We start from the raw sequence: 71,294 nt of genomic DNA on the forward strand, positions 1-71,294 counted from the left end.
AACTCAATTGTGATGTCAATAAGGTCGTCTTTGAAAGAGAAGTTCAATGATGGTGATGTTTCACCTTGAACATGTTGTAAAAAGTAAATCATGACTTGTGGATTTTTTTTTATTATTCAGTTAGATTTTAGTTTCTTAGAGTTGTTGTAGCATTTTTAATTCTTTTAGGGGTTTCAAATGGATTTGTTGAGGTTACTAGGATGTATTTTTAGGTGTTTTTATATAACAACAAGTTGGAAATTGAGGTTTTTAAATCTAAAAACTCAAATCCCAAACCTTTACTCTCCGATTATTGAAGGCGATTAGAAAGTCAATTAGAGAATGATGAGTCATTTGCTCAGGCCGATGATGTGTCATCTTCTATCAAATCAAAAAACATATCATTCATCTATCTAAAAAAAACAATCACGCGCCTAGTTTTTTTCTTAAGTAGTTACACACAAGCAAAAGCACAAACAAAAAAACAGTAGCCAATTTCAATATTTGATTTTCTAAACTAAATAGGAAAACGTAAAATCATTGTAAAAAAAATATTTATTTATTTTATATTTTAGTCCTTATTTAGGGTAGAGAGATAATTACAAGAAGAGAGAGAGAGAGAGAGAGAGAGAGAGAGAGAGAGAGAGAGAGAGAGTGTTTAAGTTAATCATATTTTAGCCATAAAAAAACTCGATCACAATATCAATGTCATCTTGGAAAGAGGAGTTCAATGGCGGTGATGTTTCACCTTGAACATGTTGTAAAAAGTAAATTAGTAAATCATGACCTTCAGAGTTTTTATTTTTTTGTTAGATTTTAGTTTTTTAGAGTTGTCGTTGGATTTTTAATGTTTTAGGGGTTTCAAATGAGTTTGTTAAGATTACTAAGATTTTTTTAGGTGATCTTGTACGAAAACAAATTGAAAATTAAGGTTTTCAAATTCAAAAACTCTAACCCCTACTTTTTTATTCATTGAAGGTGGTTAGAAAGTCAACTAGAGGATGATGAGTCATCTGCTCAAGCTGGTGATTTGTCATCCTTTATTAAATAAAAAACACATCATTCACCTATCAAAAAAAAAAAAAACAATCAAGTGTGCCTAGCCTTTTCTTTACGTACAAGAAAAAATCAAATATAATTTTATTGTTGAAAAGAAAACTCTATTATAGGGGTCTTTTTATAAGTTTTACAACTCCTTAGAAAACTCTAAAATCCAACCTATAAAAGTTCTAAACAAACTAGAAAAAATAAAATTACTATAAAAGAAAATATTTTTCTAAACTAAATAGAAAATAATAAAAACTACGAAAAATATTTTTCCCTAAGTATCATCTTGCATTAGTCTTTCTAGGTTGTAGAGAATTCATCCTCAAGTTTAAGTTATCACGTTGTCGTTTTTATCAACCACTTAAAACAATGTTGGTGTTGTTGCACTCCTTTGACCTATTCAACATTACTATCATATTATCATGGTATGTTTAATAGTAGATGACATGCATTTATAGACACCACATCACAACAAAGATTTTCAAAATATCTTTTGCCTATAAAAAACAAAACAAGACATTAATTATCCACAATTATCTTAATGTTTTTATTTAGCCAAGTTAGCTTATAAAAGGTAGCTCGTAGTTTTCAGTTAAAGCTTCTTTACTATCTTTGCGAACATTACATTCTCGCAGCTACCATTATCTATTATTAAGTTATAGACCTTTTATTTTTGGCACATCAAATGGAAGATGATAGTGCATCGTCAATCTTCATCTGAATTGCTCTTTGGAGTTAACAAACTCATTCAAATGACTAAGTTAGCATCACCAACTCCTTACTATCCAAGTCATCATAAACAAGATTAGCCACATCATTTGCAAGCTCTTTTATTAACATATTATTACCTGAATGACTTTCTAGTTCGACACACTCATTTCTTTGATGCCTTCATTCAATAACATCTATAATAATGAATTTGAAAAGTTAAATTAAAGCCCTGACCTATTATTTATTGAGTTTATTGAGTTGGTTTGGCTTGAGAGGTGGTTGATTTTTTATTATTGTTTGGCCTTTTTTTTGTTGTACTGGTCTATCTAAGAACTCCTACAAATTGCCTTAGCAACCTATTATTTCTCGACTATCAAAGCCCTCTAATATGTCTTTGAAATTATTCACAAAGACTGCAAGCACAACACATCCTAGATGGACTACCATAAACTACTCAAATACCTTGCCACCAACTACTCTTTTGTTTTTGCTAAGTCATTCATGGCCACTAATTTACAGAACTCATCAATATAATCATTGAAAATTTTATTTTATTGTCTCGATGTGTGATGTGTAGAGTCATTGGTACAAAGTTTGCATATAGCTAAAATGAAGAAAGTGCTCATTTATCATCTTTTTTTTTTTTTATCTTGTCCTAGACACTGATTCTTAGCTTCCCTTATCTCTCACATGATCTCTTTAATTTTTTTCAACTGGGTAGAGGTTTGGCCCTTCAATATGAACAAAATTAGTCTTATGTTATCTGTTATGGAACCTCCTTATATTAAAAAATCCATTCAACTTTGTTCAACTAATCGATGAACCTATATATCTGTAAAGCTTCTAAAAAAATCAAGAAATTTAATTTGAATACTAAAATCTCAATGATGTTATTCCTTATTAAGAGGCTGCCTCCTCTACATTTGCCTTTGAAATGTGCTTTTTGTACTAGCTAGAGACCATTGGTTAGTCTTTTTTTCCCTTCAATCTGGGGTCTTTCTGTTAGCCACAAGATAAGCCATAATGCCTCTACATATCATTTATCATGAGCTCTTGATGTTTCTCTCTCGAGAGAGAGATCTCTTCATCCTCTCATATTTGAACACACACTCTAATTCATGACCACTTCATACCATGGTTGTTTTGTAGCACGCAATTAAAAAAAAAAAACTTTGGATTGCAACATACATCAAGTAATAACCTGAGATCATTTGGTTTGGATATCAACTAACACAAATAGAAGCACAAGCAATAGGACAATAGCAAAAAAAAAAAAAAAAGGATCAATGGGCAAAATATGGTAGAACACAAGAATCTTAATTTGCAGTCTTATTATTGAAGAAAAAACTCTATTATTATTTGCCTCATTAAAAGGCTTGAAACTCCCAAAAACTTATACAAAACAAACTACAAAATCTGAAAATAAAGAGAAAGTAATAAAATTTCTAAACAAAATAGAAAAAAAAATCATTAATCTCAACCTTTGATTCCGTAAACTAAATAAAAAAAACATAAAATTACTACAAAAAGAATATATTTTTTAAACTAAATAAAAAAAATAATAACTAAAAAAAATTGTTCCTAAAAATCATCTTGCACTAGTAGCCTCTTATGTTTCTTTCTTTTATTTTTTAAAAAATTATATTATATTTATTAAAATTATATTTAAGCAATTATCCTTGTTATCCATATTATTCTTCTATCTTTTCAATATAACCTCCGTATTATTCTTCTATCTTTTCAATATAACCTCATCAATGGTATCCATTCGTATTTATTTTTTAGTTTTTTAATTCAAACTTGGTTTTAAGATTCTAATAAACTATTTTTTGTAATTCCCTCTATACGAGATCAAGTACTTTTACAAAATCTATTTTTCATCTTCTTGTTTTAGTTTTTGAATATTGTTAATAATTTTTTATTATTATTTATTGGCTCATATATTAAAAAAATTTACAAGTATATTCTGTGCATATTTTTTTGAGTTTATATATATATATATTCGGATACAGGTATGTTAATAAATTGTTGGTCTAGTAATTAAGATATTATTATATTTTTATATAAATAAAAATAAAAGTTTAATTTTCAAAAATTATATTTATTAAAAAAAAATTATAAATCTTAAATGGACTAGTTTTATTTTTTTAAAAGGATAATATTTAGATAAGAAGGGAAAAAAAAAGATACATGCATGACGCTGAAACGCCAGTGGATGGATGTATTGGCTTACTGTAGCTTCTATATTTAGAATAAGGAAAGGGGAAGGTCCATTTTGGCCTTGACGAAGGGAGATCACATCAAATTTGAAAGTGGGGTCCATTTAGATGCTGTGGGGCCCAAAAAATGGAAAGGGCAAAAAAGGAAGAGACAAGAGAGCCAGCCAATACACGACTGTCGGTCTGCGTGTGAAGAGCGATACGTGGTGTCGGCCCCACGAGAAAAGGGCATCTTATCATCATCACCAAGGAAGTGCCTCAGCCACACATTTTTTCTTGAGGCTCTCTCTTCCTAGGGTTTCTATTCCACCTCCACGTGGAAACTTTTGTGCGTTTCTTACCGTACGAATCGCAAACACATCGGCCACAAACCCGAAGTTGTTTTTTAACTGAAAATAAATTAAAATATTTTTTATTTTTATATTATTATATTAAAATTATTAAAAAGTATTTGAAAAAACATTAATCTAATAATTTTTATTCAAGTGGACATTTGAACTTCATTTAAAAAAATTGTTAGGTTATTTTAATATTAAAAAATGAAAAATATTGTTTTAATATATTTTTAATTAAAATATAATTTTACGAAACAAGGGGGGCTACTTCTATTCATTAAAAATATAAATATAATTTTAAAAGTTAAGAATCTTCTTCTTCATAGATAAACCTCTGTGCCTTTTCTTGCGTGGTAAGAAAACAAAGATGCATTCCACCACGAACCCACAATCTAAAGAAAGAAAAATCAAGAAACAAAATCGATTCTCTCTCTCTCTCTCTCTTTTTTTAAACAATATATTTATTTAAACATAAAATAACCTTCTTAAAATTGCATTTGTGCTTTCAACCTCCGAATGCTGATCTTGCAAACCTCGAAGAGGGTAATTCAGTAATTAAACCATAAAAAGTAAATAGTGGCAATGAAATCTTCGAGGAAATTCAGGCGAGATTAGCAGCAAGTTTTTCGCAGTGGTGAGACCGTAATTATCTGCAAATCCCATGCTAATTTCAAGACCTCCCCTTTCATCCAGCCCCTCATCCTATATAAATATAAGGTCCGTTGCCCTCTCAAAACTCACAAAACAAGAACCCTTCACGTTCTTTAACAATCTTGCAGATTTAAGCTCTTAAAAATCTCTCTCTTCAAGAACAAATCTAGAGTTTGTTGATTTTGTTATTGGTTTTGCCCTTTTTTTTTCTATAAAAAACCAATCTTGATTTGTTTCTTGAACAGGTATATACATATCCTTTTGTTTTCTTTGTATTTATATTTTCTTATCTTGTTTTGTAATTTGTTGATTTTGTTTTGATTTGTGTAGTTTAGTTTGGAGTTTAAGAAAGAGGGAGTTTTTGAAGGAGATTAATTTTTCAAGATTTCATATAATTTATTGGTAAATGTTCTGATTTTGTTATCTTTATATATCAACTGCATAGATTCTTGTTAATAGATTGATTGAGATTGTGTAATTATCTTGTATCTTTTATTTGCAAGGATCGTGAATCTGGAGATAATTTTTTTTTTTTAATTGCTGATAAGATTTAGGAATAGAGTTGCAAGTTTTCTTAGAATACATCAATCAAATTTTTATTATGATGCCATTTATAGCTGTTTATCCATTGGTTAAATGGATGCTAATTTATTTTGTTTCGTGAATCTGTTTAAACCTCATAATGTCAAATGGTCTTCAGGGGTTTCCTTTCCCTCAAGCCATGATTGATCAATACCTTGTGCCCACATAAACATGGTCTGTTGAATGCATTTGGTTTCTAATCTATGTGTCTGTATTTTGAATATATGAACACAGTTGCTTGCTAATGTCCTCTACTTTGTTTTGCTCCCTTCTTTTGATGAATTGCTCTCTTGTCCTCCATGTCTTATTGCTCTGTTTTTTTTTTCGAAATTAAGATTTATGTATTGCATTTGGAATTCTGCTGATATGCTAATGCTTACTTATGGTTCTTCTCATTCTATATGACTGTAGACCTGTTTCCTTTGTTGCTATTTTGCAAGATTGTGTCTCGTGCTAATTATAATCCTGTGTGGTTCTTGCAGACAAGACTGAATGATCCATGGAGTCTAAAGGTGGCAAGAAGTCTAGTAGTAGTAGTAGTAAATCCTTATTGTACGAAGCACCTCTCGGCTACAGCATTGAAGACATCAGACCTGCCGGTGGAATCAAGAAGTTCCGATCTGCTGCTTACTCCAACGTGAGTTTGAAGTTAATCATCTGTTTTCCTTTCGGGATTTTATTATGTTACTGGCTTTCTAATTTTGTGTTATGTTTGTTTGTGCAGTGCGTTCGGAAGCCATCCTGAGATTTCCCAAGTGTTGAGATAACCCCTTTTTAGCTTTTTCATACTGTCTGTTGTCCTTGGTCTTTTTTTCTTTTCTGCTTTCCTCGTTCTCTCGCACTCTTTTCTGCACTTGTCATCTGTTTACTGTGAGGTGAGATGGCACTGCCGGTCTCTGCAATCGGATTTGAAGGTTACGAAAAAAGGCTTGAAATTTGCTTTTTAGAGCCTGGCTTCTTTTCTGACCCTGAAGGAAAGGGCCTCAGGTCTTTGTCCAAGGCTCAATTGGACGAGATTCTCAAACCAGCTGAATGCACTATAGTTGATTCGCTTTCAAATGACGAGGTTGATTCGTATGTTCTGTCGGAATCCAGTCTCTTTGTATACCCTTACAAAGTTATCATCAAAACTTGTGGGACTACCAAACTGCTTCTTTCGATCCCAGTGATCCTTGAGCTCGCTGATGCCCTTTCACTCACTGTATGTTCTGTGAGGTATACTCGTGGGAGCTTCATATGTCCCGGGGCTCAGCCATTTCCGCATCGCAGCTTCTGTGAGGAGGTAACTGTCCTCGATGGCCATTTCAGTAAATTTGGTTTAGAGAGTGTGGCATATGTGATGGGAAGTCCCAACTCAACTCAGAAATGGCATGTTTACTCTGCTGCTGCTGGTATGAAGAGCCATTCTGGCCCTGTTTACACTCTGGAAATGTGCATGACTGGTCTGGACAGGAAGCGAGCATCTGTTTTCTACAAAACACACGCCAGTTCAGCTACTGTGATGACTGAGGATTCTGGTATAAGGAAGATCCTTCCGCAATCTGAGATCTGCGATTTTGATTTTGACCCTTGTGGTTACTCTATGAATGCCATTGAAGGGAGTGCAATTTCCACAATCCATGTCACCCCAGAAGATGGTTTCAGCTATGCAAGTTTTGAGGCTGTGGGTTATGATTTTCAAGAATTAAATTTGAGGCAGCTCCTTTATAGGGTTTTGGTTTGCTTTGAACCGACCGAGTTCTCCATTGCATTGCATTCTAATGTTGAGTGTGACGAACTTGGAGCGATGTTTTCCCTGGATGTGAAAGGTTACTCTTGTGGAGGGGGGAACTATGAAATGCTCGGGAAGGGTGGATCGATTGTCTACCACAGCTTTGCAGCGACTGGAGGCTGCTCATCTCCCAGGTCAATCCTGAAATGTTGTTGGAGTGAGGACGAGGAAGCTGAAGAGAAGTAGTTCTTTTCAGCAATGTGTTTTTTCTTTTCTTTTCTTTTTTGTGTTTAGTTGTTGATGTCATGGGGTTATGATTCTCTGAGTTTTAGAGGCATTTGTCCATGCCTTGAGTCTTTCATTGCAATTTATTTCATGTCTTGTTCAATAACGGGTTCTGGTTTTCAGGCCATGAAGTGGAAAACAATTATTCTATAATTTCAAATGCATGCTATATTTCTGTTGGTGCATGTGTGCCATGACTGTGATGAACACTTTCGGAGGCTTTTCAGTTTGACCGTGTCGCCTCCTATGAAAATCCTGCCGCCGCGCTTTCTGAAGAAACGATCTTTTTCGATCCGCAAAGAAAGGGAGGCTTGTGCCGGTTTCCGTCTTCCATTCTGAAACGAGGCTCCTGCCTATTGCCCTTTCGTTATCTTGATTGCATGATGCATGATGCATGATGCATGATGCATGATGACTGACATGACCAACAGCATGATGCATGCTTGGGTGCTCGCAGTTGAGGTTCCCTTGACAATTTGTCATTGGTTCCTTTCTGATTCGAGTGTCCGCTGATTGCCCTGCTTCCATTTTAATGACAATTTATCATTGGTTGAGGATTGTGTTTCACATTCATCACAAAAACTAAAATGATAAGAAAAACTAGTTTTATGTTGAGTTTCATGTATCATTTTTAATTTTAATTTTAATCATAAAATCAAATATATTCTTAGATATTTGAGAGTGATAATAGTTATTTTTTAAAATGTTTTTTATTTAAAATATATAAAAAATAATATTTTTTTATTTTAAAAGTTATTTTTGAATCAGTATATGAAAACAATACAAAAATATAAATTTAAGTAAAGAAAAAAATAAAAAAATTAATTTAAAAAAAAGAACTTTTGAAACTAAGTAAGTATTTTTAATTGGAAATATATCAATTTTTATTTTTAAAAATTCATTTTAGACATAAGTAAATCATTAAAATTATCTTAAAATACCAAAAAATCAATTTAAAAAAAAATCAATTTTTACAAAAAAAAATACTTTGCCACCACAAAAATAAACAATGTCTTTTGTTGTTAAATATCCTTTGTTGTCGTGATAGCTTATGGTTGTTAAATTGCTTTACATATAAAAAAGATATTAAATTAATATTTCTTATATGTTTTTTTAATAAGCTAATGTTAAAAATAAAAGAAGATATAATATGTTACTATGTATTTAAATGAAAAACACGAGACACCACCGTGTCAAACACATTTTATGACACCTTTTGACATTGCTGTAACTGAAGTATGGCGGGGTAAAGCATCGTTAAAAGGTGGTTGCTGGGCAAAGTTGCATGTTGATTGGAAGAGACGAGAATCAAGCAGCCAAGATTGACTAAACTGGTATAATAATTGAAGAGATAGTCATATGATGCCAGAATAAAAGGAACGGCACCACGCGTTGGACCATTTGAGGCGGGCGATACACGGTGCCTTTCAAAGATTTGTGGATTAGTCGCTCATACCTCATGATATGACCGGAGAACAAATTCTGCATTTCTGCACAGGACCGGAAAATTCATGAATGGTCTTCGTTTATGCATCTGCGTGGAAGCCACCTCTGATTGCGTGAGATGAGACCATTTACTTTTTCACTTTCTCCGATGGCATTTTCCGGTGGAATAACATATTCAAGTAAGATCGCTTGCTAGGTAAGAAACGGGTGTCATTATCATATTCCGAGGGCAGTGTTTTCAGGGTAATCTTGGTCAAAACTTGAATTTGGTAGCAGATTTGCCCTATTGGCATGTAAGAATCTCATTTCAAGTCTAGCAAAAAATAAGTTCAATGACTTGGGCATCTGTGCACAGTGAAAATCACATGCTTCACTGCATCCTGTGGTTCAGATGTCATTTTACAGGATGGAGGCCTTGATGTCACCGTTCAAGAATCTCACATGCACACCGTCGGGGATAAATGGTGTAATTAGCGCAGGAAAAATAACGAGGTAGTTAAAGTTTGTGAATTTAATCTTGTGTTTTTCAATCTGAATTTAAATTTTAATTAATATCGTGTTTTAGAAAAGCAATAATATCAAAGTTTGCTTATCATTAATTTAAAATTTTATATTTACTATGCTAATTTTATAAAAAACAAATCCCACCGATGGACGAATTTTATCCATGGAAGACGTGTATGAGTTTCTAAATACACAACCTGGGGGTGCACATCAACCATATAAACTGCAGATAAAGACAGATACATTAACTTCTAATCTATTCAAACACCAGAGAAAGACACGAGAGCAGCATCTGTCATGAAAAGCCTGGCATATCAACTGACAATACATTGAGTAAACACCACTACACACAGACATGACTTGACCGCACAAAGCGTGCTGAAACATGCTGGAAGTTCTCCTTAATTAGGTTTCTCTTTCGTGGTTTTAGCTGATTACTTGTTGGTACTGGGTTGTGATCAGTGGTGGCCTTTTGTTTTTCATTTTTGTGACGGGAGAGCCTACAATTGATGTCAAAGTAGTTCTATATGATCCATATGTTATTTATAGATGGGACTTCAGGTTAAACAGTACTATGAACACTAAAGAGTGGAATTGGCCAGCAGAAATAAAATTTCAACCTTAAGATAACACAATGCCACAGTGGTACTCTACATCTCATTATTAAGCGCTACGTCATTTTATCATCATCCATGGATAAGGCCAAACTTCTAGTTCCCTGAGCTAACATCTTTTGTTTTTTGATGTGGCATTTCTGGTGGGAAAATTGCCAAAACCTGATGTGGTTAAATGGAGTCCTCCCTCATGTTCACAAAAAAAAAAAAAAAAAAGGCAGCCCTCCCTCCATTATTGCAGTTTGGGCCACTAGAACTCGTTACTGAAAGGTATTGCAAGCAGAAAGCATCATAGAATTCAGCAACATTATGCAATTTGACAATTCAGTTAATCACCTGGAAAATTGTACATTTTTGTAGATAGTTATGATAACTCAAGAATACAGTTGCTGATCTCTAATTAACTTACCAGGTGCAAAAATTTTAAGCACTTAGAATGCCGCCCCCCTAATTCATAGGTTGCAAAAAAATTCAAAGCATTACGAGATGCTTCAGATTCCGATCATCTTTGTATGGCCTCTGCAGTACTCAGTAAGGTCGAAACTTCCTAGCAGCTCTCAATTGCTGAATCCGCTTTCTATCCTCCTCAAATTTGCTTCGGAGAGCCATAATTTCTGCAAGGAAATTTAACTATCAACTTGCTTCACAAGAATTGATAAAGCGATAAAGATGCCTGAATGATCTGAAAGTCAACCTTAATACTTTATAACGGAAAGACTCAACTCATCCCAAATAGCAACAGGAAGCAACAGCATGTGCCGTGGCTTCTTAGATGAAGAGAACAATATTCAAACAAGTGCATGCAGATCATTACATGGTCCGTATATATCAGGAAAATCATCATAGTTACTTTAACCAGGGATAGCATATTGCACAAACAATAAGTACACTAATTTGCTATTTGTAAGATTCATCATACCACTCCTCTGAGCTTCTCTTTTCTGAAACCGGTAGAATTCAAGACCAACTTCCTTGGGCTTTTTCTTGGTCATCTGATTCTCCACAGCAGCCGGAGCAACAGAGCCCACAGTAATTCCACTTTCTGAATCTGTTGTCTTTTTCCTTCCTTTGTGATGTTTAACAACTGTCCATCCCCCTTCAGCAGCTTGGTCTTCTCTTTCTTTTCTTTCCTGTACATGACACGTCAAGACAAATGAGAAAAAGGAGGACCACGATGATATGGAAGAAAGCCTAAATCTACCACACAAAAAAAGAGCACACTGACCACATAATCTGCAAATGGAAAGCATACATTTTAATTTCCAAGTAAAGTGAACAAAAATACGAGTGTCTGTGAGAGAGAGAGAGAGAGAGAGAGAATGACATTTTTTTTTAAATGCTGAAATACGCAGCACTATTAACAAAACATCCACTTTACAGAAATTCTTCCAAATGTTTGAAAGGATGAACAGCTATACCACACATCTACATTTGTCAAAAGGAAACCATGACAAGCATGCTTTCCAGCAGGAATGTTTTTGTACAAACTCAAAGCGAGATATTCAAAATTGGGCCAGACAATGCATGCACAGGTCTGTGATCACTCTTAAAGAAACAATAGAAGTACTAAGAAACAGAAAGGAAAAGGATTCCACTACATCAAGAGTCAATCTCAGAGATGCAAGCGAGACAATACCTGTTCAAGTTTTTCCTCATGGGAAATTATGAACTCGTCTAACCTTTGTTGCAGCACCTTCAAACCCGGTCTACTTTGATGGTAATCTGTAAGCCACTCTGTAATGCAAGTTTAAAGTCAGGAAACTAAATAATGAAGAAATATTTACATTGATAAAAACCAATACCAGAAATTAAACTGATATGGCGCATGGTGAAACCTGTCAGAGAATTAAATTAAGCAAAATTTAGCTAATACCCTTACCCCATTCATGACATGCAAATCCATTATGTCATGCCATAAAATAGAAATGGATACTTCTATGCTACTCAGCCAACACAAAATAAAAAGGATGTGTTCAGGTTTACTACCACGCACTAATTACACTTATCTCTATGTGATGGTGAACAAAACAAAACAAAACTTCACAGAGAATATTCGAACATTTATTTTTATTTGATTGCCAAATATTTTTACTATTTAATAGGATTTTATGAGATTGAAGAGCTAAAACATATCACACGATATGATTCATACATACTTTTCATTCCTTTTGAGCAGTCCTCATCCATAGAAGAAATACAATATGCTTCACCATGTTCGGTCTCTCCCCTCTTTTCCAGTATATTCTCCTCCTCATTTGATGTGTCATGCTCCTTTTTCTTTTTCTTAGATTTCTTGGATTTACCTAAAAGGAATGAGAGGAACACATGAGACAACACTAAAAGAACACAATATAATGTTTTCAAGAGAAATTCTGCATAACCAAAGGAATTGCTTATTTACAGGTTCTGTCATCTGTCCTAACTTCCAAGAGCATCATATCTTTTCCCTTGGAAATTTAATATCTCCTTTTAGCTTAATAAAGTTTAAAGGTAGAAAACAATATTATGACTAACAAAGAGAATAGTATGAAAACTAAACAGATGTTCTTTATTTTATTGCTTGATGTAGATTACAACAATCTCAAGTTCAAGAACAAGAAACACGCCAGAAGGGGAAAAAAAAAATAGAAAACAAAAGGTGGCAGCACTTTGGTGTGCATACTCAAAGAGAGTTTTAGACAGAAAGGACATCGTGAACAAAATCACAGAGCTCCCATTTTGCCAAATATGGTATTTAATCAATTGAGAGACTGCACCAGCGAACCCAGGTGTGCACTGATGCAATATGTCTAAACAAAATGGATCAGCAAAATAACACAATATCTTAGTTACATTCTGCCAAGATATAGTATTTCGAAACATATTTCACCTAGCTAAAATTCTATTGCCTTACATTTTTGTTCATTAAAACCATCTTCGGATTCAGTACCAAGCTGATCATATTTGCCAACCAGAGCATTATTTTGCTCTTCACTTCTCTGTTTCTTTTTCCTCAGTTTGTTCCTCTTCTTTTCTCCTTCTGCTTTAGTTCGGTCATCTTCTGAAACAAGAAAAACTAATTATTGAGACAAGGTTATTAGAAATATAGATAGGCAAACAGTTTGCTATATCTAAAACTTTTAAACCTCGACTGATCCGAATAGCATCACCACCATCAAAGTTATTTCCCTTCTCCCTTTTCCTCTTCTTCTTCTCTGCTGGATTGTTTACATTATTCCTTTCATCCTCTTTCTTTATCATTGCATCTGAAAAAAAAAATGGTCAAGCAAAACTACCAGCAATAATTTCAGTATTTACAATTTCAAATATAGCAGCAATTTTAGGCATAAGTTGTACATGATTTGCAGGTTAATAACCATGGAAGAAACCAAGAAATCTTCATTAATTGCATCCCCCTTATTCGGGCCTAAATCAATGGGTAGAATTTCAACCAATTTATCCCTGTGAAGTGAAATGATTCAGTCCCTGTCTAAGAGTGCTATGGTGCCCAGTGCCCACTGGCACAACAACCCTAAACAGTCCCATACATATAGTGATTATGAAATTCATTTATATGTCAAGTGCTACTCATTGTGAAGTTTATTTCATTTTGTAAAACCAGCATCTTACAAAATGAAGCTGCGATGTTATTCTTGGCTCCAACGGAGCTCATTTTTGTCCCTTAATCGTATGGAAAACCATTTCATGTCTGCTACTTTTCCTTCAAGAAAAACCAGCTATTCTTTGTAAGTAATGTAACTGAAATATCAAAAAATTTAATGGTAACCAGATTATGATGAATAACAATACATCTTGGGCAGTTTTTCCCATTTAGCATAGTAGTTCTCCTGCACTCAAAGGATATATATCCCAGTTTATAGTAGTGAATGGAAGAAAGGTCAAGCAGAATATCTATTGTTTGATAAACCATGCTGACGAATGAGCCGAGCACATGTACTGCAAAACACTAAAAATTCCATTCATTTATGTCTACCACCACCACAATTTTTAACACTATAGGAGAATCACCTCATTCACCACTAAAAAAAAAAAAAAAAAAAAAAAAAAACATGCACATCATTCTTAACTATTAAATATTTGTTTGTGAAATTTTCAACCTGTTGTATACAAAAAAAAAAAAAAAAAAGACGCAAGCTTGCAGGAACTAGTTCAAGCTTGGGTAATCTTTATCAATTAAAGCTCCAGCTTCCATCTTTAACCAAAAGTTCAATAATGCCAAAGAATACAAATCTTACAGGTTTGTTTAGAAGCACTTGCTACCCATTTTTGTGTTAGCTACTACGCCAGAACTTCACAGTTCAACATTCAACAGAAAAATACCTTGTGAAAAAACAATTGCATAACCTAATTCTCAGCACCCTAAACTCATTCTCTTTAAAATTTTATACCTAAAACTTGAGAGAATAAACTAGCTTTCTCAAAACTGGTTGTTCACAATAAAAGTTCATGTTTTCCTATATGCATCAATAACAAGCACCAAGCAGATTGAACAGAAAAGGTTCTTCGAATAAAACCCACAAGTTAGAATCGCGCAAAAGGCAAAAACTTGAAAGATAGTAAGCTATTGAGAGCAAGAAACTTTGAATGAGGAGATACCCTTTTCACTGAATTTGCTATTATTAGCCTTCTTGCTCTTTTTCTGCTGTTTCTTGTCTACTTTTTCTTTCAAGTTCCCCATCTCGTTTGCAAAGTCTGGGTTTTTTTTTCCCTTCCTCTTTAGAGTCGCTGCTCGCCAGAAAATAGCAATAGGAGAGAGGCACAAGCCAAAACCAGGCGCGGCGCCACTTATGATACCCCTCTCCTTAGTTCTGTAAAACAGGCCCCCAGGTTTCCATCCATAGTTAATTTAGTCCCCCTCTCAAGTTACTTTTACCACTGCACATTAATTTCTAATTATATATACGTAGTAGTATAATTTTATTAATTTTATTTTCTTTATTTAATTCAATTGGTTTCCATCTCAAAGTCCTTTTTTCATATGTCATATTAGCATTATTTTCAATGCTAAAATCCAATTGTAATTAAAAAAAGTTATATACATCTATAATCGTTACACAAATACATTGTTTTATACATTATCACTTGCAATGAAAGCCAAATTATTATAATGCTTAAAGCTGAACTAGCGTAACTAATATAAAAAAAAAACATAAATTCAAAATATAATAATAATAATAATAATAATAGATGGTACCATTGAGAAATATATTTGATATTTTTCGATAATAAAATGTTACCAAAGTCCCTAATAATCAAGAATTTTCCCCAAAATAAGCTTAAGCTTTGAATATTTAGGGTCTAATCGAAACAAGTTACAAAATTGATGAGCTGAGATGTAGTTTTTCTATTGATGATGTGGAAATAATAAAGACTGGTTGTCTTTATAATAATTATTATATTATTATAGTTATAGCCTAAATCAATTACTTTCTTTTCCTTTGGAATTTTTTTAGATATATATATTTTTTCACTCTTTTTTTTTCTTTTAACATTTAGTTATTAGAGATTAGACTTTATAATTTATTATGATTTATTTTATACATGGTTAGCTCGATCTCATAACCCGTATTATGAGTTTCACAAGTTATCTTGAGTTTTTTTTTTTATCTTTTTTAATTGATATTTTAAAAAAAAAAAATTATCCTTCAATATTGAATTGATTGGGAATCAGGATTCATAATTTATTTTAGTTTGCTTTATATTAGATTATCTTAGCCTCATGACTCAAGTCATGAGTTTTGGTTAGTTAACTCGATTGACTTGAGTTTTTTTGTCTTTTTTTAATTGGAATTTTTTTTTCAATTTTATCATTCAACATTGGGTTGATTATGAATTAGACTTCATGATTTATTTTGGTTTACTTTCTATAAGGTTATCTTGGTCATATAACTAAAGTCACGAGTTTATAGGTTATCCTAAGTAGACTCAGGTCATTTTATTATTTTTTGTTTTTAGATTGAGTTTTTTTCAATTTCAACCTTCAAAATGATTTAATTAAAAATTAGGCTTCATAAAATGTTTTGATTTGCTTTTTATAGGGTTATCATAGTCTCATGACTTTAGTCACGGATTTGACAGGTTAACCTGAGCTAACTTGGGTTATTTTTTTGTTTACTTTTTATGAGGTTATCCCAATCTTATAACCCAGGTCACGAGTTTTGCAGGTTAAGTCAGTTCAAATTTTTTTTGCTATTATTTTTTTTTTCAATTTCGTCTTTCAACATTTTATTACTTTGGAATTAGGCTTCAAAATTTTTTTCACTTCACTTTCTATAAAGTTATTTTGGTCTCATTATCCAGGTCACGAGTTTGACGAGTTAACCTAGGTTGATGCAGGTTAATTTTTTTTTTAATCATTTTCAATTTCATTATTCAATATTGGGATTGCTTATCCCAAGTCACAGGTTAACTCCAGTTTTTTTAAGTCCTTTTTATAGTTTAATCTTTTTCTTAATTTCATCGTTTAACATTTGGTTGATTTAGAATTAGATTTTATTATTTTATTTTATTTTATTACTTTCTATGAGTTTATTCCAATCGCATTACTGACACGACCAAAAGATTGATGTCTTATCCCAAGTGCAGGAGTGTTGAAGTAATAAATAACCCGACAAGACCAGAGTCGAATCACATGGAGGTGAAATATATAAAATACAAATAATATATATATATATATAATAAAATAAAGAGTTTATGAGAATTTTATAGGATATTAATGTAAGGATTAAACAATGATAAAACAATTGTTAAGGTTAGAGGATCCACTAATAGTATTATAAATAAGTATAGTATAAACTCTTTTTTATTAATCAACTAGAAACCATACACAAAGGAGGTTTCAACCGGATGATTTATCCTTAATAGTTTATTATAAATTATTAACATAATCATATTAATTATCTTATTTAAGTAACACCAAACTTTCAAATATTGTCAGGAATTCATGATGCTAACTTATGTTAACAACAAATCAAATTCCTTTCATAGCACAGGTGTAGGTTATACCATACGGTTGGCTATGAAAGTACCAAGCATTTGTTGTACCAAGTGTTATACAACACAAATCTAAATTAACCATTTAACAAGCAATGTATTAAGAATTAGTAAGATAAAAAAAATAAGACATGTTAATAACAAACTTTCTTGGATATAAACATTGAAGTCCATATTGAGTTTATATTATACCTATTCTAACACCATTAGTGAAACTTTTTCACCTTGACATAATAAACTTAGCTAAACATAATGAAGAAGAGAAACATAAATAAACAACATAAGAACATAAGTATAATAAAGAAAATAAAAGGCATAAACAAGAGATTAAGAAAAATATAACATGAAATAAAACTTAAACATTACAAAAATATAAAGAAAAAAAAATAAAAACCATGATCTTGATCTGAACAACCAAGATGCCGAAATCCATGGAAAATGCCTTCTTTTATAGGCCAAAATTTGGAACTATTGATTTGAAGATTAATTGTTGAGTGGGTAGCCAACTCTTGACTTGGTAAAAATCCTTATTTTCTTATCTAAAAAAAAATCATTGCTAACATCAAAATTTGAACCATCTGTACTCATGAAAGTTCTAAGAAATTGTCTTATATTTCTAGGAAAAAATAATTGAGGTCATTTGGACTTCTAGAACTCAAGAAATGGGCTAAACATTGAACAATGTTTGGGCTGTAGGACAAATTCGGACTTATTCGTTGTTGCTATAATTTAGACTTGAAAACGACCTTTTTAAATCTTGGACTTCACGTGAAAGTTGTAGGTCTATGTCTTACCTTTCCATCCATATAAGGCAGACCCAAATCCAAGAACTACAACTCCAGATATGACCTAATTACCAAACAATGTTACGGTTTGGACTGCACCAACATCTCTTTTCTAAGTTTGGCCCTCTTTTTATCCTTTTAATTTTAGTATTTAAACTCATCAATCAATCCTTTTATTTATGTGATAGGCCTGAATTTAAGATGAACATTTACCATAAATTAAAGGTATCTTATATTTATTAAATATGTTATTATAAAATATGATTTAGTTAAGGAGTTGTTGATACCAAGGTTGTCAATTCCGTTTCGGCGGGTGTTCCGTTTTTTCAATTGGAACGGAATGTTCCGGTTTCGGACCGTTTCGGCGTGCCGTTTCGGGGTTGTACTGTTCATATATATATATATATATTCAACAAATATAATTTAAATTCAAGATAAATTATGCATGACAAAATACAAACACAATATCAAGCAACATAATTTTAAAATTTAAAATATTCCTAAATAGTCAAGATTAAATATAACTTTAATTTAAAATCTTAAAGTAATTTCTCAAGATACCATGTTGATTTACAAATATTATTTGTTAGCTTCACACTTTAAATTTATTATGTGATACATTCGGTTTCATATAATAATTATGTATCCTTCCTTATAATTAATTAAGGTTTGGTACATTTGGTTTCACACACACATATATATACACATATAATAATTCTCAAAAAACTATATAATACGGTTATGCTTAAATTACTTATATTTTACACATATACATATAATAATTACTTAGAAATTAATACAACATAGCAGTAAACATATATATATATATATATTCAGTTTCATATAATAATTATGTATCATTTCTTATAATTAATAAGAAATTAATCCGGTCATGGTCAAGTTACTTATATTATTAACTACCAAACCTAGCAATTAATATACAGAACCTAGCTTGTGCACATAATATAAATCAAACCCAAAGTAAGATTATATATAAAGAAAAGATTACATTGAACTTGAATTAAATTAGATACAAGACCAAATTAAATTATATACAAAGAAAGTTCCAGCAAAGAACCCCTCCTCTCCTTCGCAGACTTCCAGCAATGTAAGTTTTCCATTTCAGAATTAAATTACATACAAAGAAAGACCAAATTAAAACCCCTGACATTGATATTAACGTTCCAGCAATTAATCAGATTGATCCGCTGACATTGATGCCAAAAAAACCCCTCCTCTCCTTCGCAGTTCGCAGGGAAGAATCCAATAAAAGGAAACCCACAGTCCTGATTTTCTAAGGCATCCCCAAAAGTAATTAGGATCTGAAGAGACTGAACATCCACTAGCTTTCTACCCTTCTCTCTTCCACATTAAGGGCAGTTCACAATTGAATTAACAGATGCGCACTCTCTCACAATTCACAAACCCACAGTCCTGATTTTGTTGTCATCTCCGCTGGCTCAAGAAAGAACCACCAGAGCTGAATTATCAACTTCATTTACAGCAAACCTCCAAAATAACAGAAAGGCAGATACCAATTCTGACATTAACACGGAGCACGGAGACAATGAAATAAAACACAGAAAGACCAAAAAGGATCGCACCTTAGCTCTGCAGGGAAGGGAGCGGATGGCCAACGAGGTTTGATGAATCTTCGGGTTCTGTCTTCTGTGTGATAATCCTCTTGACAGGGAGGTTGAGACTTGAGAATTATCAACCTCTTTGATAATTCTTTGCCAGGTTGCAGGGGGCGGCTTCTTCTCTTTTTTGTTGATTGTGCAGTTATTGGCTTCTTCTTCGGTCGGGAAGTCAGTGGCTTACTGCCGCATGGAAGAGCATGACAAACAACAGAGATTCAGAGAACTAGAGAAGACGAAAGATTGTAATTGTTTTGGTCGGGTTGAGTCTGCGAGGAGGAAGAGAAATTAGGGATTTGGTTTAGCAAAAGAGAAAAAGAGCACGGGCACGGGTGTAGAGTCTGTAGACTGTAGATTGTAAACCGGGTTTAATACTTTAATTTTGAATCTAACCTTGAGTCTTTGACTCGGGCAGCGTTGACCCGAAACGGAACGCATTGATTCCGGCCGGAACGTTCCGGCCGGAATTTGCCCGGAATTTCCGGATCAGACCGAGATTTTACACGAGACGAAACTTGTTCCATTTTGTTTCGTTTTTTTAACTGGTACGAGATGTTCCGGGCATTCCGGCCGAAACGGAACGGAATCAACAACTCTGGTTGATACTTCAAGTACAAAATAATGATATAAAACCTTGATAAAAATGTACTTTTAACTACTGATCAATTACTTAGGTCACAAGTTTGGCTAGTTAACCCAGGTTGACTCGGGTTTTTTTTTATCTTTTTTTAATTAATATTTTTTTTTTCAATTTCATCATTTAACATTGGATTGATTGAGAATTGAGCTTTATAATTTTTTTTTATTTGCTTTATATGGAGTTATCCTAGTCACATGACCTAGGTTACAACTTTGACAGGTTAACTCGAGTTAACTCATGTTATTTTTTTCCCCTCTTTTTAATTAAATTTGTTTTCAATTTCATCCTTCGTATATTAGTTTAATTGAGAATTAGGTTTCATATTTGGTTTTGATTTTTTTTTTTTTTTTTTTAGTTATCCTGGTCTCATGACCCGTGTTATAGATTTAGCATGTTAACTTGGATTGACCTGAATCAATTCAATATGTTTTTGTTTCGATATGTTTTAAAAAACATGTTGTCTTGAGTTTTTCCAGCCAAACTACGCTTTTAATAGTTTTTCGGGTTGTCTTTGAACCTGATCATGTCATTAAGTTGAATAGATCACATCCAAACAATTTCATATGTTTTAAATTTGTTTCTACTATAAAATATATTTGTAACACCTAAACATTTTTTATGTTAAAAATTTAATCTAACCCTTAGCCTAGCACTGACAATGATCTAGATAAACTAAACAAAAAAGGAGGTTTTGCTATTTTTTTTTTATTATTATTTATGCAAACCTAGGTGTAATGTTTACTACTATAGTGCACTTAATTGGTTCTTTGTTTTCATTCTACAATTATTATTTTGGTCACTGATTTTTTTTTATATATATAAAAATTTCACCCTTGTTATGTTCACATGATTTAAAGTCTAATTATTCCTTTTATATTGTGTTATGCATCAAGTTTGTAGTGCTGAGAAATTCTCTGACTTTGAATTGATGCTCAATTTGAGAGATAAGAAAAAGTCATTGAAAAATAAAAAAAGGATAGAAAAAGTAGTTAGATTGCCACATTCTAAAGGCAAAAAAAATTAATTTTAGTGTTGATAGGTTCCTTTTGATGAGATGAACGTTATTTAAGTGTTTTTAAGTTTCCATCTCACTGAAAAAAATAGATTGGGGTTAAGAAAAAAACTTATTAGGTTTATTTTTATATATTTTTAACCGATTTAGGGGTATTTTGAGGTTAACAATTGGTTTATTAAGATTTTTAAGGTGTTTTAGGTGAAAAAAGATTTTTAGGTTCAGATACTCTCAACCTCACTTTTGGCAATCTCTTTGTTGTTGGAATCTAGACTAAAAAACAATACATCATCTGTTCTATTTTTTAAAATAAAATAAAACCTTTCAATTCTTAAACATAAAAATAAAAACACAAGAAGGTTGAGCATAAGGGTCTGACCTTCCATGTCTATACACGCCAAGCCGTCTCTCTATTGAGCCAAGCGTGTATTGAAATTTTAGGCCCAAGCTTGACCTCTTTTTATGGCCTTTTGTTTTTCATTTTTTTTCTTAGGGTTTGAATGAAATTCTTTATAAATAAAATATTTGACATGATATTTAAATTATTATTTAGTTTACGCATGATTCTTAAATAATTTTATAGACTTTACGAGAATGTTAACATTTATTTTTAAATTATTATATACCTAATATGCAAAAACAATAATGTCATTGTTATTGAATTAAAATAAAATTTATATTTTTCTTTTTGTTGCTCTTAATAGATTTTCTACAAGATTTTATTAATTTTTCACCTTCAATTATATACAAAACAGTGAGAGATTATTTGATTTTCTTTTTTTTATCAAAACTTACTTTTAAGATCATGATAAGTTTTTATTTAAAAAATAATTCTTCTGATTTTAAAAACATGTTTTTATTAAAATAATAAAGAGATGCATTAATAAATAATTGGAGTCTAGATTGAAGAGATGCATTAATAAATAATTGGAGTCTAGATTGAAGAGATGCATTTTTCCTATTTATTTCAAACTATTGAATTGTTTAGAAAAAAGTTACATTTAACATCTTATAGTTTGATTCGAATTGTGATAAACCGCTATAGTTTGAAAAATTACACTTTAGATGCTAAATCAACAAAAAAAAAAAAATCTTAAAATAGATGAAAAGACCAAATTAACCTCATATATAATATAATATATAAACCCACATCATGCCACTTAAACAAAATTTCTAAATGTATTCCTTATACTATTTGGTTGGTTGTGGATTGAAGATGAATATATGAAATATGGAACAAATTAATAAACATATAACTAAAAAAAAAGGAGTTCATTATACCTCTCCTCACAAAACACTATTTACTAGAATAATATTGTTTTTCATCCTTTAATTTTTTTAATCTATAAATTTTCTTTCAATTATATCTTTCAAAATTAAATTTATTGAGGATTGTGCTTCATAATTGTTTTCGATTTGCTTTTTTATGAGATTATTACAGTCTCATGACTTAGACTGCGAGTTTAATGAGTTAACTAATAACTAAAAGAGAAAAAGAGATTTTATTATACCTCTTCTTACAAAATATTATTTATTAGAATAGTGTTTTGTTTTCATCGTTTGTTTTTTTTTTTTTTTTTCAATTTCAATTATATCCTTCAAATTTGAGTTTATTATGGATTATAATTCATAATTGTTTTCAATTTGCTTTTTATGAGGTTATCCTAGTCTAATGACCTAGACCGTGAATTTGACGGGTAAACTCAATTATTTTTTCTCCTTTCCTTATTATTTTTTTTCTCAAATTAATCCTTCAACATTGAGTTGATTAGGAGTTAAGCTTCATGATTTGTTTCGATTTTCTTTCTATGAGGTTATCCTTATTTTATGAATCAAGTCACAAGTTTAACGAGTTAACCAGAGTTGACTTAAGTTATTTTTTGTGTCTTTTTTTTAATTGATTTTTCAGTTTCAATTTTAACATTAGGTTTATTGGGGATTAGTCTTTATAAACTTTTGCAATTTACTTCTTATAAGGTTATCCTAATCTTATGATCTAGGTTGTTGGTTTAACAAGTTAACTTGGTTGGCTTGAGTTTTTTTGCCATTTTTCTAATTGACTTTATTTTTCAATTTTATATTTTAATATTGGGTTGATTCATAATTAGACTTCTTATTTGTTTTGGTGGGGTTTTTTTATGAGGTTATCCTTGTCTCATGCTCAGGTCACGAGTTTAGCGGGTTAACTCCCTAGTTAATGGGATTAGTGCACTGTTTAATGAGCAATTTGAAAAACTAACTCTCCAGTTAATGAAATTTGTGCCCTGGTTAGTGGGCAATTAAGAAAATTTACTTTCTTGGAGAATATGATTGATGCCCTAAATAATAGGCAATTGAAGGGATTAATGTCTGAGATAACGAAGATTAATATTCTGGTGAAAGAGAAATTATAAATCATAATTTGGATATTAGTATTGGAGGTTGGAGGAAAAATGAACATATTACGTTCATAATGTTGGTTATAAAGGTGTCATGTCATAAAAATAAGAGACTAATATATATATATATATATATATATATATATATATATATATATATATATATATATATATATATGTTAGATGATGGAGAGTGCTCTGATTAGTTGAAGTCTTTCAACAATTTTTCCAAGTAGCTTTTTTGAAGGTGAGGATCATCAAGTCTTTTGATAACCTTAAGAATGAATTCCTGGTCTTGGGTCAAGGCGTTGATTTGTTTGGAATTTGTAGAGGTATCTGAAGTAGCATTGGTAGTTGCTATTTCATCAATTTGAAATTCTTCTTTATAAGTGTTTGAAGAAGAGTAATCAGTGTCTGTAACTTCAATGTAGAGATTTTGTATTTGGTTGATGGTACTGGGTATGCATGTTTAATGGATGCAAAAGGATATGCAATGTGATGTTCAGATGCATAATATAATTCGAATCAATCAAAGAATAAAATCTGTATTTTATGTAACTTAATAAAATTATAAAATTTAGTTTTGTATCTCACTTCTATGTTGGAGAAAGTTTTGGAAAAATCAAATTCATTTTGTAGAGTTATATATATATATATATATATATATATATATATGGGTTGGTTTAGGGTCAGTTGTGTAATTCAATATATATAAATACTATAAAAAAAAAGTTGTGCATGTGCCATTGGGTGGCCCTGTGTCTTTCAGGAAATGCTTGAGGGTCTGTCTAGTGGTCAAAACACCACCTTCTATAATGATGTTTGAATTGTCTTAGTGTCGCCTCATTGAGGAAGCAGTGCATTTGGACAAAGGCTACCAAATTTGGTGATTGTGGCCTTATTTTCCTCTTCTTCTCTCTCACTTTTTTGATTTCCATGCTTGCCTTTTCAAAATCTTAAAGAAGCCATGTTTAATTTTTAATCTTTTCGAAATTGATCCATTTTCTTTTTATTATTATTTGTTTTATTTATAATAATTTATAAAAAATAATTTTTTCTCTCATCCCTCTTTAATTTCTTTGTCTTCCAAATATAGTCTCTATTTTTTTTGATTGCTATTTGTTTTATTTAAGATAATTTTTAAAATTGGATTTTTTTTTACAATTTCATTATTTTTAGGTTTGGTTTTCCTTTCAAATTTGACCCTTGTTTTTTTAATTGTTGTTTTTCTCACTTTGATCAATTTATTTTTTATTTTTCAACATTAAATTAGTTAGGAACTGAGCTTATTGGTTGAGTCAATGTCTAAAATTTTATGAGTTGAGAGTTTTAGAGATTAACCCATGTTTAGGAGGTTTTCTGGATTGTCTTGGTTTTTTTAAATTGATTTTTTTTCTAATTTTATTCTTCAATATTAAATTGGTTTTAATTTTTTTTATTGACACAAATAATCATTTAAATGAATAAAACAAAGCACCAGTCAAGTAGTTATGGATTTTAGTTCTATGATGATCACATCTTGTTGGAGATGATAATGGTGAGATCAAGGTTGTTAAAATTGTGTTTTGACTCGTAAAATCATACGATTTTACGAGTCAAAACATGCTTTACGTGCTGAATCGTTTTAAAAAATAAAAATAAATTAAATCGAATTAAAATTAGATAAAATCAATAAAATTGATAAAATCAAGATTTTAATACCAATTTTACGATTTCAATGTAGGAAGAAATTTTGCGCCACTTTTGTTTTGATATCGAGATCTGTGAAAATATATGGCCGTTCAATGTTGAAAATTGTACTCGTATATCCTGACATGTCAATAATTACGAACTGCTGTGCTATCCATTTGGGATATTATAATGAAAAAAAGTAGTCTCTCCCTCTATATTGATTAGGATTGACCTGCAGGCTGCAGGTGATTAAAATGCAATAAAGAATTTCATGTTTATTGTTTTTTCCTTTTAATATTCCACGTCTTGTTAATTTCTTTTAACTGGTTGATAAATAAACAAATAAAAAATGGATCTTATCAATTGCTATTTTTCATTTTAGTTGTTTCTTTATGTAGTTTCCAGGTTCTCTTCGATCAAATTGTCATAAAGAGTGAATTCCTTCCTTGACATCCTCAAGGACATATATAGAACTTGCTGATAATATTTGAAATTCTGAATTTGACCGCAAGGTATTTAAACTAGGAAAAAAAAAGTGGCCAAAATAAAATGTGTGTTTTTTTCTCTATTTTTCTGTTATGACTGTAATTAATTTTTTTTTATTTTATGCTTGAATTATGTATAAATTTTTATTTGAATCATGTATTTTAAAATACTCGAACTATATATGAATTTTTATTTAAACTATGTATTTTAAGATGTTTGAAGTTTGAACTATATATATAAAAAAAATTCCTTAAAATTTTACGATTTATTTTTACTATCTGAGTTTAGTTTGTATTTTCCATGCCGTGTTAAAAATGTGTTTTTAACAATCTTGAGTGAGATGTAGGCGGTGATTAAAATTACATGGATAATATTATAAGTAAATTAATATTTGTAAAACATTTTATAGGTTAAAAATACTTTTTTAAAATAAATTAAGTTTGAAGATTTACTATAAAATATTTTTTAATTAATTTTTTTTTATAAATATTTTATAAAAAATAAATATAAAAATATCTATAAAATATTTTACTATTGAATATTTTACGCAAAAGTCAAAACAATCCATCCTAAGTGTAAATTTACACAATTTGGAAAGAAAGCGTTAAAGCGTGTTTTACGAAATTTCAAAATCGAAGTCCTTACTGGTAAACTCTCTCTCTCCTGTGAGCCTGCAATTGCAACTGCCTCAAAATTTCCAAGAAAGAAGACTCTCCCCCTCAAAATTCTCAGTAAAGAAGAGTAGAAAGAAAGGAAGGGAAGGGGAAGAGGAAGAGGATGTACGAGGCTCAACGTTTTGTAGATTTGCAGCAGAATTCCAGCAATTTTGGAGACCCAAAATCATGGCTTTCCGAAGACAGCAACAGCAATTCTTCCCCGACTCACCTCCCAAATCACTCTCAACTCGCTTCTTCTGCAAGTGGGAATGTCGATCGTGTCCTCTTCAACGATCTTGTCGAAATGGTTCCCCTCGTCCAGTCCCTCATTGTAATAATCTCTCTTAACTCATTTTCTTGTTCTTTTCATCCTCAAGTTTAAACAACTTTCTATTAATTCGGTAAAATTTTTGTTCAGGATCGAAAAGTGAGCACTTCATTTACACGGAGAGGTTCGGTGATTTATACCAAGACTCCTTCTAGAGAATCCTTATCCAAAAAGGTAACAATTTTTCTTTCTTTTCTTGTACAAGTTGAAATTATTAGTGTTTTATAGTAATGGGTTTTATTTGTTCATTTATTTTGTTGCTTCACCTTAATGTATTTCTTTATACGATGATGATAGTTCTGTTAAGTGCTAGTTAAAAAAAAGAAATCTGAGTTTTTTTTTTTTTTTTGGTGTTGAAGATGATTGATCCTAGAGGTAGAAATACTTGCCAATCTATTCCAACAAAAAAGAAAATGGACCATGGTGATAAGGATCAAGGTAAAACTGCTAATGATAATCAAGATGCCGATAGCTTCGCAATCCTTTCTTCCTCCAGGGCTGTGCCTACAGGGAAGGATGCCGAAGAGTTAATCGCTTTGAGGGAGCAAGTGGAAGATCTGCAAAGGAAATTGTTGGAGAAAGATGAGCTTTTGAAATCAGCAGAAGTTTCAAAGAATCAGATGAATGCTGTTCATGCTGAATTCGATGAAGTCAAACTCCAAGTTGCAGAAAAGGACTCATTAATTAAGTCCACCCAATTACAACTCTCCAATGCAAAGGTACTTACTTACATTGCTTGCATTGTTTATTAGCATGCACAGTGAGCCTTTTTTTAATTCATTTGTTTCTCAATTAGGTGCTATAGCGATTGACAATCAAAATTATGGTCTTGCTGGTGTCATATGATGCGTTTACTTTTTAACTCCAGTGACCTTAGCAAATTTCTAATCTTTCAAAGGTTGCTCAGGAGATCTTCCTTGCAAGTTTTTGACATTTTATGCACTCCAAGTTATATGCTAGCTCTGTGATCCATTTTGGTTCTGGACAGAACTAAATGGAAGAATACCTTTTGATGTATGAAACATCGAACTTCAGGATTTTAAAGTGCCTTCAAATAATGAACGTTTGAATTTATTGTTAAGTATGTGTGTGTGTTGTGTCTATATATGTAACTTGAGAAATATGATTTGTGTTTCATGTGATACAATGGTTAACCAATATCAAATCGTAGAAATGATCTATGTTTTGCAATTTAACTGAGTTGTATATACAACCCTATAAATGAGATTGGAGCAAAACTACATGCCTATATGAAATTCACTGTAAACCTCGCTCTCTTGTTTGATGTTATGCCATCTTGTTAGTAAGAGCAGTTGTTTTCCACAGATTAAGCTCGCAGACAAGCAAGCTGCACTTGAAAAATTACAATGGGAGGTGATGACGTCCAATCAGAAAGTGGAAACACTCCAGCAAGAACTAGACTCCATACAAGGAGGCATTTCATCATTTATGTTGGTATTTGAAAACTTGACAAAGAATAATTCCATTCCATATGCTGAAGATTACGATATCAAACCTTGCTATTTGGACCAGCTTCCTGATATTGTAAGCTCACAATCTCCTTCTTGATGTATATTTTAATCTGTTTCTCTCTTTGCTTTTCTCCAAATCACTGTAGGTCCCCCACCTCCCTATTTAAGATACTGTTGCAGACAAAGCATGTGTCATGAATAAGAACTTGTGGACTATCAACAGTTAAAACCTTGGTTGATCTTCAGTAGACAGACTGAATTTGCATTTTTTATTATGAAATACATGGTTTTGCTGTGAATGCATAGTTTTCCACGTGATGTCTTTGGGAAAAAAATTGCAATGGACTAAATTTGTACGAGGTCGCGGTCTTTATTGTTGCTAAAGAGTTGATGAACATGTGATGTGTGATGTTAAACATTTGGAAGTTGTGAAAGCTTTTTTCGTCTGTGATATGTGATGATAAACCTAGGCACTCAGTGAAAAAGCGTTTATATCCATGCTTTCATAATTTACTTCTGTTATTGATTGGATCATATGTAAACTTGGATCTTCAAATTCGTTTTGTACAGGATGATTTAGATGACAGGGAGATGCAAAAAATGGAAGAAGCAAGAGAAGCTTACATTGCTGCTGTTGCTTCTGCAAAAGAAAAGCAAGATGAAAACTCTATTGCTGCCGCAGCGAGTGCCAGATTGCATCTTCAATCATTTGTTTTCAGATCCAATAATATGAAAGACGGAAAGGTTTCCCCAAGACAAATATATTAACTTCTATTCTTATGAGCAAACACTAGAGAAAGGGATGAAGAGCATGTTCACGAAGAATCAGGCATATCCACTTGTGCAATATATTCTGCATACACTACCCAAGACATGACCGCACAAAGTGTGCTGAACTATGTTGAAAGTTCTCTTTAATTATTATTTTATTTCGTGTGTGTGTGTGTGTGTGTGTGTTACAGTAAGTTGCTTGTTGGAACTGGATTGTGGATGTATTATGATTATCAGTTCTATGGTCTTTCGTTTTTCATTTTTGGCTCAGGCGAACCTATCATTTGATGTCAAGCAGTTCCATGGATTTCCAAAAATCATGAAGATGGTAAAGAAGCAAATGCTCAAGGAACAATGATGTGACTGCAGGTAAAATAAAAGTTTTTGGGTTTTTAGCACAGTGATTTTTTTTTTTGGGTAAAGTAACACAATGAAGAATATACTCGGGGATATAGCAAGAAGATATTTGGGGATATAATACAGTTTTATGAGTTACAATTGTTACCTGCGACACGCTAGTCGCAAATAACATCTGTAATTTTATTCAAATTTAATAACCAAAATTCTTTTCGTCCCCTTTCTCCTTTTATTCCCCCTCTGTCTCCACATCCACCTACCCCTCCCTTCTCCCTGCTATTAACGACCTTCTATTCTCTCTTTCTTCACCAAACACCATGAAATCACCCATCTCTTCCTCTCCAACATGAAATACACCCAAAACACCACGAAATCACCCATCTCTCCCTCTTCACCACGGGTCAATAGATTAACAGCCAAAACAACTAGCATTGATCACTATCATCACTCACATTTTACATTTAAAGGTATGTTTTAACATTTTTCCTCGATTAATTTGCTGTAATTTGTGCTATGTATGTTAATTTGATTTCGCATAATGTTAGGGTTTTGAATTAGGAATTTTTTTTGAAAATTCAGGGTTTTTTGTAATTAGATTAATTAGATATAATTTGAGTTGATAATTAGATTATTTTGTAAAATAATCAATGATTTTAAGTTGTTGATAAAATTATTTTGTTAGTTAATTAGGCAATATTTGAGAGAGCATTTTGGGCATTTGGTGCTTTAATTGATGAGTTTCAATATTGTCATTCTCTAATTAGTATTGGCAACACTCATCTTTATGGTAAGTACAAGGTAAAGTTGTTGTTTGCAGTTGCTTATGATATGAATAATGGAGTTTCTTTGTTATATTTTGCTATTGTAAAAAAAAAGACAAACAATGTTTGGAGTTGGTTTTTAGATTTGCTTTGTTGTTATGTGATTGACGGTCACATTGAGCTGTCTATTATATTAAATAAATATGCGGTAATTAAGAATTTCATAGCATAAATTTTTCCTAAGTCTATTGGTTATTATTGATATTGTTCACATTTTTTGATACTTTTGGAGTAAATTCAATGCATAGGATGGGTACACATCCTTTAAAACAAGAGTTTGACATATTATATTATGATTTGATGGAGACTAATGATGTGTGGTTTGCTTGTATCGGTTATAACGCAAATAATTTTTTTTAGGTGTAATAATATTATGTGGAGTGTAGAAGTTGTGATGTATAGTGGCCGCTAAAGATCCTAATTGAATTACTTGGGTAAAAAACTATCATAACAAAGCAGAGAGCATGATCGAACTATCATAGCAAAGGTTGCTTCAGGTAAAAAAACTCGATGGGTTACAAGATGCTTCAGATTCCGATCATATTTGTATGGCCTCTGCAGCACTAAACAAGTTCGAAACTTCCTAGCAGCTCCCAGTTGCTGAATCTGCTTTCTATCCTCAAATTTGCTTCGGAAAGCCATAATTTCTGCAAGGAGATCTAAGTATTAGCAACTTGCTTCACAACAATGATAAAACGATGATGCCTGATTGATGAAGAGAAAAATATTCTATTTTATTCTCTTTTATGCTTCGTATATATCAGGAACCTCCTCATCGTTATTTTAACTAGGTACGGCATATTGTACAAACAAAAAGTACACTGATCTGCTATTTGTAAGATTCATCACACCACTCCTCTGAGCTTCTTTTTTCTGAAACCGATAGAATTCTAGCCAACTTCCTAGCACCTTCTCTTGGTCATCTGATTCTCCACAGTAGCCGGAGCTGCAGGGCCCACAGTAATTCCACTTTCAGAATCTGTCGTCTTTTTCCATCCTCCTTCAGCATGGGCTTCTCTTTCTTTGCTTCAACTGTACATGCCACATCAAGACCACAAAGATTTGATGGAAGCCTCGATCTACCTCAGAAAAATAGCACATTGACCACATAGTCTGCCAATGGAGAGCATATACATTGATTTCCAAAAAAGTGAACAAAAATATGTGCGTGTGCGTGTGCGTGTGTGTGTGTGAGAGAGAATAACATTAACTTAATGCTGAAGCATGCAGCATTTTGAACAAAACATCCACTTTACAGAAATTCTTCCAAATATGTTTGGAGGGACAAACAGCTATAATCACCCATTTACATTTGCCAAAAGAAAACTGTAACAAGCATGCTTTCCCACATGCATGTTCTTGTATAAACTCAAAGTCAGGTACTCAATTTCGAGCCAGACAATGCATGCATGGGTCTGTGATAATTCTAAATGAAACAATAGAACTACTGAGAAACGAAAAAGAAGAGGATTCCACCACATGAAGAGTCGGTCTCAGAGGCGCATGAGAGAAAATGCATGCTCTAGTTTTTCCTCATGGGCGGTTATGAACTCATCTAAACTTTGTTGCAGCACCTTCAAACCTGGTCTAGTTTGATATTGAGGATGGTGAAATCTGTTCGACAATTGATTTAGCTAATACCATTACCCCATGACAACAATGTTGAAAAATTTGTTTAAAATATAGTTAATTGACATATTTAATGCTAGTTAAAAGTGCAGTAGTTAAAACTTTGTTAGAATCTTTTTGGTAAAGCAGCCAACCGTGTGGCTGGCCACTCTACCAATTGAAGCCTTAATTTTTAAGCAGTCAACCACGTAGCAGGACAACAAGCAAATCCTTCATGTCATGCCTCCATGAAAGCCATAAAACAGAAATGGATGCTTGTATGCTACACAGCCAAGACAGAATAGTGTACAGGTTTACTACCAAGCGCTAACTAAACCGACGTTCGTTATTTTAATGCCTGATATGGATCGCAACAATCTCAAGTTCAGGAAAAAAGAGACAGCAAAAGGAAAGAAGGGAGAGAAAACAAAACGTAAGGAGACAAGATTACAAGAAATCTAGATAGCCAAACAATTTGCTATATCTAAAAATTATAAAACTCTACTGGTCTGAATAGTATCGCCACCATCAACATTATTCTCCCCTCTTTTCTTCTTGGCAGGCTTGTTCATTTCATCCTCTTTCTTTATCATCCCATCTGAAATAAAAAAAAATGGTCAAGCACTACTACCAGTAATTTCATAAACTTTGTAAAATTCTCAATCTGTTAGACACAAAAAAAAATAAAATAAAAAAAAAAAGAAAAGAAAAATAGCTTGCAACAACCAGTTCAAACTTGGGTAATTTCTATGAATTAAAGATCCATCTTTAACCATAATTTCAATAAGGACAACAAAGCCAAACAATTGCAAATTAAAGGCAATCAATTGTTAAAGCATCTAATTCATTTAAAGAATGTAGAGGCACGTGGAGGAAGACATTTATTTTTATTCATCAAATTATTTCGCTATATCAACCTTATTACTTGTATGCCTTGAGAGAAAGATTTCAAAGTAATTAAAAGCTAATTCATGCATAATTTTTAAAAACTTTAAATCTTTTAACTATTTATGAACTTATTTAAGTAAAATTACTATTTATCCTTCTAAAAGAAAGCCAAAACTGAAGAGATATTTAATGTATGCCTACATATATTTAACTATTCACTGGAATAATAAAATTATCATTTTACCCTATTAAAAAAATCCATAGCATTTATGCTACGGGTATTTCGATCTTTTCATGAGGTACATTGATCATTACCAGATTGATCAATGATGAAATTATCTTTTTAATTTTTTAAGCATGATGGAATGACTCAATTACTTTTAAAAATAAAATTCTTAATATTGGCATCTAAAGGCTTTTTAGTCATTGCACTTTTTAAGCACAATAAAATGACTCAATTACTCTTTAAAGAAAGATTTTTAAAATTTGCATCTAAGAGCTTTTTAATTTTTTCAACTGTTTTTTATTATTATCAAGCTGGTTGAGAGTAATTTGGTCTTTTAATAAACATAAAATATTATTAAAATGAAAAAGTGATCGGTGCATGCAACACACGTGCCAACATGTGAGTTGCACCTGCAATATTCTAGTGGTGCGTGTGATGCCTTCAAGTGGCCAAAAATACCCTTCTATTATGTCGTTGGAATCTTTGAGGCATCATCTTCTTGTTAGGTGGTGCGTGGCAGTGGCGGGATGGATTGTTACCGACATGACTTATTTTTTCTTCATCTTTTCTCTCTCCTTTTGAAAATTGCACTGACCATTCAAAATTTTAGAACTGTCATCTTAGTTACTGATATTTCAACTTCAATCTTTATTTTTTGATTTCTAATTTTTATTCTAGGACTTTTTGTAAAAAAAATATTTGTTTTAAATTTGATCATTCAATCCCAATTCGTGATATATTACTTTTTTCAATTTGGTCATTCTTTTGATTTTTAATTATTTTCTTGACCCATTTGTGTATATATTTTATTTATTTTTTCAGTTTCATCCTTCAACCAAATTTATAACATATTATTTTTTCAATTTGATCTTCATTATTTTGATTATCTTGCCCTTTTGTTAAAGTCATTTTCTTTTCAATTTCACATTTCAATTGAAAATTCGTAGTTGTCCTCTAATTAATTTTTTATTTTTATTTTGATTCCCCATTATTTTAATTGGTATTTTTGGTATGGGTTCCTTTTGTATAATTGAATTTCTTTTCTCAACTTCATCCTTCAATATTTGATTGGTTTGGGATTTGGTTTTGTGGTTTTTCTATATGTGGTGCTTGCATTCTAATGATTTGGATCATAGGTTCGTAAAGTTAACGTGTGTTGACATTTTTTTTCCCCACTTAGTTTCTTTTTCAATTTCAGTGTTCATCATTGATTTTTTTTTTCAATTTAAAGCTAAAATTGATGGTAATTTTTTTTTTGTATGCCATCATGTTGTTGATGATTCTCATAATAGTATTTGAGAGTTTAACAAGATAGGATTCATTCACTAGTATGGTACATTAACTATATGATTTCATAATATAACATCATAATAAAGAGAATACCCATACATATATCCATAACATTTTATTTACACGTTTATACATCCATATCCGTGCTCTATTGTAGTTATCAACATAAGTCTTTACAAAAGTGTCGAATTATCATTTCATGACTAGTACATTTGTTACACAAAATCCATAACATCTAAAGCATGAGATTGCATAGATTACATAAAAACATGTGGACTCGTGGAATGGAATTCCTATGCACCTTGTTGGTGTGATGTCCTTGTTAGATAAAGATAAATACGTGCATTATGAACAATTTATAACACATAAATAAATAACAAAGGAAATATTAATATTACTTTTCATTCATAGCCTAAAGGAGTATAATCCTTTCATTACTCTTTATAAACGCAATACGATCCTTATTCTTTCATCAACTACCGAAGCTAATTATAATATTCAGACTTGATCATTCGTCTCAGATGTCATTAACCAAAACTAATCATCAAACTTAACCCAATCATCACTCTAGGATGCAATTAGCTGAAGCGAATCATAATGCTCTTTCCGACCATCCTTCTAGGATTCCATTAGCTAGAGCTATTCATCAAACACAACTCGATCATTTTTCTAGGATGCCATTAGATGAAGCTAATCATCAAACACAACTCGACCATCCTTTTATGAAGCCATTAGCTGAAGCTAATTATCAACACAACTCAGTCATCCTTTTAGGAAGCCATTAGCCGAAGCTAATCATAATACTCATTTAACATTGCATAATAGTTCAGTATTATTCATTACAACACAATAATAGATCTTTCGTAATGAATTCATTTTGCAGAATTAATGTTATGCTAGAAAGGGGTGGAAGCTACCTACCTATTCATCCTATGGAGTGCCCTCGTTCGGTCAAAGGTCCGATCCTGGTTGTACCCTCTGACATATCAAATGATCATAATTAGCACACTCGTATCAAACAACCATATAACCATTGTTATACATATCTTAAGAATACGCATTTTCACATTCAAGTGTTCCATACATTATACAAACATATAATGAATATCATCATATCAAGACACTTCTCTTTATTTTAAACACTACCACTCACGGACGTTCTAGCATTTAATTCTTGAGTTTTGTAGTGAATTAGATCGGACCAATGATGAAATTGTCACAACATTAAATCATTTATGATATGGAATTCATCAACAAACTAAGCTGCTACTGTCACAGAAAGTCGTTAGCAAAAACTAGGTCACTAGTGACATATAAATCGTAAGCGAAAACTAGGTCCCTGATGACACATAAATCATCAGCGAAAGCTAGGTCACTAGTGATGCAGAATTATCAACAAAACTGGTTTATGGCTGATGCATGGGACTCAAAATTCATCAGTAATAACAGGGTCTCTGGCAACACAGAATCGTTAACGAAACTGGTTTACGACTGACACATGGGACTTAGAATTCATCAGTGACGACTAAGTCTATGGTAACATAGAATCGTCAACAAAACTAGTTTACGACTAATGCATGGGACTCAGAATTCATCAGTGACAATTGGGTCGCTGTTAACACAGAATCATCATTGAAATTGGCTTACGGCTGACGCATAAGACTTAGAGTTTGTCAGCGACAACTGGGTTATTGGTAACACAAAATCGTCAATGAAACTAGCTTATGGATGACATATGAGACTTAGAATTTTTCAGTGACAACTAGGTTGCTGGTAATACAAAATCATCAGTGAAACTGGTTTACGGCTGACATATGAGACTTATAATTCGTCAACAATGACTAGGTCGTTGTCGACCAAGAATTTGTCAACGCAACCAAATTTCACAGCTTATGCACGGAATCGTCAGCGAATACAATCTACTATTGACTCAAAAATTGCCAATGAGAACTGAGTCCCTGCCGACCCAGAATTCATCAACGAATCTATGTTGCTGTCGATTTCTAAATCGGCAGTGATGATTGAGTCATTTTTTGTTTCACTCTTTCCCTCAGTTAAGCGTAAGGTTTATGCTAAGCTTTCCCTCTTTATAACATACTTCAACCTAGTTGGACATAGATTGTTACCAAATCACATCTAATTTATCAGAAGATTATCTAGCAATACACAACTAAGTTTCAACATGTATCTCTTACAAAGGTTCTCCTCACCATCACTTTGAGATTGAAACCCAATGTTGCCATAACCATGCTTTCTATGTTTTCAATTCCATCGTACCAAGTTCATCAACACAAACTAATAGTCAATTCACATTACACAAGGGTCTATTTCCGTCCTTTGTCTTGTCCCTCTAAAGGTGTTCATCATGCAAGATTTCCTTTATGTTTTTATCTTTATTTCCTTTGCCCGGACATTGTTGTCCATTCTTCCTAAATTTACACATGCAGTACATCATTTTTATCACGAGAAAATTCACAACCACATGCTACAATTACACCTTCATTCACATGATTCATAACCATGCAAATTCATTAATCACGTAACAAAATCAAAGCATTAGCATAATATAGTTTCTTTTTCAACTCCAGCATGCCTCTAAAGGTCTAACAATATCACAATTCTACATATACCATCACTCCATTTCACTTTCACACAAGTTCTTCTATCATACATGTAAAATCAAGACATTAATATAAGTATGCATTCTGTTTTGGTTCAAGTATATTCCTAGGAGTTTAACAAGATTATCATTCATGCATTTCATCATTTCATTTCATAATCTGCTCATTTCTTCACTTGACTGGCCCTCCCCTAGATTCATACATTCAAAGTCATTCATGTTTCCTTTGTAAAAAGGTTTGCACATGTGTGCTTTCATCCTTTATTCTACTTAGATCTTTCCATTTAGTTATAAGTTCTCGAATTAAGGTGAAAGAACATCACTCTCCTATTTTAGAGTTTCCTCCCTTTTCTTTACCCAAACCGTGAGGTAACACTCAGCCAAAAAAATGACATTAGTTCTACGTACCTCATATTTTTAACAATCCTAGTGAAGGTTTTTGTAATTTCTTCTTCTTCTCCCTTTTAATTTTCTTCCATTCTTCTTTCTGACTGTTCCAATCGGCTCTCTAGGCTCTTCCTTTTCCATGTTTTTGGTTCTCTTCTTTTTCTAACTCACCTCTCACTCAACACTCAAAGAAGTTGGCATGCAAGCTGGCTGGGTTTAGTTTTCTCCTTGGGAAGGAGTGTGTGCTGTAGTAATGGCTGTTGCTGGTTTTGAAGAGAGGTCCAGGCTCCTTCTTCTTCCATGTTTTTGGTTACTTCTCTTTTCCCCTAACTCTCCCTTCTTCTCAAACGTTTAAGGGACGCACATGCAACTGGGTTGTTAGGTTTTTCTTTGGGAAAGAGAGAGAGGTTGTTCCAACCAGCTGTAGTTGGTTTTGGAGGAGAGGAAAGGTCACCTCTTTTTCCTCTCCTGTATTTATACCCCTCTTAATTGAGATGAGGGTGTTTGGGTGTTGGTCATAGGTGTTCTTATCCCTTTTTTGGGTTATCTTAGGGCTGGATTTCATCCCACAATTCTCACCTAGGATAGGCCGGCTTTCCTCCCTCACTTTCCACCTAGAGCAGGTCGGTTTGTTTCCTTTAGTTCTTTCCTAGCATAGGCCGGCTTAATATTATCTTTTTATTAGTTTTTACAATCTCAGTCTCATGACCTGAGTCACGAGTTTGACAAGTTAACCCAGGTTGGATCGTCCCATATTACCCAAGTAACATGTCTGTCATGCTAACTCAGGTTGGATTGGGCTGATCATTTTTGTTTCTTTTTATCCAATTTCATCATTTCATATTTAATTGACTGAAAATTAAATTATATTATTTTTCTCCTTTTGATTTTTTTCTTCAAAGTTATCATGATTTTTTTTTAACAAATTTTGATCCACTTACTATTGTTGTCTATTTTCTTATCATCTAATTAAAATAAAATTAACTTATTTGATCCAGTTCAATTTATAATCCGAGTCGTTGATTTTTTTTTTAAAATATTTATGACATCTAAACATTATTTTTTTAAGAAAAGAATAATGCCATGTCTAGTGCTTTAATCTTAAAGTGTTGGTTGAGTTAAAGTAATTATTTTTGTGTGGATAGACACACGAGACAATTACTCTAAAATTTTCAATTTATTGATATCAAATAATTGTAAATTTCTTATTCTCAACTTGAATGGTTTGCTTATGGCTTGATCGAAAGTCTTTAACTAATTTTGTATCCATAAATTGATTTAATATCCCGTTTAATCTCTAAATAAAAAAAAACAAATGGTGTTTATGGCTTTAGGCAACAAGGGCAAGCTCTAATTAAAGGAGGTGGGGTGGAAATACATGAGGTTACCTTCTCACTTTCAGCAGTGAATTTATTTGATCACATAGTCTCACTGACTCTTGTTTAAATTACTTTCCTATAATTAAATTGATAGACGATCACCCCCTTCTACCAAAAAGAAAAATTGATAGACGATCTTCATATATATCCTCAGATCAGTCTCTAATGGGCCCTTCTATATGCAGAGGTTGATTAGTCTCGCTGTAGAAGCGGTCAAAACTTAGCACTCAAAAAAATCTAACAACCTGGTCCAAGGGCCCCAAAATCTTAACCTCAATAACAGCTTGACACGTGTTAGTCTAAGTAATTTACACATTACAGCCTTCACTCCACGTAGCATTTTACGTGTCAAGCATTGGCCTGGTTTTAATCACTATAAATTAAGGCAACCATGGCTGATGTTTATTACCAAAAGTTGTGTGTTTTCAATCTTTCAAGTGTTTTAGCTTTCAATTCATTTGTGTTCTCTCAATCTTTCAAAGAAATCAATAACAAAAAATGGCTGACAACACCCAGAAGATGAGCTACCAAGCTGGTGAGACCAAAGGCCAAGCTCAGGTTAGCTTATGAATTTCTTTCTCTATTTTGCTTTTGTTTTTATATATAAATTAATGTATAATGCTCTATAACATATCGATTTTGTTTGTTTCAGGAGAAGGCCAACAACTTGATGGACGAAGCTGGCAATGCTGCTCAATCTGCAAAGGAATCAGTGCAAGAGGTTCACATATTTTTGTTCAATCTCATGTTCTATATTTTTTTAGAGAATTCATTCTCACCACAATGGCACAATGGATTGTGCATCAGATTTTAATTTTGATAGTTCCTTCTTTGTTTAGGCTGGTCAGCAGGTGAGGGCTAAGACACAGGAAGCTGTTGAAGGAGTAAAGAATGCAACTGGCATGAACAAGTGAAGCTGGATCGACGGAGTCCAATGATCGTCTGCTGCATCAAATTTAGAAATTAAATGCAATTTTCATCTATTCAGCACCTTTTTTTTTCCCTGTCTTTCCTTTTGTATAAAGAAGAGAGCTCTCTGATATGCGGGGTTCTCTAGTGAGTTTGTAGGCACATGCATGTTTTGCCCTCATTAGAAATTTGTTACTTTAAGTTCAGTACATGTTCAAATGTTTCAGTTTATGAAATTATAACAGTGCCAGCTTAGTGCTTCATCAATTGACCCTATATGTCCAGATGGCCTAAAATGCCCATTCCCTTGTTAAATATATTTGATTACGACAAATATCATGCCTTCCCAAATCAACCGGTAGTTCTATTGATAAATTTTACATATTATTAAAAAAATTATTTATTTACCCATCAGTATATCTATCATTAAATATAACACATCACCAATAAAATGTAATTTCATTGGTGTGTTAATATTAACAATAATTTTTTTTTTTTAAAACTTTTTGGAATATAATGATCAATAATAATGGCATTTATGGTAATTCTTTTTTCGATCTTTAGAATATATTAACAGAGTTGTGCCACCAATAACCTTATTTGTAATATTTTAAAAATATTTTTTATAAAAATAATATATTGAATAAGTAATTTTTCAAGATGACAATCTTTGGTTGAAAACAACTCTACTAGCTCACCATAAAGCCCATTACCTAGCTAGTTCCATTTCAAGGATGCCTAAGATTATGTAATGACAAGTGACCATATTAATTTTATTTACATGCTATTTAACTCGGTTTATTTTCCTATACATCAACAAAGCTCAAGGTAGGGAATAAAATGTTTTGATGATAGATCCCAATTACAAAGTGTAATGGGCTAATGAAATTTGTTTTCTCTTCGAGTGAGAAAGTACCACAAGTTGAATGCAATTTTTTTATATCTCTAATGAAAGCATTGGCTGCTCAAATAAGCAAGCCTCATCCCAAACAAACAAACAAACAAACAAACTAAATTACAAAGAAAAGCTAACCGTAAGCAAATATACTCTGCCCACATAATACAAAAGTTAACAAAGTTAAATAGAACAAATAATGTAATTTTGCAATGATGGAAGACCATTTCTTGTTGCACATCTGTTTGTTACTCTCCACGACCCAATCCATCATTTTCCCATGTTGCATGTACACATGCATGTTCCCACATCCACATCTTGCTACACACATGCATGTTCCCATATCCACTGCTCATCCCAAATATTTGAGATTTGGCTTAAGGCTTCTTTCAAAACATCATGGCTTAACATTGCCCTCCTCATTAAGTGGACTCTTGTCCGCAAAGTCCATGGAAGGAAATTGTTCTTGCAAAGAGTGATAGGGCTCCCAGGTGGCATCTTCAACCGAAGATGCTTCCATTGTACTAAAGAGTCTGCTTTAAATTTATTGACCCATATGACCCAACGAGTATCCAGAATCTGATGAGGCTCTAGGACAACCACCCCATCATCCGTAATGGGTGGCAATTCTATTGAAGGCATAACAGAGTCACCCATGTATTTTTTTTTAAGAGCGAGACATGGAAGATGAGATGAATGCGAGCACCGTCTGGCAGTTGAAGTTTGTATGCTACTACCCCAAGTATTTGTAACACTAGATATGGACCATAGAAGCAATTGGCAAGCTTCTGGTGGGCGCATTTGAAATTGGTCTGTCGCCTTAAAGGATGCATCCTAAGAAACAATAAATCCCCCACATCGAAAGAAATATCCCGATGTTTTTGATTTGCAAGTTGTTTCATGCAATAAATGGAACCCTCTAGATTGCATTTGAGTTGACGTAACAACTCGTCACGAGCTTCTAGACGGATGTCGACTTCCTGAACTGAAGAACCTTCATGATGGTATATGGGAATGACAGGAGGTAGGTAGCCATACAGAGGGCTTGAAAAGGGGTCATCCCAGTGGATGTATAATATGTGGTATTATACCAGAGCTCAACCCAAGAAAGGTAGGTAATCCACTAGTGTGGCCACTAATGAACCGTACTCCTGAGATATTGCTCAATGCAGTGATTAACCATTTTTTTTTGTCCATCCGTTTTTGGATGGTAGGCGGAACTGAGCTGTAGTTTGGTTCTAGACATGTGAAAAAACTCCTGCCAAAATTTGCTTATAAATATGGGGTCCTGATCACTGATGATGGTCTTGGGTAAACCATGCAGTTTAATGACACCTTCAACAAACCGTTCTGCCACTATTTTAGCAGTAAAAGGATGAGTCAAAGAGATAAAATGAGCAAACTTATCAAACGATCAACAACAACTAAGATGGTGTCTTTGCAGTGGGAGGTTGGAAGGCTTTCAATGAAATCAAGGGTGATGTCATCCCAAACTTGACATGGAATTGGTAATGGCTGTAGGAGGCCCGCTGGAGATAATGTTTCAGATTTCACCCATTGATAAGTATCACATTTTTTTACATATTCTTGCACCGTCTGATACATCTTAGGCCAGTAAAACTGTTGAGCTAATTTCTTGAACGTGTGTAAGACCCTAGAATGGCCTCCAATCTTTGTATAGTGCATTTCATGAAGTAACTGTGATCATAGTGTTGCTTGAGACAGAACGACTACTCTACCTTTAAAGAACAGCAACCCATTACGCCATGCATATGGACCAACTTGTTGAGTATTGGTTAGGTCAGTGAGAGATTGAATGTAAGAGTCGCCTGCATACGCCTTCTGAATTTCATCCCATATGGTCATTGTTGGCAAGTGCAAATGGTAAAGAGTTGGACTATCAGCTCTGCGCAAAAGGGTGTCCGCTGTAGAATTCCCTCGGCCTGGGCGGTAAACAATCTCATAATCATAACCTAGAAGCTTGATCACCCACTTCTATTGTTCAGGTGTAACTACCTGTTGCTTGAGAAAATATTTCAAACTGCAGTGGTTAGTGAGAATGGGCGGTAAACAATCTCATAATCATAACCTAGAAGCTTGATCACCCACTTCTATTGTTCAGGTGTAACTACTGTTGCTGGAGGAAATATTTCAAACTGCAGTGGTTAGTGAGAATGAAGAATTTATTTCCCAGGAGATAAGGGCGTCATAAGCGTATGGCCTCCATAATAGCATAGCCAATATAGGTGTAGTTGTCATCACCTGTTTGAGAGCTAGAAAGGTTGTGTTGGCATTTTCATTCCAGCCAAAATTTCCCTTCTTAAGTAGATTGGTCAAGGGTCCTGTAATGATGTCGTAGTTCTGCACAAATTTTCTGTAATATCCTGTTACACCTAAAAAACCACATAGCTCAGAAATAGTAGTGGGAGAGGGCCATGCAACCATGGCTGCAATTTTACTATTATCAACCTTCACTCCTCGATGTGTGACAATATGCCCTAAGTATTCCAGTTCTTATTGACCAAACACGCATTTGCTAGCTTTGGCAAAGAATTGATGTTGTCGCAAAGTGTCCAATGTTTGTTTAACATGCAACAAATGTTCATTACAAGTACGACTATAGACTAAAATATCATAAAAAAAGACCAAAATAAACTTGCGAAGGTAAGGTTGAAATATTGAGTTCATGATGGCTTGGAATGTGAAGGGTGCATTGCATAGGCTAAAAGGCATTACGAGGTATTCATAATGGCCGTTATGAGTGCGAAAAGAAGTTTTGTTAACACCAGAAGGATTGACTCTTACTTGATGATAGCCGACTCTTAGATCTAATTTGGTGAAGTAAGTTGCACCATATAATTCTTCCAACATATCATTCACTGTCAGTATAGGAAAACGATATTTGACAATAGCAACATTGAATGAACAGTAATCTGTACAAAATCTCCAACTGTCATCTTTCTTCTTTACTAGTAACACCGGCGATGAGAATGGACTAGTGCTAGGACAAATGAGTCTCGAATCTAGCATTTCCTGAACCTGTTTCTCAATTTCAATTTTTTGAAAGTGAGCATACCTGTGCAGACGCACATTAATAGGTTCAGTACCTTCTTTCAGCGTAATACAGTGATTCACCTCACATGCAGGTGATAATCTTGAAGGCTCTTGAAACACGTCTGCATATTTCTTTAATAAACAGTGCATATTCTGGTTGTCATCATTAATCGGTAATGCAGGTGGTGTGGTTTCCTTGGTTAACTAGAAACACACAACAAATAGTGCATGACCATGGCGAAATTCCTTCGTTATTTCTATTGGTTAAGCTGCCTGAATGGTTTACACATCCACCCCTTGCAGCCTACAGTCTCGATTTTCCCAAACAAAATCCATGGTCAATTGTTTCCAGTTATAGACCACATATCCCAGCATTTCTAGCCATTGAACTCCCAGGACAAGATCAAGACCTGTTAAGGGCAAAGAAAAAAGAGTGAGGTGAAATTTTGTTCCTTGTAACTCTACCCGCACCTTGTCGTAACGCCCTTGGCATGTTAACCCTTCCCCATTTTCCACCCGGATATGGAATGATTTTGTTGGTATTACTCGCAACCTGAGTGTACTTGCTAAGCAATTGCTGATGAAATTATGTGTTAATCCGCTGTAAATTAAGACCATTACTTCATGTGATCCCATTTTTGTCGATACATGCATGGTTTTTGGGGTTGTCCAGCCTGTTAAAGCATGCAATGTTATTTCTGGTTCAAGTTCAGGTTCTTGCACCACTATTGTATCTCCCCTATGACCATCTTCCAACATTTGTTGTTCCATACTGTTCTCACACAACATGTTACCTGTGTAGCCTTGCAATAATAACCACTATGGCTTTTGACATCTGTGGCTTGCTATAAATTGCTCATTGCAATTGAAACAAAGGCATTGTGCTCTTTTCCTCTGCATTTCTTCCAAGACAAACATTTGAAAGGACCCGTAGGTGTAATAGGAGCTACATGATTGATTTGTGGAGGAGGTGATCGTATGAACCTCCTTTGTCGTGGGAGTTGGTCATCTCTCATTCGTGCTAAATTAATGGCCTCTTTGAGTGACTGTGGTTTGAACATCCTGATGTCATCTGCTATTTTTGTCTTCAAACTGCCCATGAATGTGCCCACAAACGCTTTTTGAGTCCATACTTGGACATTGTTACCCATCTTTTCAAACTCACGCTGGTAATCACACAAATTACCTTGCTGTTTGACACGCGAAAGAGCCTCGTCAAAATCTTCACACTCCGAGGGTCCAAAATGAGCCTAGAGTTTTTCTCAAATTTATCCCATGAAAGAATGTGCCCTTCATCCCTAAATGTCCTTCAAATCCATTGCCACCATTGGTTAGCCTCCCCTTCTAAGTGGTATACTTCCATGGAGACCTTCTGTGCGTCTGCTGTGCCTTGATACTCGAAAAACTGATGCACACGATTGAACCATTCGGTTGGGTCATCCCCCGTGAATCATGGAAATTCTAGCTTCATTGTTTTAGAGGAGATGATCTGTTGACCTCCATTGTTGCTTGGATGGTTGCCGTGGTTGTTAGTTTCATGATTGGGAATCAACACAGTTGAAAGTCGATTGAGTGTCTCCTCCATTCACAGCAGTCCTTCTTGAACTAAACCAAGTTCAGACTCCAAATGCTCAGTTCGTTCTTTGTTTGTTCCCTTTGAAAAACGAGGCTCTAATACCAATGATAGATCCCAATTACAAAGTGTAATGGGCTAATGAAATTTGTTTTCTCTTCGGGTGAGAAAGTACCACAAGTTGAATGCATTTTTTTTTATATCTCAAATGAAAGTGTTGGCTGCTTAAATAAGCAAGCCTCATCCCATACAAACAAACAAACTGAATTATAAAGAACAACTAGCTGTAAGCAAATATACTCTACCCACGTAATACAGAAGTTAACAAAGTAAAACAGAACAAATAACGTAATCTTGCAATGATGGAAGACAATTTCTTGTTGCACATCTGTTTGTTACTTTCCACGACCCAATCCATCATTTCTGCACGTTGCATATACACATGCATGTTCCCACTCCACTGCTCATCCCAAATTAAGTTATGATGCCTTGACAGTATCAATTGCTTAATTTGTCATGAAACATGCAAAAACACTTGATCACATCCATGTTTAGTGATCTTCACAGCATGGAATTCATTATCGTCTATATTTAGACCAAACAAATAACTCTCACCCCCTTGGTTGGTGGGTTTAACATGATATTTTTTTTAATATATTTTTTATTCAAGCAAATCAGCCCATTGATGCATGAAACTTGTTTTTTTTATAAAGTTTGTATTTGGTTTTAACATTTTGTGCTTCAGTTATTATAATTCCAAGTCTTTGTTCTCTCTAACACGTATAGGATAAATGCCCCAATATTGTATCTTTTTGCTACAATTTTTTGTTTTTCAATTTTTTTATTTAACATATTTATATTATATATTGAATTGATTGATTAATCATTTAAAATTACTCTTATTTCTAATTTATAAATAAATAATACACGTAATAATCACGAATATAGTTTAAATTGGTTTCTCGTACGCTAAGCCTTAAATATCGAATAAATCATCTCAGATATCAGTAAGGTAGACAAGTTAACCATGTGAATTAAGTTTTTTTTTTTGGTTTCCTCTAATATTTTATAATCATATTATTTTGACTTTCAACATTAAGATTACAAGACTTGTAAGGATATGATGAAATTCTTAATTAGATTTATTGATGAAAATGCTTCGTTGATAAAACTCTCGTTGATAATTTTAATTGGTTTGTCGGTGAGTCCATCAATAATAAAATTACCAATAGATTTACTAATTAAAAAAAACATGTAAATTTTTTTTTTACACGCTTCATTCTTTCAGTATTTTTCCTTGGGAAGTTTGTCATATAACAAAAAAAAAAAATTGCAATTCCATCGGTGATTAATAAATTTACCTTAATTTAACTACGAGTGAAGCTAAGTAGAGAAAATAAAAAATAAATTCATATAAAGTATGTTAAAGAAAAAAACTAAGAGAAATAAGAAAAGAGGAAAAGACATGCATGTGTGTGGAGGAGAAGAGAAGAGAAGGAGTTGGGGAGAGAAGAGAAAGAAAGAAAGGATTGTTGGTGTTTTTTACATAAGAAGAAGAAGAAGAAGAAGAAGAAGATGTGCGTTTGTTATAAAATCAGGGATACTAATCTTTTTATTAGGGTATTTTATGGATGGATAATTAATATTAATATTTTTAACCATTATGTTTGCGATTCCATTGGTATTATTTAATTAAAATTTTTAATTCAATAAAAAATTTTCAGAACCGCCCAAAAATCACCCATGATTTTTCAATCTGTCGGTGATTCTTTCTGTAATACTTAATTTAAATTTTAAATTTAATTAAAAATTTTAAAAAACCCCTCAAATATCACTGATGACTTTTTAATTTGTCGGTGATTTTGTCTATAATATTAATTTAATTTTTTTATGATATCAAAAAATTTCAAAACTACTCAAATATTACTAACGAATTTTCAATCTGTCGATGATTCCGTCAGCAATATTTAATTTAAATTTTCAACTTAATATAAAATTTTCAGAAACCTCACAGATATCACTATTGACTTTTCAATTTATCGGTGATACCCTTTATAATTAACACAATGAATAGTGCCAGAGAGAAGGGAACAATTTACCGACGGGTTTACGGACGATATTTAATATTGTCAATAATATCTTTTATATAAATAACATGTCATCGTATTTTTTTTAATTCCTTATTTTCTCACTGCAATTTTCTCGGTATATACCAAAAGAATAGTTTCATCGGTATTTACTGATAGATATAGCAAGGAAATATTTTGTTGGTAAAATTTACTGTAATTTATCAACGCAAACGTTTTATTGATGTTTATGTTTGTATTTACTAATTTTATGATAATGGATACAATTAAATAATTGTTAGACTAGAGTATTTGCTTTGTTAAAATAATATTACGCTAATGATAAATTTTATATATAAAAATATATGTGTTCATGCAGATAGATAGAAATCAGGGGAATAAAGAAAAGTCAGTCCAATATTTAACAGGATTCAATCTATAAAGAACCCGAACATAATGTTATTCAAAAGCACATCATTCTTGCACCACATAGAAGCGGTCAAAACTGAGCACACAAAAAAATCTAACGCCCTGGTCCAAGGGCCCGAAAATCTAAACCTCGATAACAGCTTGACACGTGTTAGTCTAAGTGATTTACACATTTCAGCCAGCACTCCACGCAGCATGTTACGTGTCAAGCATTGGCCTGGTTTTAGTCACTATAAATTAAGGCAACCATGGCTGATGTTTATTACCAAAAGTCGTGTGTTTTGAATCTTTCAAGTGTTTTAGCTTTCAATTCATCTGTGTTCTCTCAATCTTTCAAAGAAATCAATAACAAAAAATGGCTGACAACACCCAGAAGATGAGCTACCAAGCTGGTGAGACCAAAGGCCAAGCTCAGGTTAGCTTATGAATTTCTTTCTCTATTTTGCTTTTGTTTTTATATATAAATTAATGTGTAATGCTCTATAACATATCGATTTTGTTTGTTTCAGGAGAAGGCCAGCAACTTGATGGACGGAGCTGGCAATGCTGCTCAATCTGCAAAGGAATCAGTGCAAGAGGTTCACATATTTTAATTTGTTCAATCTCATGTTCTATATTTTTTTAGAGAATTCATTCTCACCACAATGGCACAATGGATTGTGCATCAGATTTTAATTTTGATAGTTCCTTCTTCGTGTAGGCTGGTCAGCAGGTGAGGGCTAAGACACAGGAAGCTGTTGAAGGAGTAAAGAATGCAACTGGCATGAACAAGTGAAGCTGGATCGATGGAGTCCAATGATCGTCTGCTGCATCAAATTTAGAAATTAAGTGCAATTTTCATCTATTCAGCACCTTTTTTTTTTCCTGTCTTTCCGTTTGTATAAAGAAGAGAGCTCTCTGATATGCGGGGTTCTCTAGTGAGTTTGTAGGCTCATGCATGTTTGCGCTCATTAGAAATTTGTTACTTTAAGTTCAGTACATGTTCAAATGTTTCAGTTTATGAAATCATAACAGTGCCAGCTTAGTGCTTCATCAATTGACCCTATAAGTCCAGATGGCCTAAAATGCCCATTCCCTTCTTAAATATATTTGATTACGACAAATATCGTGCGTTTAAGGTGTGTTTTTTTTTTTTAAATGTTTTTTTTAATATATTAAAATGATTTGTTTATATATATATATAACATTTACACATCAAAATTATTGAGAAAACACACAAAAAAGCTTAATGTATTTACAAGTAAATGTTATATTGTTCGATAGTATAGCACAAGTAATTTCGCTAATCCTTCTTGTCATTTTAATAAAACTCAATTTAACCTGACAGGTTAACTCGAAATCCGTTGGAAAGAGCTTTTTGCGATTTTACATAGGTGAAAATTGAAGTTGTATATGATTCGGCTAAACAGAGAGACCCTCACTAGTAATAGAAATTCCCTTCTCCTTCAACTGTTCTTCATTTCTTCTTCCTTTTATTCTCGATCGAGCTGTTTATATTTTTGAGAAAACATTAAAGAACTCAGTCGATTCTAGCTCTCTCTATTCTCTGTTTCTTCATTACAGGTAATTTATTCTTTCATTTTGTGGGTTCCTTTTCTTCCTCTTGGTTGAAAACAGCTCCAAGTAGCTCGCCATAAAGTCTATCACCTATTTCAAGGATGCTTAAGATTATGTGGTGACAAGTGACCGTGTTAATTTCATGTACATCATTTTGACATGGTCAAAGTAAGGAACCAAAAACGTTCATATTCTTGTTCTATATGTTAGTGTAGTAAAATTGTTGATAATTAGTTGAATGATATATTGGAAGAAAAATAGCAACAAAAGAAAAGAAAAGGTTGGATTATTAGGGATTAATTTGGCAAAGCAAAACTTTTGTTTTCAGTTTACCATGCCTTGATAGCATCCATTTCAGGCTCTTTGTGGCATTACCAATTTGTTCAGGATTTGTGGCCCTACCAGTGTAATAGAACAAACAGGAGATACGCAATTGTTTTCATTTCTTGTTAGTTCTGCTGTTAAAACCAGCTGCAACTCCTCCACTCCCTTGAGTCCAGACCAATGTCATTAAAACCGACAATGACAGTAACTTAGTCAAGTTATTGAGTCATTGGTTCAAACAATGTTATTGGCTTATGAAGTCAATTGTGTATGATATTGGATTATCCATTTCATCCCACCGCACGTTTAGATATGTATCTACATTTATGTGGAGAAATTTAGTCATTCATTTCAATTTCTTTAAATTGTAAGGATAATCTTATTAATAAGCCTTCTCTTTTCTATACGTCACAGTAGTATCATTACTCTATAATTGAAAAAAAAACATATATTATACCAATATTTTATATCTAATTTATAATAGGGTACTTTAGATGAGTTTTTCAATTAAATGATAATGTGTATGTTGTCCCATATTACTTGGAAAAAGAGTGGTTTGATTGTAGAAAAAGAAAATGGTGTGTATATATATGCGTTTATTTCATGTATAGTGTAATATAGTATAATACAATATATTTTAATGTCTTCTCATTGATCATGTTGCAATTATGTAAAATATTGCAATTATGTAAAATGTTTTCTCAGCATGTACTCTAGATACTAATCCTTGAACGACTTAATCATCTCAACCTTCAATTTCTGTATCAAGTGGTATATGATAAAAAATAAATATGGCTTAGGGCCATTAATGAAAAGCTCTTGAATTATATGTGGGATGTAAAAAACTAAAATTAGTATACTTATATTATGGTAAAGCTTTTACGAGTGGAGGGATTAATCGACTTAAGTAATATTTAGCTCAAACTAAAGGACAAGTGAAACAATGCTTCAAATGTCCTCCAGATGTTCAACATCAAACACTTTTGAAACTTCACGGGAATGTTGAGAAGAAAAAAAGAGCTAGAGAAATGCAAGCAAATTTTAATCAATATACTACACAACATATGGATAATGAAGAGAGGAATGTTTAGACATTTAGAAAATGATGACTATTGCACGTGCGCGCATGACATAGAGAGATTTCCAACATAAGAAAGTACTGGTTGTGGCTAGGGTACGTATTAACATCTCAAGTAAACCTTATCTGAGGTAAGTTGCATTGTATGATCTAGATATGGTTTAAAAGAGTTGATATGTTCCTAGCTAGTGGTTCTTATATGGCCCAAAACAAAGATTTATGTTCATGAATAAATATGGTATTTTGAATTTATTATGGGCTTGTATGCCCAGATAAATCTTTATACGAAGAATCTATGTAGGTTTCATGACAAGGTTCACCTATCCTGAAAAGTAAAAATATTTCCCACAACTCATATATTGTGGTGAAAAATACTTTCAATTAAAATTGATAAATATTAACAAATTTCTAAGAATTTTCTAGTCAACTCCTGATATTTAAATACTATCATACTTGTAAATCCAACATTTATACCAGAATATTGACTATTAATTTTTAGAAAAAGAAAAAAAGAAGAAGAAAACTTATTAGGATTATTGAAATATTGGTCAAATCCTTAAGAAATTTTACAAACTTGTTGTAAATTCCATAAAAAATGCAAAGAAATACAAAACAATAAATAAATTAAAACAACATTAAAACATTTTTGTCTCTTTTTTAAAAATAAAATGCAATTTTTGCAAGGATTGAGTTGTATGCAACATGCAAAAATCTTTTTTTTTTTTTTGTCAAATGCAATTAAAATATTTGGTTAAAAAACTTTTATCTTTTGTCATTTTCCTTTTCTTTAATCATTCATTTAACATAAAATTAATAAAATAAAATACAAACACACACACTCTTTTTTTTTTTTTACTATATTTTTACTCACACACTCCCACAATTACATGTTTACAAGCCAGACATATTCAAAATTTAACAGTAATTTAAAACACATTAAAAATTTAAAAATCTAAAAAATGCATCTTCCAAAGGTTGGAAACAGGTTGGAGAGATTGTTGATAACTCAGGACGTACATTAAAAGATTATGAGACTACTGGAATAATAGTGGCATGTGAGTTTTATGCGCCACAATCATTGTTGGCCCATGAAACCATGTGCCACCACATGTGAAACAAGAAAGATGGATGGATTTGGAGCAGTTTCATCCTTTTCTTCCTCTCTGTACTTGCGGTGAGTAATAGCGAAGCCATATAGGGTCAAGAGGGGGCAATTGCCTTTTTAATCTTTTTTTTTTCAAAATACTTTTTATATTAGAATATTAATAATATCTTAACAGGTTTAATTTTATTTTTTGGCTACTAATTTAACCCAAGTTAGCTATTATTAACTTACAACATAATATAATATATAATATATATGTCCAGGACATTTCACTAATCTTTTCCCTTTTCTTTCTTTTTCTTCAATTAATTAACCAAGAGTTTTCTTTCTTTCTTTCGAGCTACTATTCTTGCCTCTCTTCCATTTACAAAATTTATCTTCAAGTTGTAAGCTCTTAATTCGTTAAGCAAATAAGATCTTATGTTTTATGTTCTAGGTAAGTTTCCTTCATCTTTTCTATTTGTTTCATTGTTTAATTTTAGTTTTATTCATTTACAATTAGTTATTGAAAATGTTAGGATTTATAATAATTTAAGAGTTTGTTAAATTAATATGTGTATGAGTAATATTATATGCATATGGATATGAATTGAAATGAGTTTTGATGAATTGATAAGTATTTTGCTATGAATTTCATATTGAAAATGGATGGTAATGAACGTACTAGTGATTAAAAATAAAGTATAGGACAATTCAAAAAATTAGGGACACAATAGAGAAATAAAAAAAATTAACATTTATATTTAACCCACATGTAGAAAATAATAAGTTAACAATAACAACATTAATTTGTCATGACAATCCTTTTAAGCTATGATTTTAGCCACTCTTTATCATATGTCAGTATAAAATTGTTGTCAAGAACTTCACTTGTCCTTAAAAGATTTAGAAAACACAAGCCTTTAACCCACTGTAAACTAAAAATAGATGAATGACAGTTTGATTATATATATTGAGAAAAATATCTTCGATGAAATTGATAATAAATTTATTATGAAGCGGTTTTAAAATATAGAACTCGAAAATAATAATTATAACATAAGTTTTTTCAATTTGAAAATATTCTTAAATTAATTTTGTTTGATACGAGTTAATACATATATTTCAAATTTATTTCTCTATATAATACATGTATATATAATACAAAATATGAAATATTTGTTAATAATTTATCCTTTTATTTAAAAAATTATAGCTCCGCAATTGGCAGTGAGTGTCATTATTATCTGTAAAAGCCATAAAAAAATCACACAACCCAACAACACTTGCATCTCCTCTCCTCAGATTTGTATCTGTCATTTTAAGAAGCAAGGTTGACTTGTCAAGCCCATGGACTGGCAGTGGCTACAGGCCACAATGTTTGCGTTAATGGTGGCCATTGTCGTAGGTTTCTGTCACCGGTTTTTGGAAGAAGGTTGTCGGTGGTTGATTAGTGTGATGGCTAGCCGTGAGGGAGGAGATGAGTTTTAGCTGTGTGATAAGGGGGGAGATTTTTCACGTCGACTGAGGGCGAAGATGAGAAGGAGCCAGGGGAAATGGAGGAAGAAAAACTGCCATCATGGTTTTGAAGGGAGACTGCCAGTGATAGTGACAATGGGCATAAAGAAGGCTGGGTTTGTTCATTGTTTTTTTTTTTTTTTTATAGTGGAAATAAATTGTAAGGAGACGCTCACAGAAGTCTTTTTGTTGGTGTGGCAAGAGAGGTCGTAGGTAAATAAGAGGTGATGCTTGTATTGTTAAAGCTGGGTTGGTGACAACCGAGAGAGAAAGGAAACAAGTTTGTGGACGTGTAGTTTTTTTTTTCCTTGCGTAGCTGGCAGCTAGGATTGGCTAGGGTTTTTAAGTCCATGTGGGGAGAGAATGTGAGAAAGATTATTTCTCCTTTATTTTTTTTCTTGGGTGAAATTCCTTCAGCATTTTATTTTATTTTGTCTCTTCCTTCCAATTGCTTGATGACTAAGTAAATTAAATTCATTTTAGTCCCTCATTTTTTCTTGCACTTTTGTTTAAACTATTATATAGTTAAGGGACTAACTTTGATGTTTCACCTAAGCAAATAAAAAACACACTCAAATTATTATATAAAAAACTAATGCCCATGGTCGAATCACTGTATTCTCTCTCACATAACACTCTAGACGACTACAATGTCTTCCCTTTCATTTTTTTCATAGGTGTTGTGTCGCACCCTCGCGGCGGAGCGCGGCGGAGCGGCGACCAATCGATTGAATTTCAGGTTTTTTTTGTTTTTGTGTAAAGGAGTCGCCACCTAATATTTTGGTCACTAGGAACCTTAACTGGTCTTTCAGAGATTCTAAGGCAAGGGACTGGTTGCGTAAAGAGAAGGTATTAGCACCCCTAGTATGCCCTACCTAAGGTAAGCTGCTTGGTGTTTGGTTTGCTCTATAATTGCTATGGTGTTGGTGTTTTCTAATCCCATTAGTTTTTCTAGGTTTGATTCAAATAAAATTTATTAGGATAGAAATCCAAGGAGATTCCATGTGCTTCGAAAGCTCATTTTTCCCTTAGAATTTCAAGAGTTTGCGACTCGTAAATCGCAAGGAGGAGGGACAAAAAATCTAGAAATCTAGGGCACTAAAACCCCCCTATATTTTTTAGTATTTTATACCATCACAGCTCATAGACCGTGGAGTAAATTTTTTTTGAAATGTCCTCGATTATAATCAAGGCTTTTTTCAAGGATGTGTACGGATTTATTACTCCCAATAATATTTTGGATATTCGTCCTTTAAGGATTTCTTTATCCAAACATTAGTGGTGAATAATAGATGAATTCCCCCAAAAATAAGATTTTTATACTTTTTTGGAATATTGGCCAATACCCTTTGGAGTTTTACAAACATGTTATAAAATCCAGAAATGCAAGAAAATAATTTTTTTGTTGTTTTTACGAAATCCATGCGAAAACACATTTTTAAAACTTCCAATATTTTTGTATATAAAAAAAAAACATTCAAAATATGTTAGGATATTGGCCGTATGCAACACACAAGAAAACCATTTTTTTTTTCTATATATGTATATTTGTCACATTGTGTCAAAAACAGGGTATTCTAAATGCGAGATTTTTATTTTTTACAATACAAAAGAAAAACCAGACCTTAAAATAAATATGACAAAAAATCATAAATCTCCTTTTCTTTTGAAACGGTCTCAAAAACATGCTCTCTTTTTCATAGATTTCTATTTTTTACAACACAAAAAAAATTAAAAAAAAATACACATTGCCCGGTTACTGTTCAAGTGAATTAAATTTCACTTGAACAGTAACAAATGCAACTCAGAATGCATGCAAAAGCTGGGAATAAAAGAGAGCTTACCTGGTCTGCTGGCGATGCCATTTTTTTTCAGTCCTCCGTTGTCTGCGTTCGTTTGGCGTTCTCCTGTGTTGCTTGCTTCTTTCTCCTTTTTTCTCCCTGTTTTCTTCTCTTCTCTTTCCTTTCTTCTTTGTTCTGCTTTCCTTTTCTTGAACGCTAGCGCTGAGACGGACGAAGATGACAGGTGCTGAAGCTTCTGCGCTCAGCCAATGGTTGCTGCTTCTCGGGACAGCGAAACAGATAGGCCACGTCGGTTTTGGTCTCTGTTCGTTTTCTATCCTTCTGCTGATGCTTTCTCTCGAGATGACAAAGATGACGGCGATGAAGGCGTGTTGTGCTGGTGGAGTTGTCGCCCTTGCCTCTGTGTTTTTCCTTGCTTTCGACAGTATCCTTCTTATGGCTTTCTCTGCCCTGCCTCTCTCTCGTTTCTTCTTATCTTTCTTTTCTCGTTTTTCTCTGTTCTCCTTTCTTTTTTTGTTTTTTTTTTTTTTTGCCGCCCCCTCTTTTTTTGTAACTTCGTTCCTGTGAAAACTTTCACAGTCGAAAAGATGAACCCCTGGTCTCTGCGTTTTTCCCTTCTCCCTCTTACTGCCTGCCTCTCTTGCATTTTTCTAACTTTTTTCTCTCTCGTTTTGTTCCTCCTTGCTCCCTTTTTTTTGCTGCCCTTGTTAGGTCATTAGAGGGGCTTATATATAGTCTAAATATGTCTCCATTTAGGAAGGATTCAATGCATTAATCCTAGGACATAAATCCCTACTGATTTGCAGTAAAAAAAATGCACAAGGAAGTTGCAATATTCTGATTTTATGCTGGTGCTTTATGTATGATTTCTTTCCAGTTTTAGAGGAGGGTGTGGCTATTTTCTTTCCTTCCATAGGGCCAGTTGCTCCCTTTGAAATGAGGCAAGAAAAAAACATGGTTGCAGCTCCAAAATTCAAGCATGATGATAAAGGAAAAACAGCAGGAATTTGCAGTGAAAAAAAGGAAAGAAATCAGATGGAGGGTGTACTGCAAAGTCTCATTTTCCTTATTTGGTTTGGAAAAAATCCTGTCATTTATGATGATCCAGCCCTCTCTCCAGCTTTCAATATCCTTCTTCAATTTAATCCCTCATTTTAACAATTTTTGATTCAGTCCTTGGTCCAAAAAAAATCCTTCAAATCAGCCCCGCGAACTTGGGCTATATCCTTCCCGTGGAGGAATTTTCTGCCTTCACGTTAGATATTCAAATGGGAATATCTTGAGCTTCTGATATCGAAATCAAGTGATTCAAAGGCCAAAATTATTCTACGCGTCTAGGACTACAACTTTGATGAAAGAGTCGAAGTCAGATAAAATCTTTTTACAGAACAGAATCTAGCAGTAATGTGGTTGGTCAAATGGGATCTCCAGGTGTAAACTCAAAAACTGACGAATACCGAGAATCCTGATATGACTGAGTATGAACTAAGAACAAAAATCACAAAAACTAGGCCAAAAATAGAGTTTTTTTAGTGGAGACTCGGGTTAGTATCCTTCTCGCGGCAAAATTCTCTACCATCATGTTAGATATTCAAATGGGAATATCTTGAGCCTCTAATATCAAAATCAAGTGATTCAAAAGCCCAAATTCATCTACACGTCTAGGACTACAACTTTGATGAAGGAGTCGAAGTGAGATAAAATCTTTTTACAGAACAGAAACTGGCAGTAATCTAGTTGGTCAAAAGGGATCTCCGGGTCTAACTCAAAAACTGACGAATGCCGAGAATCCTGATATGACTGAGAGTATGAACTAAGAACAAAAATCACAAAAACTAGGCCAAAAATAGAGTTTTTTTAGTGCAGACTCGGGTCAATATCCTTCTCGCGGCAGAATTCTCTACCTTCACGTTAGATATTCAAATGGGAACATCTTGAGCCTCTGATATAGGAATCAAGTGATTCAAAAGATCAAATTCATCTATGCATCTAGGACTACAACTTTGATGAAGGAGTCGAAGTGAGATAAAATCTTTTTACAGAACAGAAAGTGGCAGTAATCTAGTTGGTCAAAAGGGATCTCCGGGTCTAACTCAAAAACTGACGAATGCCGAGAATCCTGATATGACTGAGAGTATGAACTAAGAACAAAAATCACAAAAACTAGGCCAAAAATAGAGTTTTTTTAGTGCAGACTCGGGTCAATATCCTTCTCGCGGCAGAATTCTCTACTTTCACGTTAGATATTCAAACGGGAACATCTTGAGCCTCTAATATCGAAATCAAGTGATTCAAAAGCTCAAATTCATCTACGCATCTAGGACTACAACTTTGATGAAGGAGTCGAAGTGAGATAAAATCTTTTTATAGAATAGAAACTAGCAGTAATCTAGTTGGTCAAAAAGGTTCTCTGACAATGTTGAGATAAATCTAACTGAGAATCTACCCTAAGAAGAACCTAATAAAGGTGTACGTTAATTTTTCAACATGTCATGAGTGACAAAATATACCTAGGATAGTGAGATATCGTACGAAACCGAGTCAAAATTAGAGCCTAAGTTGGAACAAAAAAATTGCCACAGCAGCAGAACCATTTTTTTTAGTGCAAATTCTGAGGAATTTATTCAACTTTAAAGACCAAATAAAAAAGGGATGAATTTAGCATTATGAAGACTCCTAATCAACCTAAGAAAACCTGATGATTTTGGTAGCACAGGGGAAGGATAAAAACAAAAACAGAAAACAGCTCGAACAAGGCTTTCGAAAAAAATATTTCTTTTTGTGCTTTTGTCAATTTTCTGGCGAACATGAGCTAAACTCCTATACTCTGTTCAAAAGAGGTATACACCATCTCCAGCACGTGGGGGTCCGAAATTGAGTAACAACATGTTGCGTGGGAATTCGAGGGAGGGGGAAAATGAGAAGAAAAAGAAAAAGATCTATAAAAATCGTGCTTCCTTAGGAGAGAGAGCTCACCACGATGATTCCAATACTACCCAATAAGGCCATGAGTGGATCTAGGAGGAAGTCATGCTTGTTGCTTGAATGCAATAGTGATTCCTCACATGCTTGTCCATGATCATTCAAATTTTTATAATTGATCTCTAATTCTTTTATTTTTTTTTATTTTTGTTGCCGATTCTTAGATGACTTTTCAAATTTATCTCGGATTTCATCCCACTCGATCCCAAGCAAAGCTTAACTAGAAGAAAAGACGGGAAGGGAAATGAATGATGGATGGGCACACTGTTTTGGCTCATTATGGTGATTCGTAAATTTAATAGGCTGACCGGGTTCAATTCAATATAACATCATCTGATCATTGTAATGCCTATATATATATATAATTCTTTAGTGGTTCCTACAATTGAGCCTAATCAGGTTAGGAAGATGTTAAAACAAAAAAGAACCAACAAATTTTTTATCAACTTTATTTATGATGATTGTGTTAAGAGACTTTGATCACATTGTTGTTACTCATTTTTGGACCCCGTCTGCTAGAGATGGTGTATACCTCTTTCGAACCAAGTGCAGGAGTGTAGCTCATGTTTGCTAGAAAATGGACAAAAGTAGAAAAGAAAGAAATGTTTTTCGAACCCTATTTGAGCTGTTTTCTACTCTCTTTATACTCCCCATTTGCTGCCAAAATCGTCAAGTTTCCTAGACTGATTAGGAATCTTCATAATGCTAAATTCATTTCTTCTTTATTTGGTTTTTAAGGTTGGATAAATTCATCAGAATTTGCACTAAAAAACTGATTTTGCTGCTATCGTAATTTTTTTTGTTCCAACTTAGGCTCTGATTCTGACTTGGTTTTGAACAATATCTGACCATCTAGCTATATTCTATCACTCATGACATGTTGAAGAGTTAACCTACACCTTTATTAGGTCCTAGGGGTCACTGTTCTTATAGCAGACTCTCAGTCAGATTTGGATGCTCGGCATTGTCAGATCAGGAAACCCTTTTTGACCAACCAGATTGCTGCTAGATTCTGTTCTCTAAAACGATTTTATCTCACATTAAATTCTTCATGAAAGTTGTAGTCCAGAACGCATAAATGAATTTTGGCTTTTGAATTGCTTGATTTCAATATCAAAAGCTCAAGATATTCCCATTTGAAATCTAGCATGAAAGCATAGAATCCTGTTGCAAGAAGGTTTCCAGCCGAGTTTGGTTGCCATTCTATTCTTCAAAACAAATTTATCTCACTTTGAATCCTTAATGAAAGTTGTAGACCTATATGCACAAATGAATTTGATTTTTTGAATCACCTAATTTCGATACTAGAAGCTCAAGATATTCCCGTTTGAATATCTAGCATGAAAGTTTGCTGGTCTGCTTTGAGGGACTCGATTTAATATTTCAAGAATTTATCAAGTTAATTAAAGACGAATTTTAAATTTTGGAAAGTAATTGATTTCGTTGAAGGAATTGAAAAAATAGGAACTCGATCAAAAAATGGCGTAATAATGTCTGGTTAATATCAAGGAAGCAATATATCAAGGAGATAATTACTTAATCATATATAATTATTGCAATATAAAATACCATAGATATATGATTTGATTGGTGCTGGTTATGGAAAATAATTATTGCAATATAAAAAACCATATATATAGGATTTGTTGGTGCTGATTATAGAAGATAATCTCTGCAATAATTATTGTAATATTTCCTTGAATAGCACGTGTAAAGATTTCTATAACCTCCAACCATATGCAAAGAGGGGGGGATTTTAAAGGAAGAGCACACAGAAAACCCTAAATAAACCCCATATTTGTCAAGCCAACTAGCCACCCCCAAAGGGCTGGAGAAAAAAACCAAAACTGATGCCCCTCCCCAGCTTTCCACCCTCTTGCTTATTCTTCCCCACTCACCTGCGCTCTCCCTCTCACAGATGTCATTGCTCCTTCCCCTTTCTTAGCCAAAACTTTCCCTCTACACACAAGCTTCCCTTCTCCCTTTTCCCAACCTCACTCCCTCAACTTGCAACCATCGTGAACACCACTTACAGGCATTCCCTCTCTGTCAACACAACCCCCAGAAACAGCTCTCTCGCAATCTTCCTCCTCATTAGCTATTTCTTCAGCAACAACGTTGCAATAGCAACACCAACACCAACAATTAACATGACAGCACTGCAAGCTTCAGCAACTCCAGCCTCTGCACTGTAACCTTCAGCGACATCGTTATCACCACTCTCATCTCTACACCAGCAGCTGGTACCAGTCATCTACCTTGCCATATCTCTTCCCCATTGCCCCAGCAGTAGCTGTGTTATCTTATATGTACTAGGAGCAAGAAGCAGCAGGGGTGCACGGTCATCACCAGTCATTGCAATTCCTCAGCCACTTTGAGCATGTAGGCCAGCAACAACAAAGGGAATTGTTTTATTCGGCCATAGGTTAATCCTTCAACAACATCCTTATTTTTCCTGCAGGAGTTGCACTAGTTGTAGCAACACTGAAGGGCCACCATTGAGACAATCAGCTTTCAACTAGCAAACCTGTCTCCATTAGGAACAGCGAGCAGGGTCGTCCTTTGTAAGCAGTGCCTAGTTGTCTCCCTCCACTTCGCCTTCAGTTGTTGCCTCATAGGTAAGTCTTTCTTTTCTTGTTTTTGCCAAATTAATTACCTTGCCACTATAGCATGCATATGCATGCAACAGTGGCAGAACCTGTTACTGGTTTGAGCCAGTAACTGAGTTGAGCCTGGCTGAATCCAGTCAAGCCCATAATTAATTGTGATACTTGTGTTTCTAACGAAACAAAATATAAAAAATGTTTTTTTGTGTGTTGCATACGGTCAATACCCTAACATATTTTGAATTTCCTCTTTTTTGAAAAAAAAAATATATTTTAAGGTTAAAAGAAAATGTGTTTTAGCATGGATTTCTTAAACAGAAAAAAAAATTATTTTCTTACATTTTGGATTTGAAAACATGTTTGTAAAACTACAAGGGTATTGGCCAATATTCCAAAAAAAACATAAAAATCTTATTTTTGTTTAGAGAATTCATCTTTTATTCATCGTTAATGTTTGGATAAAGAAATTCCAAGGGATGAATATCCAAAATATTGTTGGGAATAACTTTTTATTATTCACTGTTAATGTTTGGATAAAGAAATCCCAAGTGGTTGATATCCAAAATATTTTTTTATGAATAATAAGTCATCAAACATCCTTAAAAGAAGTTTCAATTATAATTGTGGACATTTCAATTTTTGACTCCATGATTTACGAGTCATGAAAGTATAAAACACTACGGCAAAAGAGGCTTTTAAAGTGCTATGAATTTCCTTAGATTTATAAATCTTTGTTCCTTTTCCTTGCGATTTACGAGTTGCAAACACTTGGAATTCTAAAGGGAAAATGAGCTCTTAAGCACATTGAATCTCCTTAGATTTCTATCTTACCTATCTCATAAATCATAGGTTATAAATTTAGTCTGAATCAAACACAGATTTCAAGAGATCTGCATTAGTTCTCTTTGGTACTTTGTAGACATATCTAAGGGTGTGATCCACATTGACCAAGGGTTCTTTCTTTTTAGACTTTGAGTCCAAGTTTGTTCATCATAGCAAACTTATCCTAGAAAAACTGATGGGATTATAATACACCAACACCATAGCAATTATAAGGCAAACCAAACACCAAGCAGCTTACCTTAGGTAAGGCATACTAGGGGTGCTAATACCTTCCCTTTACACAATCAATCCCTTGCCTTAGTATCTCTGAAAGACCAGTTAGGTTTCCTAGTGACCATGATATTAGGTGGCAACTCCCTTATTCATAAAAAAAAAATGAAATCAATCAAAGGTCATCGCGACGCCGCGCTCCGCTGTGAGGATGCGACACATATAATGGAAAACAGAGCTCTATGGTTTCTGTATTAATCCACAGTTTCTTATTGAACAAACCTGGCTATATATAGCCTTACAGTAATAATATATAACTAAGAAATATCACTCAAGTATCATGTTTAGCATTATAGTTGCTAATAGAAAATAGTTAACTCCTACAAATATGTAACAACCTGTCAATCTTTCCCCTAAACTAACTGTGATACACAGTTAGTTTAGCTCAGCAGCTTTACACATACCCATATGACTCCTAAACTTCTAGAAAGATTACAACTTCAATGGCTTCGTCATCACATTTGTAGTCTACTCCTCTGATCCACAATGCAATAGCTCAATAATTCCATCATTAGCAAACTATCTCAAGAAATGGAAATGTACATCAATATGTTTACTTCTCCCATGCATGACAGGATTGTTTGAAAATTTAATGGTGGAGTTGTTGTCACACATGACTATGATACTCTTCTTCTAAACATGACCCAGCTGCTCCAAAACTCTTCTCATCCACACTACTTAACTTGCACGCCCGTCTGTTGCCACAAACTCTGCCTCTATGGTCGACAATGTAACAATTGGTTGTTTCTTTGACATCCAAGACATTACCCCAGAACTTAAAAGGAAAACATAACTGGAAGTGCTTTTCCAATCATCTAAGTCACCAACATAGTCATTGTCAATGTAAGCAACCAAGTCATTTGAGCTCCCTTTCTTGTACATGATTCCATAATCAAAGGTACTCTTCAAGTACCTCAATATCCTCTTAGCACCTTGTAAATGGAGTTCTGTAGGTTTAGCCATGTATCTACTAATCAAGCTTACATTGTACACTAAGTTTGGACGAGTTGTTGTGAGATACATGAGACTCCCGATGTAAAACCTCCAGATCAAAAATCATAAATTGACTAGTTTTAAGTAAAATAAAAAAATTCATAACTCTTGATTGGGTGATCAGAAAATTCTAAAAATTTGCGTGGAGCCTTCTAATATCATGCCTTAGCTTGGGTTAAAATTTCGAATTTTTAGAAAAATTCAGAAATTTGACGAAAAATCATAAATTGACTAGTTTTAAGTAAAACAAAAAAAATTCGTAACTCTTGATTGGGTGATCAGAAAATTCTGAAAATTTTCTTAGAGCCTTATAATATCATGTCTTAGCTTGGGTTAAAATTTCATAATTTTTAGGGAAATTCGGAAATTTGACGAAAAATCACAATTCGACTAGTTTTACATTATTGGACGTAATTTTCAATCCGATCATCGGATTGAGCTGAAATTTTATGAGGAACCTTAAAATATACTGAATAAAATCTGGTTAAAATTTTAAGATGAATGGAGCTTGGAAGTGCTAGCAAAAAAATAAGGACCGTCAAATAGAGGCAAAAATACCCATTAAGGGTAGAATAGTTATTTGCCATTGAAAAGAAAGTATATAAACCCTCCTTCTCTTTTATTAACTGCCGAATGGGCAGAAACAAAAAGATGAAAAGAAAAAAAGAGCATAACGTGAGAGAAGGAGAGAAAAGGAAGGAAAAACAGTAAGGAAATTGAGAGAATAACATTATAAACTTGCAAGTTCAACCTATAAAACACTAAATCAAGTGAAGGAAGGAGGATTTGAGAAGGGGAATTCAGCTAACCTTGGAAGAGAAGAGAAATTGGAAGAAAAGCAATAGGTAAGCATGAGAAGTTTGGATTTAATGTTGATTTAGATGTTTTCCTAAGCTTATTTGATAGTTAGGAAGTAATTTCATGGAACTTTACCTTAGTTTCCCTTAAATCCTAGATTTTTGAACTTAGGGTTCTTATGTGAATTTGGGGGAATTAGGATGGGAAGGGAAAATGATGAAATTGAAATGGAATAGAATGAAAACAAGTTGAAATAACAAGTAAATGAAGAAAGATTTGGGAGAGCAAAAAGAAACACCACATTCGGCCAATGAAGGAAAAATAAATGGGAGAATGAGTTTTGATGTTAATGTTTAGAAAAACCATGTTTAATCATGATAAATGAAAATGTAAGAAAGACTAAATAAAGAGATAGCATTTAAGTTGAGAGAATAATAATAATAATAATAATAATAATAATAATAATAATAATAATAAGTAAATTCAAATTAAAAGAGAAATAAACTAGTTAAAAGAAAATATGAAGACAAGATGCCTGGATTGTATTTGAATATAGTATTTAGATTAAATAAATAATATGATGTGAGGGTATAAAGAATAGAAGAATTATTTGATGGAGGAATTATGAACATAAAGTAAGCAAATAAGTAACTTGAGTTAAATATGAGGTTGTATGTAAAATAATGATGTTGTATTTGAGAATGAATTTTTATTAGAACAAATTACAAATAAAAATAGTACGTGCTTTGTGTTTCGGCACGTAAGAAAAATGTTGATGGACTAATGATATAATGACACTTGATTGATTCAGGAGCTGTGTCTAGAGCTGGTTATCAGATAGGAGGAGCTGGGTCATCCCGAGCAGAAGGTAGGTGATTCGTCACCTCATTTTGTAATTTTTAGTTTCCCTAATTAGTGATGTTGCTTATTTAATTGATATTACATAAATGGAGCAAATGAATAATTTGAGTTATGATTATGTGAAATTACCGGTTTTATTGGTTAACAAAGAGGTTAACCGGATATGTGGTAATTCGTATGGAATTACCGGATTGTTTGGCTAATAAAAAAGATTAGCCGGATGCTGGGTAATTCAAATGGAATAACCGGATTGATTGGCTAACAAAAGAGATTAGCCGGATACTAGGTGATTCATATGGAATTACCGGATTGATTTTGCTAACCGAAATGGGTTAGCTGAATTTTGGGTAATAAAGAGAATTACCGGGTTTATTGGTTAACAAAGAAGTTAACCGGATAAGGAGTAATTCATATGGAATTACCGATTGATTGGCTAACAAAAGAGGTTAGCTGGATAATAGATAATTCGAATGGAATTACTGGGTCTATTGGTAACCGAGGAAGGAAAAACAAATTTTTGAGTAATTATATGGAAGTGTTTCATTTATTTGATAATTAAGAGGAATTAACTGGATTTTTTAAGTCTTAAAAAGATTATGTAAATTATGGGATTAAGTTCGATTGAAGTAGAAGTACTAAATTTCAAAGGTTAAGAGTAATTGATTAATATTAGATTAATATAGTGAGAAAGTTAATTAATATGGTTGTTGTTGAAACATGTACACCTCAAGGTGATGCAGATCGTTAGATGTAGGAATTCTCTTGTGTATGAATTACCATTTTAGAATGTAATTTTCATGTCTTTACTTTCAGTGTAAATCCTTTTGTGTTGCAAAAAAAATCAAGTAGAAAGTGTAATAGGTAGTGGATGTAGTATATATATGTATAGTTATTAGTATGATCAAATCACTTTTCAAAATGATAAGATCTTAATGTTGTATTTATGTAGTTTAAAGGCATAAATGTAGTTAGTAAGCATTTATTATGTTTGTGATGAATTTGTTATCTTTTGGGTTGTTTTGGGAGTGCATTTATGTTGATTTACTAATTGATAAGTATAAGTATTGCGTTATTGTTTGATGACTGGAATGTGATCCAGGATGATTGGATCAAGATGGAAGTCATAATGACATATAATAGAAGTGTTGTCGATAACTTGGTACCAACAAAAATAGAGGAAACTCTGCCGAAATTTTCAAAAAAAAAAATAATCCCATAAATTTAGACATATTACCCAATACTTGACATTGGTAAAGAAATGTTTGAAGATTTCATGACATTATGTTTTGATGGTGTTACACCCGACAATTTGTTTGTAATACAATTCATCAATTGCAACTCCATCTGCATCTTTCCTTAGCTTTGAGCCTGGAACAATCGGGCTATTGACTTCATGACTTTCTAACATTCCAAATCGCTTTAAAATATCCAGCGCACATTTCTTTTGGCAAATGAAGATACCGTCATTTTGTTGTGACACTTCAATGCCAAGAAAGAACTTCATTTTTCCTAGATTAGTCATCTCAAAAACTTGCATCATTGAACACTTGAAACTACTCATCATCTCTTCATCATCACCAGTGCAGATTAGATCATCAACATAAACACTTACAATAAGTATTTTACCTTCTTTGTTCTATTTTATGAAGAGGGTCTACTCATTTAGATATTTTTTGAATCCCTTATTGACAAAGTAATTCTCCATTAGTTGAACCAAGCTCGTGGAGCTTGTTTTAGGCCATATAAAGCCTTGTGCAGCTTGTAGACTTTGTCCTCACTTCCCTTGATCTCAAATGATCTCAAACCCTTTGGTTGTTCAACATACACATCTTCATTAAGCTCACCGTAGAGGAAAATTGATTTCACATCTAACTAGAATATTTTCCAGTTTCTTTAAGCTGCTAGGGCTACTACTATAATATTCTAGTTTTTTTGAGCTGCTAGGGCCACTACCATCGTCACAGTTTCCATTCTTGCCACCGGAGCATAGACCTCTGTGTAGTCTATTCCATGTTTCTGTGTGTACCCTTTAGCCACCAGATGTGCTTTGTGCTTCTCAAACTCTCTACGCTCATTATACTTAGTTTTATAAATCCATTTCACCCCAATTTTCTTGACTTCAACAGGCAACGTAACTAACATCCATGTCTTTTTCTTCTCTATGGACTTGATTTCGTTGTCCATAGCCAATCTCCAACTTGTATCTTTCACTGCTTCTTCATAGTGCAACGGGTCACTTGACATCAATAGTGCCAAATCACCTTCATCTCCAAAAGACCCAAGACCCTCCCCACTAATATAATCCTTCATCCATGATGTAGGTTCTCTCATTCTCATACCTTCTTCATTATCCTCAATGTCTCCATTATTTGAAAATACATCTCCCTCTTTCTAACCACTATTATTCTCACTTTCATCATTATTATCATCTACTCCTTCTACATTGTCATCTCCTCATTCTAAATCCACTAAAATCTGTTATTCAAAACTCTCATCCAAATCCCATTGTTTCTCCTCTTCAAATATCACATCTCTACTCACTATTACCCTTTTTGTAATTGAGTTAAATAGTCTATAGCCTTTGGATTCCTCACTAACACCTAACAATATACACTTAACACTTATATTGTCAAGTTTAGTTATTTGTACCTATGGCACATAAACATGTGCTATGCACTGGAAGACACCAAAATGATCAACATAAGGCTTAATTCCACTTCACACGTCTACTGGTGTGATGTTTTTTCCCATCAAAGTTGGACAAATGTTTAGCATATTATTGCTCCAATTTATTGCCTCTGCCCAAAATTTTTTGGAATTTTCTTCTCAAATACCAGTGCACAAACCATGTTCATTACTGTTCTATTCTTTCGTTCAGCTACACTGTTTTGTTAAGGAGTGTAAGCAGTTGTCAGTTGCCGCTTAATGCCATTCTACTCACAAAATTTGTTAAACTCAAGCGAGGTGAACTTGCCTCCCCTATCTGTACGTAGACACTTGATAGGTAAACTTGTCTCATTCTCCACCATCCTCTTAAAACACTTGAAATAACTCAATGTTTTTGATTTTTCTAGCAGAAAATATATCTATGACCTTCTACTATAGCCATCTATAAAACACATAATATATCTATGTTTTTTTCACTATATTTGTTTTTTATTTTATTTTTAATTTTTTTGTGTTCTTAATAATTGTATGAATGTTGTTGTAGGATTTTTTTTTCATATGAGATCAATTTTTAGTTGATTTATTTATAGGATTTTAAAAAATTTTCATATGAATTTTTTTAGTTGAATTTCTTTTTTCGTGTTATTTATTTGTTGCAAATTTGTTTGAGTTGATTTTCTTCTCTTTCTTCCAAGCATTTTGAGTATTATAAAGTGTTGATTTATATTTATTTAGTTATTTTATAGTTTTGTAAAATATATTTTTAAAATAATTATCGACGGAATTACATACGGTATTTTGCCAAAGAAAATACCGACGGAATTAAGGGGGTAATTTGTTTTTGTTTGTTTTTTCCATCAGTAAATCCATCGGTAATAATATATTTTTATTACCAATGGACTTACCGACGGATAAAAAATTACCGACGAAAGATTCACTAACAGAGCATTTCCGTCAGTAATTTTGTTGGTAAATTAATTACTAATGGAATGATAGTACAAATACCGACAGAAAATTCCGTCAGTAAATCTAAAGATTGTGGTAGTGTATGTTCATAAATTATTTAATTTATTTTCTATGAAGTTATTATAGTTTCAAACATATATCTTGACATTACTTAATTTTACAGGTGTCTATTATTATTATTGTATAATTAATTAAAAATTAGTTTTTTAAAAAAATAAATTTCTTAGACTGATTGGAGTTCATCACCTAGATCGTGAATTTCACGGTTTAATCCAAAAAAACCGGGTCGATTGAATATACTGTAGTCTCAAAACAAAAAAAAGATGATTTTTTTAAGTCATTTTTTAACCGATTGTTTGAGCTGTTTTTAACTCCTCAGGTAGATTGAGTTAGATTGAGAAAAACTTTTATATAAATTAATTTAAATCCAATATAGGTAAGGAATTAGATTAAAAAGTTTTTAAAGTGAATCTGTTAGATAAATTTAATAATAATACTAAATAATTTTTCGTGGTCTGAAGTTCAAAAAGATTTTAATTCTAGCTGCAACATAAGGTTACCTTCTAAACTAATTTGACCCTACTCCAATGATAAAAACAATTACTACATTATTGGCTCTTATAAAAATTCCACATAAATGCTCCATCAAAATATAAGGATTCCATCTCTTCAAATAATATTTGTTCACGTTTATTGTGATTGAAAGTGTTTTCCACATAAACAATTTCTTTTTAAGAATAAATTGAGAATAGTTAGAAGACTAAGTTGAAGTCAGTCCAATATTTAACAGGATTCAATCTATAAAGAACCCGAACATGTTATTCAAAAGCGCATCATTGTTGTTCCGCTGCAGAAGCGGTCAACACTTAGCACACAAAAAAATCTAACGCCCTAGTCCAAGGGCCCCAAAATCTCAAACCTCCATAACAGCTTGACACGTGTTAGTCTAAGTGATTTACACATTTCAGCCAGCACTCCACGTAGCATTTTACGTGTCAAGCATTGGCCTGGTTTTAATCACTATAAATCAAGGCAACCATGGCTGATGTTTATTACCAAAAGTTGTGTGTTTTCAATCTTTCAAGTGTTTTAGCTTTCAATTCATTTGTGTTCTCTCAATCTTTCAAAGAAATCAGTAACCAAAAATGGCTGACAACACCCAGAAGATGAGCTACCAAGCTGGTGAGACCAAAGGCCAAGCTCAGGTTAGCTTATGAATTTCTTTCTCTATTTTACTTTTGTTTTTATATATAAATTAATGTATAATGCTCTATAACATATCGATTTTGTTTGTTTCAGGAGAAGGCCAGCAACTTGATGGACGGAGCTGGCAATGCTGCTCAATCTGCAAAGGAATCAGCGCAAGAGGTTCACATATTATTTTTGTTCAATCTCATTTTCTATATTTTCTTAGAGAATTCATTCTCACCACAATGGCACAATGGATTGTGCATCAGATTTTAATTTTGATAGTTCCTTCTTCGTGTAGGCTGGTCAGCAGGTGAGGGCTAAGACACAGGAAGCTGTTGAAGGAGTAAAGAATGCAACTGGCATGAACAAGTGAAGCTGGATCGATGGAGTCCAATGATCGTCTGCTGCATCAAATTTAGAAATTAAATGCAATTTTCATCTATTCAGCACGTTTTTTTTTTTTTTGTTTCTGTCTTTCCTTTTGTATAAAGAAGAGAGCTCTCTGATCTGCAGTTCTCTCGTAAGTTTGTAGGCGCGCACATGCATGTTTTGCCCTTATTAGAAAAATTTTACTTTCAGTCCAGTACATGTTCAAATTTTTCCAGCTTAGTGCTTCATCAATTGGCCCTATCCCTATATGTGTTCAAATGGCCTAAAATGCCAATTCCCTTCTTAAATCTATTTGATTACAACAAATATTATGCCTTCTCAAATCATTCATATCTCCATCTTATCATTAACAAAAAAAATAAAATCTTATATAATATCATCTATGTTTTTAATAATATCAACTCATCGATAAATATAATATATCACTGACAAAATATATTTTTTAATTCTATTGTTGAGTTAACATTAATAATGACATTTACATTAAATATACTAATGAGATTGTGCCATTGGTAATCCATCAGTAATATTTAAAAAAAAAAAAACATGTTGAACAATTAATTTATTCTTTCGTTTTATAGGTTACTTTTCTTATATATATATATATATATATATATATAAGAGTCCCATGGTTGAAAAATACCATTTCAAGGATGCTTAAGATTATATATGTAGAGACAAGTGAACATGTTACTTTTATTTACATCATTTTGATATGGCTATTTAACTCGGTCCATTTTTTTATACATCACAAAGCTCAAGGTAGGGAACAAAACATTCTTCTATATGCTGTATAGTAAAATTGTTAATAATTAGTTGAATGATATATTAAAAATAGCAATAAAAAAAAAAAGAGAAAATGTTGGATTATTAGGGATTTTAGCATAGCAAAACAAGAACAGTACAACTTACGCATGTTTTATTTGTATGAAACTTTTGTTTTCAGTTTATCATGCCTTGACAGTATGCATTCCAATATTGTACTAAAAATGTTGATGGTCACATCCATGTTAATGATCTTCACAGCATGGAAGTCATTATCGTCTGTATTTAGACCAAAGAAATAACTCTCACCCCTTGGTGGTGGGTTTAACATGATATCTTTTTTATTAAAGCAAATTAGCCCATTGATGAAACTTGTTGTTTTTTATAAAGTTGGTATTTGGTTTTTGTAGGGGGGGTTTTCTCTTCATGCGGACTGATGGTGTTCATAATCATTACCCATTAGAGGCCTTAGCACAATAGTATACAATATTTAATGTGGTTTAGCAAATTATTTACATCTATAGAAAAAGTCCATATTATTAGAAATAGATAAAGGGTTACAACACACATAGAGAAGGATAATCTCTTCACTTAACTCAACTTCCATCTCATTGCTTCACTTGTGGCTGCTACAATGATAGCAGGGCTACTACCCTTAGCAGCTCTTCTCTCTCTCTCTCCTCACGTATTTCTCACTTGTTCTCCTCTCATATTGCTCTCTAAATAATGTCTTTATTTATAGGCTTCAATGGTAGCTACTCCTACACTTGTCAACAATGGTGGTCATCTAACCTATCACACCCGGACATTATGGCAACCGATTAAAAAATAATCCTGATTGGAAAAAAGAACAGATACCTGGCATCATGTTCTTTTAGGAGAAAATGATTAGTTCAAAGAGTTGCCACCAAGTATTTTGGTTATTAGGAACCCTAACTGGTCAACAAAGATTCTATAGTGTGGGGCTAGTTACGCAAAAGGAAAGATATTATCATCCCTTAAACGTCCAACCTAAGGCTAGTTTTGTCTTAAATTGCTAAGAGTTTGTCTTTGTTCTATTTTTAAGTTCATTCTACAATATTTCTGGCTCTAGGGTTAGTGAATATTCAACTATGAATATTTACAACTCTGACGTTGGTAAATATTGTGCAATCTATAAAATACAGTATTCCTGACTCTAGCGC

The 71,294-nt window shown here is 33.1% G+C and overlaps 6 protein-coding genes and 1 long non-coding RNA gene across 10 annotated transcripts; 5 read left to right on the forward strand and 2 right to left on the reverse strand.

Annotated features, from left to right (window-relative positions):
- The first annotated feature begins 5,022 nt into the window (after positions 1-5,022).
- On the forward strand, positions 5,023-7,673 carry LOC118039016 (S-adenosylmethionine decarboxylase proenzyme). 3 transcript variants are annotated; one of them, XM_035045579.2, is made up of 4 exons: positions 5,023-5,187; positions 5,273-5,344; positions 6,007-6,161; positions 6,249-7,673. In XM_035045579.2, the coding sequence occupies exon 4, from the start codon at positions 6,405-6,407 to the stop codon at positions 7,479-7,481; it is 1,077 nt and encodes a 358-aa protein (XP_034901470.1). In that variant the 5' UTR covers positions 5,023-5,187; positions 5,273-5,344; positions 6,007-6,161; positions 6,249-6,404; the 3' UTR covers positions 7,482-7,673. The 3 variants fall into 3 exon arrangements, with proteins under 3 accessions (XP_034901470.1, XP_034901471.1, XP_034901472.1); XM_035045580.2 differs by having other exon boundaries at positions 5,278-5,344; XM_035045581.2 differs by lacking the exon at positions 5,273-5,344.
- A 2,700-nt stretch (positions 7,674-10,373) lies between these two features.
- On the reverse strand, positions 10,374-14,876 carry LOC118039018 (uncharacterized). 2 transcript variants are annotated; one of them, XM_035045582.2, is made up of 7 exons: positions 14,681-14,876; positions 13,210-13,329; positions 12,978-13,124; positions 12,241-12,387; positions 11,721-11,818; positions 11,004-11,214; positions 10,374-10,698 (listed from the first exon to the last, which is right to left on the reverse strand). In XM_035045582.2, exons 1-7 carry the CDS (start codon positions 14,760-14,762, stop codon positions 10,613-10,615), a joined length of 891 nt encoding a protein of 296 aa, XP_034901473.1. In that variant the 5' UTR covers positions 14,763-14,876; the 3' UTR covers positions 10,374-10,612. The 2 variants fall into 2 exon arrangements, with proteins under 2 accessions (XP_034901473.1, XP_073264549.1); XM_073408448.1 differs by having other exon boundaries at positions 13,210-13,355; positions 14,681-14,811.
- A 3,973-nt stretch (positions 14,877-18,849) lies between these two features.
- Positions 18,850-20,058, reverse strand: LOC118039019 (uncharacterized). The gene is made up of 2 exons (XR_004685870.2): positions 19,467-20,058; positions 18,850-19,371 (listed from the first exon to the last, which is right to left on the reverse strand). It is a non-coding gene; the product is annotated as an uncharacterized lncRNA (long non-coding RNA).
- A 6,232-nt stretch (positions 20,059-26,290) lies between these two features.
- LOC118039020 (protein MICROTUBULE BINDING PROTEIN 2C) lies at positions 26,291-29,172 on the forward strand. The gene is made up of 5 exons (XM_035045584.2): positions 26,291-26,673; positions 26,761-26,844; positions 27,030-27,389; positions 27,997-28,215; positions 28,713-29,172. Exons 1-5 carry the CDS (start codon positions 26,464-26,466, stop codon positions 28,908-28,910), a joined length of 1,071 nt encoding a protein of 356 aa, XP_034901475.1. The 5' UTR covers positions 26,291-26,463; the 3' UTR covers positions 28,911-29,172.
- A 9,749-nt stretch (positions 29,173-38,921) lies between these two features.
- LOC118039022 (uncharacterized) lies at positions 38,922-39,464 on the forward strand. The gene is made up of 3 exons (XM_035045586.2): positions 38,922-39,047; positions 39,142-39,210; positions 39,329-39,464. The coding sequence occupies exons 1-3, from the start codon at positions 38,988-38,990 to the stop codon at positions 39,401-39,403; spliced, it is 204 nt and encodes a 67-aa protein (XP_034901477.1). The 5' UTR covers positions 38,922-38,987; the 3' UTR covers positions 39,404-39,464.
- An 8,226-nt stretch (positions 39,465-47,690) lies between these two features.
- LOC118039021 (uncharacterized) lies at positions 47,691-48,427 on the forward strand. The gene is made up of 3 exons (XM_035045585.2): positions 47,691-47,830; positions 47,925-47,993; positions 48,116-48,427. The coding sequence occupies exons 1-3, from the start codon at positions 47,771-47,773 to the stop codon at positions 48,188-48,190; spliced, it is 204 nt and encodes a 67-aa protein (XP_034901476.1). The 5' UTR covers positions 47,691-47,770; the 3' UTR covers positions 48,191-48,427.
- Positions 48,428-68,830: 20,403 nt separating this feature from the next.
- LOC118039023 (uncharacterized) lies at positions 68,831-69,533 on the forward strand. Its single transcript, XM_035045587.2, has 3 exons — positions 68,831-68,969; positions 69,064-69,132; positions 69,254-69,533. The coding sequence occupies exons 1-3, from the start codon at positions 68,910-68,912 to the stop codon at positions 69,326-69,328; spliced, it is 204 nt and encodes a 67-aa protein (XP_034901478.1). The 5' UTR covers positions 68,831-68,909; the 3' UTR covers positions 69,329-69,533.
- The last annotated feature ends 1,761 nt before the right edge of the window (positions 69,534-71,294 follow it).

Source organism: Populus alba, chromosome 4 (genome assembly GCF_005239225.2).
Source record: "Populus alba chromosome 4, ASM523922v2, whole genome shotgun sequence".
NCBI classification, from domain to species: Eukaryota; Viridiplantae; Streptophyta; class Magnoliopsida; order Malpighiales; family Salicaceae; genus Populus; species Populus alba.

Excerpts from the sequence above, each read along its gene's own strand:
- LOC118039016 (XM_035045579.2), top strand. The coding sequence starts at position 6,405 with ATGGCACTGCCGGTCTCTGCAATCGGATTTGAAGGTTACGAAAAAAGG.
- LOC118039018 (XM_035045582.2), bottom strand. The coding sequence starts at position 14,762 with ATGGGGAACTTGAAAGAAAAAGTAGACAAGAAACAGCAGAAAAAGAGC. Across the intron at positions 11,819-12,240 it reads CTGCTCAAAAGGAATGAAAA|AGTGGCTTACAGATTACCAT; the intron begins GTATGTATGAAT and ends CTTGCATTACAG. Across the intron at positions 11,215-11,720 it reads ATGAGGAAAAACTTGAACAG|GAAAGAAAAGAAAGAGAAGA; the intron begins GTATTGTCTCGC and ends TGTCATGTACAG.
- LOC118039020 (XM_035045584.2), top strand. The coding sequence starts at position 26,464 with ATGTACGAGGCTCAACGTTTTGTAGATTTGCAGCAGAATTCCAGCAAT. Across the intron at positions 26,674-26,760 it reads CCCTCGTCCAGTCCCTCATT|GATCGAAAAGTGAGCACTTC; the intron begins GTAATAATCTCT and ends ATTTTTGTTCAG. Across the intron at positions 28,216-28,712 it reads TGGACCAGCTTCCTGATATT|GATGATTTAGATGACAGGGA; the intron begins GTAAGCTCACAA and ends CGTTTTGTACAG.
- LOC118039022 (XM_035045586.2), top strand. The coding sequence starts at position 38,988 with ATGGCTGACAACACCCAGAAGATGAGCTACCAAGCTGGTGAGACCAAA. Across the intron at positions 39,048-39,141 it reads AGACCAAAGGCCAAGCTCAG|GAGAAGGCCAACAACTTGAT; the intron begins GTTAGCTTATGA and ends TGTTTGTTTCAG. Across the intron at positions 39,211-39,328 it reads CAAAGGAATCAGTGCAAGAG|GCTGGTCAGCAGGTGAGGGC; the intron begins GTTCACATATTT and ends TTCTTTGTTTAG.
- LOC118039021 (XM_035045585.2), top strand. The coding sequence starts at position 47,771 with ATGGCTGACAACACCCAGAAGATGAGCTACCAAGCTGGTGAGACCAAA. Across the intron at positions 47,831-47,924 it reads AGACCAAAGGCCAAGCTCAG|GAGAAGGCCAGCAACTTGAT; the intron begins GTTAGCTTATGA and ends TGTTTGTTTCAG. Across the intron at positions 47,994-48,115 it reads CAAAGGAATCAGTGCAAGAG|GCTGGTCAGCAGGTGAGGGC; the intron begins GTTCACATATTT and ends TTCTTCGTGTAG.
- LOC118039023 (XM_035045587.2), top strand. The coding sequence starts at position 68,910 with ATGGCTGACAACACCCAGAAGATGAGCTACCAAGCTGGTGAGACCAAA. Across the intron at positions 68,970-69,063 it reads AGACCAAAGGCCAAGCTCAG|GAGAAGGCCAGCAACTTGAT; the intron begins GTTAGCTTATGA and ends TGTTTGTTTCAG. Across the intron at positions 69,133-69,253 it reads CAAAGGAATCAGCGCAAGAG|GCTGGTCAGCAGGTGAGGGC; the intron begins GTTCACATATTA and ends TTCTTCGTGTAG.